The sequence below is a fragment of the Lactuca virosa genome, chromosome 4 (assembly GCF_052849685.1).
Source record: "Lactuca virosa cultivar CGN04683 chromosome 4, Lactuca_virosa_CGN04683_v6, whole genome shotgun sequence".
Taxonomy (NCBI): domain Eukaryota; kingdom Viridiplantae; phylum Streptophyta; class Magnoliopsida; order Asterales; family Asteraceae; genus Lactuca; species Lactuca virosa.
In genome coordinates, this window is record NC_136429.1 from 152,364,921 (window position 1) to 152,437,009 (window position 72,089).

The following is a 72,089-nucleotide window of genomic DNA, read 5'->3' on the forward strand; positions in this document are numbered from 1 at the left end:
TGGAAAAGTTATGATCGTTTGAAGTTTTGTGTTCAACTCGATACGGCAGAGGGCGTCATAAATAGTGAATCAGAGATAGGTTGCTTAACAACCTAAGTAATCTTAACAAAAGTTGTAGTGATCATAAAATCGAGAGCGTGCATATAAAGAACACTTAAATCTAACTTCATGTGAGGAAGTTATGATTTTTCGAAGTTTCAGCACAACAGTACGAACATAGAAATCGAATTTTAGATCAATTTATTGTTAGCCGAAACAATCCAAACGAGAGTCCAAGATCTCGTTAATAGGATTCTGTCAATATAAAGACAATCGAGAACGGACGTTGTATGATAAAGATATGAATTTTAAATGGAGTTTAGCAATCTAAGCCTTCTAAAATAATATATAAAAATAAAGTGAGAATTAACTGATAGAGTCTAAACAAAAATTGTAGATCTCGGCGATAGCTACGCGTGGATATAAATAAAGTCAAAAATGGAGTTTGTATGAAGAAGTTATGAATTTTTGAAGTTTCCTGAGTGCGCCACGGGCAAAAAGGTGCGGCGCGCAACCTTCTAGAAATCAGGGGTGCGACGTGCCTCCTAAGAAATCAGGCTATAAATACCTTATGTTTCGCATTCTCCCCCCCCCCCCCCCCAAACACCTTTTCTAACAATCTCTTTCAAGTTTCTACTCCTTTAGCCCAAACAAATCTTAGTGTTTAGGATATTTTGGTGAAGCCCTAAGGTCCCTAAGAGCCGGTAATTAGTAATTATTGAGCCAAAGTTCTGTCGGTACAATTTTCAGACTTTTGTCAGGAAAATATATGTAAGTTAAATTGCACTCAACATTATTTTAGTGTAATCTATATTTATATCAATAGTTGTTGCTATGAATCTATAAATAAGATTTATCAGTGATTTCAAAACATTATACTGATTGATCTACTTATGAGGGTGATGTCTATGTTAGAACTAATGAGGTGTTTAAAGTGGGATTTCCAAACAATATACTCTGTATACCAAATAGACCCAACCTCCGATATGATCTTACCTGGTTGCTCCGTACTTAATAGATATTGATTTAGACATTAGGATTGTCGAGGAATCTAGACTATCATTAGTCATAAGAAATAATAAACTAAGACTTAGTGATAATTGAACATAGGTCACATCAAAGGAAAGGCTAAGTGCTGAAGCGAAGTGTTGCCCAACTCTTTAGTCATCTACTTTAGCAAATGAGTGCATAGTTACTTCAGCTTACACACACACACACACACACACACACACATATATATATATATATATATATATATATATATATATATATATATATAAAGTATCCAGATGATTAAATGTTATGTGCTCCCATTATCTGTATTACTTGATATATATGTTAGATGAATTATGTGATTTTTACTTCATTTAATCATATATGTATTTTCATATATTTATATAAAATATATTGTCACACCCCCGAACCAGACGGCGGAAACGTCCGAGGGCTCGCGTGACTTAAATTGAAATATCATCACAATGAATATACATGAAACGTAACACATTCATCACCAAACATTACATAGTACAACTGGCATTGTTTACATCAAGTACAAGGTTTACATTACATGATTTCCAAAATATAAAGTGTTTGGTGATTAGCAACTACAAAAGAAACTTTCAACACACTGGATGCTTCCTTGTCTAACGATTACCTGAGAATACAAGTTATTTTGAAAACGGTCAACATATATAATGTTGGTGAGTTCATAAGTGTGTTTGATGTAAAGTAGTTTATGTCATTCGTAAAACCCAGAAAATCCGATATTTTCTGTATTAAAACTTTTCTTGAAAATGATGTGATGATCCTGTACGTATATGCGTGAATGATTTCAAAACGTGAATAAATGAGAAGTTTTTTGCATTATAGTTTTTGAAAGTACAAATGAGCAAGATTGGTTTCCCCGGAAAACCCGATGTTTTCCGATAAAAGTTATGATCGTTTTGCATTATTGAATCGTTACAACGAATGAATATGATTTCCCTTGATTAATGATATCGGATTTCTACGTGAGTCGTTATAACCATGCATGATAATGACTAGTTCGTCTGTCTTGGCATTCTAATGAACACCGAAATTTGATCTTAAGACTTTGTCACCCTAGACTGGCCGAGTCTAACTGTAGCGAACAGCTTAGGTGTGGGGGAGTCACCCCCGTATAGATCTATACAAAAACTCTCGCTCTCCCTCCAGGAGACTTTGATTACAACTACAGACTACGACCGACACTTATTGGTGTCACCCGTTATTACTCACTCAATCCACATGAATTTGATTAACCTTGATTAATGATCTGATTTTAGTTTACTTGAAGAGAAGGTAAGTCTAACAGACGAGGAGAAGAGGACTACTAGGCCCTACTAATTTCGTATGTTATTTAAGGTTGTCGAGTATACGAAAAGCGCGTTGGCCCATTTCGCATATGATTTATTTGGACCTTACTAGTAATGCTAATGGGCCACTGAGGCCCAATAGCATGTAAAAACCATTGAGGGTCCCTTAAGCATGTAATTGGGTCACAGGAGGCCCAATAACATGTATTATTTACGTTGGGCCCAAAAGTCATGTTAATGAACCACGAAGGCCCAATAAGCATGATTAGAATCTCTCAAGCCCAACCATTTGAATGATTAATTGTTTTGTATTGTATTAATCTTGCGATTTTGTTTAATCGATATGTCGTATAAATCACAAATTTGTTTTATAACGATTTATAGATTTATAAAAATAGTTATTTTTCTATTTACAACCCATAAGTTATAAAGTTTTGTATATTTTGACCCAATTATTATTATTATCAACATAATTGACCAAAAACATTAGTTTGACCTATTCAGCCCCTTATTTTGTAAAGTTGGCAATTTTTGCCCTTTTTATAAAAAATGACATATTAGGTCCTTGAACTATTTTTCTTGACATCTTTGACCCAAACACTTATTTAAATAATGTTTTAAGCCCAAAAGTAAATTTTAGAAAGTTTCAACCCTTTAGTTAAAAGATTTTCATTTTAGTCCACCTTTTTCGCAATTTTTACACTTTTTACCCAAAATCCAAAATCTTTGCATTTTAAATCCTTTTTAGCAAATAAGGTCATTTTAAACCCCAGAAATAGATTTATTTACTTTTCTACCCACTGTTTTGAGAAATTTACCATTTCAGCCCCTTAAAATCATATTTTTCGCAACTTTGGGCCTATGGGCCGAAAAGCCCAAAATTTAGCCCAATAAGCCACATATTTCGTTTTTAGTCCTTTGAAAAACATAATGTTCATAGAACCTTCCATTTTAACTGTTTTGACATTTTGAACCTTGTAAAAACCGTAAATGACAACTTTTTCCCAAACTTTTGTTTATTTGACAAAAATAGTCCAATAATGAGTTTTATGTTGTAGTGTGTTATTTTAAAGCTTGTATATTAGTTTATCTTGACATGTTAAGTGAAATATGACCTAGATCACATATTTTTCCTTCTTGAACTATAGATCTCGAAATATCTTTCATTTTTAGCACAAATATACCACAAAAACACAAGAAATCACACATAACATACAAATACACATAGATCTTCACATTTTACTTGCATTCTCCCCCATAAAACATATGAAAACCGAAAATAGAGGGGTATGAACTCACCTTGCTTTGATATTTTCGATTTGAAGAAAGAATGGAAGAGTTTGATGTTATTTTCGGCCCTAGAAAGCTTCTTGAGAAGACTTTGGCTTAGATAGGTTCTAAGAAGCATGATCATGAACTTTCATGAGTTAGAAGGAGATTTATAAAAGAATCAAGAAACTAAACCATGGATCTAAGTACAACTTACCAAGAAGTGATGATATTCTCTTGAAATCCTCCTTATATACAAGCAAAATTTCAAGATTTTGGAGTGGGAAGGAGGAGGATACTTGAGAGAGTTTGGAAGAAGTTTGATGTTGTGTGTGGGTGTTTTTCTTGTGCTCTCGTTCGAAGAAGAAAAAGAGAAGGGAAGAGAGATATAATGAGTTGACATGCATGGAAGTATGAGAGATTATAACATTGTTACATGTTGAATAATAGGGAGGTGGCATCAAAGTCAACCCTCCCTAATTACATCTCTTTTTTTTACTTGGGCCGAGAGAGAGAAGGGAAAGAAAAGATTTGGGCCTTAGTGTTTGAGTTTCGAAATGTGAAGCCCAAATTGATAGTTTTCGGCCCATTGGGCTTTTGGAGTGGATAACGACCCAATCTTGCATGAAAGAATGGATTTGTGGCTCTTTAGGGCTTATTGGATTGTTATGGCCCAATAAGGCCCATTAAAGGTAAACTAGTCCATTTTAGACTTATAAAGCCCAAAAAGGTTAAGTCTCATGAAAGTGGGTCCAATGAGAGCCCATTTAAGAGTTTTGAGCCCAAAATAGTCACATTGGAAGTTTATTGGCCCATTAGGCCCAATAAGGAAATCCTTGTCCATAATGGACTTAAACCGGGATTTCTAAGGTTTTCAACTTTACTTGATGAATCTAAGTTTGAATATGCTTCCATAGGTTGAATTTCAAGCATATCATGAATTAGGGTTTACGAGTTTACAGTAGATAATATTTACAAGAGTACAGAATTTCCTAGTTAGAATGCTAGTTGTGACATATATTAGGTAGTGATGGGTGATGGGTGATGAAAATGATGATAAAAGGACTTGACTATTGATAAACCACTCATCTAGCAGAGTATAGATGATGACCACAGACTATTCTAGACAGTCCAGGGGAAACGCAGGCAGGCTCGCAACCCGTAGATGTTAATGAACTATATGTTTATTTGATGTACTCTATCCCCCCATGGTTGCCTATCGACATATATTGCTAAAGGAATCCCCTAAGCAGTATTGTCTACCCGTTGTTGATGATGATCCTTAGGATAGGTCTCTTGAGATCAATATTTTAGGATATAGGTAATCGGGTGAATTATTTGATGTGAATTATATAATTAAAGAACTTAATTATTGTGGGTTCAAAACCCTATGTGCTCACAAGGCCTCAAATCCTGACTCACTCAGTTTCTTTGTATCACAGGTAGTGATACAAAGGCACAAGATTGATAAGTGATTTAAGGAGTTGCTAGGCCATAGTAAAATAAATTGATGTAAGACATGTTAAAACAAGTTTATGCTCATGTATTTGTATTGACGATGACATCTCAAGGTTTTTTTATATATCAATGAAATATATTTCTTCGAAAATACTTCAATAAATATGTTTTAGGAACAAATTCCAAAATTTAATGAATACTCCGAATTTAAATAAGCATAAGAAAAATTTTTAAATTTGCCGTGAAATTTGGGGATGTCACAATTACCCACTATAATACATGTTCTAAAATCATTGAATCACCAAGTTCCCTATCAGTTTAAATTTGGAGAGATCAATATGGCGAATCTCAATTATTGGAGCTCTAAAAATTCAAACCAAAAAGCACCAAACCAAAAGCTACATACCTCTTAAATGACCAAATGCATGGATTTCTCAAAAGATTGGAGATAGAATATTATAATTCATATCAAATTCATATTGAATCCCTAAAAACACCAAAAAAATTAGAGTTTGGTGTACCGGGTGGGTGATCCACAATTTTTTGGAATTCCAAAAACTCAAGTCAAAGCTTCAACGAGCACTAATTTACCTTATATGTTTCTCCAATTGGAATTGAAGCTTGAACTTGAAAAGAAAGCATGAAAGCTCTTCAAAATTGACTTCTTCTACATGAATTGAAGTTTATTTCCTCTTTATATTCTCCAAATCTTCCATATAAATATGGAGAGCAAATGTAGGGTTTCGGTCTTCACTTGCTTCCATCTGTGCATAAATAGCTCTTTATCAAAGGAATATGTGTCATTTTTACCTAAATTAAGATTTTCTTAACATTTATGATCCTTATGAGACCATGTGAGTGATCAATCCAAACTCAAATCTAAATATTATGACACATATATCTTTCATGTAGATAACATCAACCATAAACTCAATATCATAAGATGAGCCCAACACTATTGAATAAGCTCATGAAATTATAAATTCCCACACAATAGACAAACCCAGAATAATGATTTGGTATAATATAATGGATGGTCTTACTACACTTGATAGACCCACTAAGTAGGACAAGTATACTAGTTAGGCCTAATGTACAAGATAACTAACAAAATTACCTTTGGTTCCTTAGGAAATGTACTACTTTTTAATACCTTTTACTTTTTAATACCTTTTAATCCATTGAAAATAAAATTTTAATGAAAGGATGATAATTAACCCAATTATCCAAATTTCAAGTCTTAAATCAAACAAGGCTAAAATGTTACATTAACAACATACTTCAAAATCTTATTTGACATAAACTTTCTCCCTAGACAATTTTATTCTAAATGTTTCATCAAAATGTATTCATTGACACCCAGTTGTTAATTTAAGGTCTCACTGAACCTCTTTTATTGAATTTTAAACACTTAAAGGTCAAATTTCTTACCCTGTTTATCAACCATTGACATAAGGGGACACCAGTTTCAAGTACTAACTAATATGAATAATGAATCATGAAGTGCTAATGCCTAACACATCTTAAACATAGATAATCACAATAAACACTATATGTTAAACCATTAAGTGCTCAATTAAAATAATAACATGATTTAATTAGATTCGTAATTGTAAGAAAACACATAATGATTTAGTGTTTTTCCGAATGTTGTTTTTGTTAGGTCACCCACTAATTTAATCTATCCACATACCAACAATTGGAGTAATCCACATACCAAAACTCATCCACAACAATACTCAAGTGCAAATGGTGTCAAGTTATAAGAAAATTTAAAATTTATCATGACATCTGTTAACATAGAATTATAATCTTGAAATATTTAGTAGTTCGTATTTTTAGAACAGCTAACACACACCCACTCAAATCTACTCCTAAACTATTTTTTTCCACCACGAGACTTGAGCCCTCAACCCTTTAGGGGAGGGACACTTTTTCAAATTCTTGATACCGCTAGGCCAAAGGCCATTTGGTTATTGGTTCCTATTGTAACGTGCCAAAAATCTCAAATAAAATTTTCATTTCTAAAACAATCCAAAACGTATATTCATGTGTTCAAAAAACAATCAAGTGCAATGTATTCTCAAATATCAGAGTGAGTCATAAAAATATAATGCGGAAATAAACTTTAGGGGATGTAGTGCAATCAAGCAGAGCCCTTCCCTTTCGAACTTGAAGTATACGTTTAAACACCAAAACCGTAAGCACAAAGCTTAGTGAGTTTCCCAAAATACCACATACCATACATAACATCGGACATCACCAAGCATAACGGGCCTCGTCCGGCATAACGCCCCCTCCCCCAACATAACGGGCCCCGCCCCAACATACATGCAAGAGTCACAAAGATGGTTAACATTCCACATAGTATGGTGAGAAGACTCACTTCACACTTGAATATGATCAACCAAAACCCGAATTAATCAAGGAACCAGTGCTATCACCCACATATCAAAATATTTAAGATTAGTCCTTAGCTTACCCTCCACACTAAGCATCTGACCAAAAGTCAACCATGTCAAAAGTCAACGATTAAAGTTACCCCATACGAGCTCTACATCGTGACCACCCATTGGCTACGTCGTGGAAGCCAGACAACAAAGCCACCGCGTCGTGGAAACTGAGCAAGAACAAGTTAGTGGATTAAGCTCTTATCCCTTTACTCTAAGAGCTCCAAAGCTCAAATCTGAATCTACTCAAGGTCTTGATGGATAAAGTTTCCAACTTTATCCATTAATACACTCCAATAAGTCAAGATCTCTAGTCCTAAGATCTTAATGGTTGCACCCATTGCACGGTCACCAAACTAGGTCATGCAAGACCACTTTCCAACCAACACCATGGTCTAGAAGCTAGATAATGCACTCAAATGCCTTGGAGTACACCCAAACTCCAAAGACACGAAGATTGGGACTAAAAAGCTCTTAAAATAACTTAAAACAAGATCTAAAGATACAATGAACAATGTTGAGACTCTATACCTCCACAAGGTGAGAAATGAAGTGAAGATGCTAGATCCAAACCAAAACCAATCTTCCAAATCACAAGATGAACTATTTCTTCTTTCAAGCTTCACAAAAATGGATCCACACTCTTAAAACTCACACAAAAAGACTAGGGTTTGGGTGATGACCGTTTCCAGAGGATGGAGACTGCCAAATGAGGCAACCCTAGGAGTTAGTGTCTTTAAATAGGGCACTAATCCAAAATCTAGGGTTTTAAACCCTAGTCGGCGCCACGTCGTGACCAAGACCTTGCCATGTCTGGTGGTTCACAGATGCGTGTTTTCCTAAAACGGACTGCCACGTCGTGGTCATTCCATCACCATGTCGTAGCCTAGACGAAATCCTAAAACTTAATTAATGAAATTAAATTCAGAAGAACCATACCAGAAAATGGGTATTACACCTATTATATTATATATACTATTAATTGTTAAAAACTTGGTGAACAGGAACCTTTGACAATTTGCATTTGTGCCACACTTTTTCCTTCATTTACAACTTTTGCCACACCCTTTTGCAGACTTTATCCTTTTATCGCTTCGTCTCCACCGCCTTTGACTTCGCCTCTTTCTTCTTATCTCAATTTCCTCCCAGTTTCATTCGGAAAGGCTTCCATGTCTCTTGCGATTTCCGGCGCTACCCTCTTCTGCTTCATCTGCTTCGAATCAACCCACCGCCATTATCTTACTTCCACATCTTCTCTACCTCCGATCGGTGGCTTCCAAGGACGTTTCGAGATAGGATGAAGCCTCCCCTCCCTTTTTGCGACATCCAAAGATCGAGTGAGAGAGGGGCGAAATCACTTCCCCCATAATTCTAGATTTCTCTGGACGCATCGATTGCACCACAAAGGCTCGATTTCCCGTCTGATTAGATGAAATAGGAGGATGATGACAGCAGAGAAGTAACACTCACATCATCTGTGTCTCTACTATAAATTGAAGTCCTCTTCTTCTGTTGCTGCAGGTAGCCTATCCAAACTCCATATTTCCTCATTAAACTGTCTTATGTTCGTCTTTTTGTGTTATTACTGTGATTCAGGGCAAGAAAATGAGGCTGATGACATTTGGCTGAAATAAGTTGAAAAACGTGAGGGCGTAAATCGAAAGCATAGGGTTAATTTATTATCCAGGCAACCAAACAATTTATCCCCGATGGAAAACAAGTAAGTAATTCATTTTATTAAAAATCTGATATTGCTTTTGAGCTTTTTCTGGATTTCGGTGTGGTGTAGAGCTGCATAGTTACAGAATTGAAAGTTCTATTTGGTGATTATGGTCTGTAGGCGAAAGGATGACTCACCATTCGTATGCACTTGGGAAAACACCTTCTGGTATGATTCATATACTCGATTGAGCTTTTTGATTTTATATGACATGTTATCAGTTGACTTGTCCAAAAATTGTAGTATAATATGATAAACTAAGGGATTCCAATTCCCCCAAAAATTGGAAGAAAATCATTATCTATTTCTAGATTTCGCCCCTTTTGTAGATTGCTCTTAAGCATGGAATTATCTGTTAATGTCCTTACTTGCTATGTGTTATTATATATAAGATACAATGAAGTTTATATTGAATGCTAACTTTTGGGGAAAGTTGGATTATTACTACACCATAAAACGTACAATTATCAAAACACAAATGCTTCGCCTCTGTTTTCTCCCCGACCGCCATCGAATCTATTATATTCCTGTTCCTTAATCTTATTATATACCCGTTCCAAATTCCACCGAATAAAATGCATTCCGCAACCACGGTTAACTTTTCTGCTACTATGTGTTGCTATATGGTGCTCAAAAAGGGAGGAGTGGACAAAGACTATGTAGAGAAAACTATCATCCTGCTTGCCTTACCACCTACCTTTCTCTTCCCCCTACTTAAAATCAATTAGGTTCCATTCATTTTGGACAAGACATTAACAAGGTATGAACTTTCAAATTCAGTAATCTTCTTTTATTATGTCATTGAATGCTTCATCAGTACCCATTTATGTTTACTTAATTCAGACGAGATGATGTCTTCTGTTCCAGGTACCTGAGTGGTGTCCATGCTACACCAAGAAAACACTTCAGTTATACACACCCACCAACTACTCGATAAAATGCTTGAACCATATTTTTTAATTTTTATTCAAATATATCATTCAGGGTAATCTTAATTGTGTGCTCACTTAGCTTTTTAATCTTAATTTTGTGCTAAGTTATTATTTAATGTTACTTTCTTGATACCATTTTGTGATGGAACAGTGGTTAAAGTATGATGATTCATTTTGCTGGCTTTGTTTCATGATTGAAGAACTTTGATTCCTTGTGCCTACTGCGATATAGATACAAGTTTTACCAATTATATACTCTGCAATGATTGGCTATGTAAGTACATGAGTTTGATCATTTTTTACTGCAATACATCTTACATATTTTTCATTTGGTATTCCTATGTTCATTATTGCTATATTGACATATTTATGAGGCTATTTTTATACATTACTGATAGTTGTGACTCTTATTGCCATAGTTTTATTCATATTTTAAGGCACATTTACTTAAACAAATATATTCACCACATTTGGATTCTCCTCCCCTAAGATGGGTTCATTTTGCCCATGGACAACTTCTTTTCTTCTACCAGCTTTCTTTTAGATATATTAACCTTAGAATAAGTTCTTATAACTTTTGGTATAAATCTTCATTGATTTACTTCAAAATTTCTCAATATTTATACTACACTAGGTTATTTGTCATCACAATTGCAACATTTGACTTACATGTAAGTTAAGGACATGTTTTGGTTATTTGTCAGTGTATCTACACATCATTCAACAAAGACACAATAGGGAAATCTCATGAAGACAATTCATTATAATCATTTTTTTGTATTGGTGCAAAAGGGACTGTAGGTAATCTTAACAGAAAAACTTTACATAAATGAAATGTTTTGAATATTATTAGTAAGAATAGATGTAAGTTTTTATACATACATTACAGATTCAATGACAACATGTGTGATGATGAGAACTCACATGGACCTAAAGAGGTTAACAATTACCTTACTCGGGTCATGTACAATCGCCACAACAAGTTTGACCTTTTATGGAATTCTCTTATAATCGGTGGAGTAAAAAACGGTCACAAATATCTAGGACCGGTAAACTTTTTACCACATTTTTTTTTATAAAATCTTTACCAATATAAATCAATAAAAGTATTTATTATTATTTGTTTTATTTATATGTTGTCAGGTGAGCATGATTGTTGTACATTTTGAGGACAATCTTTGGGAATCACCTGGCAAGCCTAATACTTACTTCCTGAGGAATGGAAGGAGGATTTGACTTTTGAGGAGGGTGTCAAAACAAGCTTCAGGTCAAATTTTCATTTATTTTAAATTTTTTTAATGGAACTTTCTAAATAGAAATTTTGGTGATGATAAATTATTGTGTTGATAATGGAAACGACAGATAGCGAAGATCACGGATGAAGGTATGACCATCTCCCAGCCCTACTCTTTGAAGACTTTCTGGAATTTTGCTTCTTTTGAGAATCCTACACACCTCCCCCTATCATTTTTCTGTTTCGATATAGCTATGGATTTTTTTATTATTCTACAACCTCTTTCGTGTTTAATCAACCTGTAGAATCCAATCGACACAGGAGGTGGTGAGGTCGGCGGCAAAGGTGGTTCTACCGGTCACGCCGCCGTCATCACATGAAGGACTTCGATTAGGGTTTAATTCCTCCAATTTCACCTCACTTTATCTGTATTTTATCTTTGCTTAATTTCGCTGTTTAGTAAATTACTTTTTCCAATTTTAGAAAAGTCGACCTACGATGGGCTTTATGCGAAATTACGAAGATTTGAGGGGTTACAAAAGGTAAAAGGTTGATGCTTCAACAAGTCTCAATTTCCATCCCCCATTTTCATTACACTTTGATTTTAGAATAATTTTGATAAGGTTTGTTCTATTTAGGAACTCCATTTGCATTTTGCTTTTTGATTTCTCTTGATTTATTACATTTGCGTTTGTTATTTTTTGGGTTTACAACCTGAAAGAAGAAAAAATAAAATGACTCAGCGCCAACGGGCGCGCATGATTCTCATCTAGTTAATATTGTAGAATAACATTACATGTTAAGCAACATAAATACAATAAGGGTATATCAAGGGTTTGCATTAAATGTGTATATATTGATGTTAACACCGCTAATAGCCAATAAATCATTATCATATAAATTTCTTTCAACTACCAGTCGCCATTTCATTTATAATTGAATTTTATCCTCAAATAAAACTTATCCCCAAATACACAATCCCAACAAAACCCTCAAAATATTATTTATCCTAAAATCACAACATAAGAGTCATACATAAACTATGATTTGTAACATTAACATATGAAAATATAAATACAATATACAACCAACAAAAACAAATATAAATATAAATTATAGAATAAGAGAAAAAAAACCACAGTTACAAGAGTGTAACTTACTCTATTTTTAATGAAAAAACTTATATTTTAAGGTTTGTTTTCTTAGAAATTAATAGTTGTATTAGTTTCCCATTTTCCAATACCACTATACCATTGCCCCATTTAACTTTCACTTTATTTTACTAGCTCAATCTGACGGCAAGAAACTCTCGAAGCGCCACTGGCTCATCCCCAGCCGTTGGATGGAAATTGTAAATTTTGAATTTCTTTTACCATTGATGACGTTGCATTTTTATTCCCATTTTACCCCTAAACAAGAAAACCGATATAATATATATACACACACATAATGCAGTGAGCTTAAAGATAGTCATCCAAAGTTCTAGAGAGAGAGTAGGGTTTTCTCTCTCTTCTGATTTTCAGGGCTTTCCGATTTCTTCTAGGGTTTCTAAGAATTTTCTTTCAAAGCTTTAAAACAAAAATGGCTGATGACGGTGTTAGGAAATCGGGAACCGTGAAGTGGTTTAACGATACCAAGGGTTTCGGCTTCATTTCCCCCGAGGACGGCAGCGAAGATCTGTTTGTTCATCAATCATCGATCAGGGCCGAAGGATTCCGTAGCCTCGGAGATGGCGAAACTGTTGAATACGTTGTCGAGAACGGATCCGACGGACGGACCAAGGCTGTCGACGTAACTGGTCCTGACGAGGGACCTGTACAGGGAAGCACACGCGGTGGTGGTGGCGGAGGCGGCCGTGGAGGTGGTGGTGGTGATCGTTATGGAGGAGGAGGGTATAATGGAGGTGGCCGTGGAGGAGGCCGCGGTGGTGGTGGATATGGAGGCGGTGGAGGTTACGGAGGAGGTGGAGGTAGTTATGGTGGCGGTGGTGGTTATGGAGGCGGAGGTGGAGGTGGGAACGCTTGTTTCAAGTGTGGCGAGTCTGGACACATGGCTAGGGATTGCTTTCAGAGTGGTGGAGGCGGTGGTGGAGGATACGGAGGTGGTGGTCGTGGAGGTGGAGGATACGGCGGCGGCGGCGGTCGCGGCGGAGGTGGTGGTGGCGGTTGTTACAACTGTGGTGAAGATGGACATTTCGCTCGTGAATGCCCCAACGCCAACAACCGTTGATCTGCCGGAGGATGAATGGTAAATGTGTATTCCCACATTTACTTTTCATCTCCTCTGTATCTTGTTTGCTTTTTTGCTGTCTATGTTGAAGAAGAATCAATGGGGTGATCCAAATGTTTTGATATCACTTTTTTAGTTGCTTCATCTTGATGATGATCATCTTTAAATCTAGGGTTTCGGATATGGTGTCTTACTAAATATATATATATTGATAAAAAATTTGGTTTTTTAGTCTGTGTTAATGGGAATCCAAAGATGGTTGAATGGAATGATATCTATTTTCTCTTTAAACATGTATGATTTGAAATGTGAACTGCTTTTTTGTTTCTCTAAAGATTTGCTACACCTCACATGCAATGGAAAATAGTATAGTTTTCTTTTTCTCTCTTTTACCATTTATATCATAATATCATATGCATCTTATTTCATCTTATCTTGAATATAAATGTCTTCTTTTTCTTGTGAGTTTCCATCTGAAAATGATATTTTTGTTTATTTGGCAATGGTGAAAGTTCTGGCATTTTGTTTGAAAATGTGATAAACGGAATGTTTTTTTGATTTGGATTCTCTTTATTTTTTAAGCCACAAACGATATTCTAAGGCATATATATATATATATATATATATATATATATAGATATAGGCTTAGGGAATATGTGGCATGTACTAAGCTTATATATAGAACCTTCCAAAATCTATTTATATCCAAACTATTCATGCTATCTCTTTTATAATCTATTTATATCCAAACTAATCATGCTATCTCTTTTATTATTCTTATTAATCATATGATTTATTAAATCGATCAAATTTATGTTTTTTTTTCATTGTATCTAAAAACTTAAAGCATTAAAAGTCGTGACCATTTAATCAACCCTACTAAATTCTAAACGAAAAACTAATAGAATAAAAGATAAAAGAAAAACATGTCATAACTCAATCAAGCTTTTCAAAAATCATTGGATATAATTTACAATTAAAAGACAAAACATTTGAGGTATATTCGTTAAAAGATATTGGTTTTTTTTTCTTTATAAACTTCAATAATTATTTGCAGTAAAAATATATATAATTGATTTTTTCATTCCATAATTGAACTTAATTCAATGATATTCTATTAAAACAAAAACTAAAAGAAAATAAAATTTGATTTGTTTTGTTTAAATCTACGTGGTTTAAAAGGTTCTATATGTAAGCTTAGTTAAATGAAAGCCACATTTTCACTTTTGTATATATATATATATTTATTTGGATTCGCTTTTATTTTGATTTGAAATGCTTTTTCCATTATTTGTTATGGTTTTAGCTCTATGGCCAGTGGCTTAATATTTTATATCTTGAAGCTTTCAAAAGATGTGATGGATATATGCTTTTTCCTATTAATTGGTATGGTTGTATTTGAACCAGATTCCATATTTTTGGTGGTATTTTGAACTAGATGCATGCCATCAATCACTGTTTTTAGACCTTTTCCGATGTATGAATTTAATAATAATTTATTGACTTTGTCATGTTGGCATTCTATTAATTTAGTTTAACAAAAGTTATTTACACAGTCCAATGTAATAAAGTTGTATGCTTATTTGTCATGTCCCCATTATATTATACTATTACTGTTATAAACCTGAAGTTAGATATTTGTAAAAATAAAAAAAGACGAAATTGCAAATATGGTCAGTCGAAAAAAATATATTTTTAGTAAAGAAAGATTATTGGTGCATAAATAGTTTAATTTTGGATAATTTGTTCTGATTTTGGATAATTTGTACGGTTTTGATTCTTATGATTAACATATTTCCATGTTTAACATATTTATGATTAACATATTTTCATATTTAACATATTTTTATATGTTTTTGGTCTAGATTCAACCCGAATTCAACGTGAATGACAAATATGCCCTTAATATTACTTTTTTAACATTTCTTTTACTTATATATTTTTTTTAACATTTCTTTTAATTATATATATTTTTTAACTTTTTCATTAAAAAAATAAAAAGAACTCTCTCTCTCTCTCAAAAAGAGAATACTAACATCACCACTACCGGTCAACCAAGAGGAGCTGTGACGCCGGAATTCTTGCCAGAACCGCTGACATCATTGTCGAAACCGCCAGCATCCTTGTCGGAAACGTTATTTTTAGATATCAAAGTCGTTTTTGTTTTGCAAACCCTAGCTCCGATTTGCAAACGTGACGACGACCACGTAAATGGAAGAATTGTATGTGATTGAATTAGTTGATTTTGAATTGGGATATATTGTGTGAATTGAATTAGAGATCAAGTGGGAGAGAAAGTTGACGAATAGAACTAGAGTGGGGGAGGGAGGGAGAGTTTCTTTTATTTTTAATTATTTAAAAAACAAGAAAAATAATACAAAAAACAAATACAAGGATATAATTGTCCTTTCAAATTGGTAGGGACCAAAACCGATTAAAGTATCAAAAATTGGATTACTGATTTACCACCAATTGTTTTAGGACGAAAACTACATAACTTTTAACAACCACATGCACTATTTTTGTAATTTTATGTAAAAATACAAATGTAAAAATTCAAATATGTAAAGTATTAATAGAACTATTTTTATAATTTTGTGTAAAAATTCAAATGTTAAAATTCAAATACGGAAAGTATTAATAGGACGCCAACGTGACAAATTCAATGTCATTGTTAATAAAAAAATTTCATATTTGATTTGATAGTATTGTTTCTAAAAGAGGCTTTTGTTATAGGAGAAATACATAAAAGCCTCTAAAGTTTCGTTTGATTCCGGTTTAATCATCCTATTTTATTTTGATCTACAAAAACCATTCCTGATTGACAAAAAAAAGTTTGACGCTCCAATTTTGACTTGGTGTAAATTTTGCATATTTTTAAGGTTTTTTCTTTCGAAAAAGCCATTCATATTTTTAAAAAAGTTTATTGCAACAATTATTACAAATGGTAACATAAATGCACTTTCTTATAGTCCAAATAACAAAATATTGATGTAAATATTCAATTATTTATTTCTTTTCATCATAAAAAATATATATAAGTTACCAATTATATACATTGTCCATTCAAAGAAACAATATAGTTTCAAACAATGTTATTTTCTTATCGTAAACAAAATAAAAATATAGGTTTATAGGCACTTTTAAGAATATAAAATATATTTCTTGGTTGTTTTATATTCTCGATAAAAGGTAATAGGTGAAATAACATTTTATTTACTTTTCTTAGTATTTGTTTAAATTACATAATAATTCAAGGTAGTTAAATAACATTCTATATATGAAGCAACTAGAAAATGCCTTATCCCCCTTCTTGGGGGACGCATGCAAGGTTTTGTGCGGAGGGGGAGGGGGGGGGGGCATGTGTAACTGTGAAAGTGTAGGGAGCAAACATGCAAATACATAAAAGTTATATGGTGAAAGCGTGAAACCCAAAAAGTGTAGAGTCAAAACATGACAATATATTGCAGTGGGCATGCAGGGGGCGTATTTTGCAAACTTTATGCTATGTAGGGACTATTTTTGTAATTTTTTTAAACATATGGACCGTTTCTGTAAAAAAATACACAAGTACTTTTTTTTGTAAATAACGAGAACCATTTTTGTAATTTATTTTCTATACAGAGGTCAAACCTATCAACATACGGAAATCTTAAACATATGGATTGTTTTTGTAAAAAAGAACTTTGTAGGGACCTTTTCTATACATTATAAAATTACAAGGACTAAATATGCTAAAATCCAACATCTTTGTGGCAAAACTTTAAAACTATAAACATGTACGGCAAAAATCCAAAATAAAAAAAAATGGCAAAATTTTAGAAGTAATAATATTTATGTCAAAAGTTTAAAACCAAGAAAAATTACTATTTAAACCAATTTCAATGGATAATCGTTTTCATATTTTGAGTCTCTGGTTAATTTATTTTAAATTTATTGTAGTTTGAAACTTAGTTTGTTTGAATGACAAATATACACATTTGGTAATTTGTTTTTTTGCATACTATGATGAAAAAGAAATAAATAATTGAATATTCGTATTAATATATTGTTATTTGAACTATAACAAATGCATTCATTTTATTATTTGTAGTGGTGGTTGTAATTGACTTTTTTGAAAACATAAACAGACTTTTTTAAAACTAAAAAACCTACAAAAGTGGCAGTGACAGGTCAAAGTGGTCAGATTGAACATTTTTACCAATCACAATTGGTTTTGTACATCAAAATAAGACAAAACTATGAAATTGGTCCTATGGTAATCATAAAACTATGGATAGGGTCCAAAAAGTTTCCAACTTTGCATGAAAGGTCCAAAATCAATAATTTTTTGTATTTTTAGTCATTTTAGTCTCCTCTCGTCTTTTTAAGTCTTGGATTTTTTTTTACTATTTTTTATTTCTTTATAAATACACACGTCGTCTTTCTTATTCATTTTCGTTTATAGAGAAAGAGCATACACTTCTTTGTTCTTCTTGTTTAGGGTTCTTCGTTCTTCTCCTTCTCGTGTTCAAGCTTCAATAATGGTGCTCTGCTTTTGTGGAAATGTTGTTGTTATGGTAACCTCCTAGACCTCACGAAACCCTAGTCGTCGCTTCTATGCAAGCCCTAAAATGTTAAGGAAACACATATTAGGTTAATGTTTTAACATTAATTGTGCAATAATTCTTCTACTTTGTTGTATTCATGTAGGGTTCAAGACGTGGATTTTTGGGTTGGGTCGATCCCTTAATGTGTCATAAATTAATTGTTATAATACTAGGGCTGTTGAGAACAATCAATATGTAAGAGGTTGTAGTAACTCACCTTAGGATGTATTTGGTTGCCTCGTGGATCTTGTTTCTATTGTTTGTGTTGTTTTGGAAATAGGAATTAGATGTTAAGGATGCTTTTGTTGGTAAAAACCACTTGAATATGTTGTCTTTGGTGTTGGAAGGCCTAATGGTGGTTAGTCTTTGTTGTAAAATTAAGAAGTAAATGTTGTTGCACTTGTTGTCTTTTGGTGTAATGAAATTGTAATGATATTTTCACAACATGGAGTAATGGAATTGTGATGTTTTATTTTTCCTTAACACATGTATATGGTTAACAGGTTACAAGCATACCAAAAAACATGCATATACAAGCACCAAAGTGAATATGTTTAATGCTAACATGTCACAAGAGTACCAAAAATAAGTTGCATATATAAGTTCTATCATGTTTAATCCTAAAAGTACATTACCAAAAATGATGACCAACATATTAATAGTGCACAACTATCAAAAGTACATTACCAAATGTGGTTATCATAATAATAAACATAAAGTACTATCAACAAACACTAATCCCAAAGTACATTACCAAAAGAGAAAACATAAACTTAAACCTAGACTTGAACCTGTACCAACACTACCCCTCCAGAACTTCAAATTCATCAATACCCACCTTGCCCTTCAAGGTCCTTGAATTGTGTCCCTTGTGCTTACACTTCCCATATGTCACACTCAAAAACTTCTTGCTCAACATTTTTGTTTCACTTTGGCTCTGACTTTGACTTTGAACCTAAAAAATGACTTCTAGTCCATTGATGTGGAGGGATTTACAATAACCACTCATATGCCTGTTTGTCATAAATCATACACTCTTGAGTTATAGCTTTAAACTCTTATATAGTTGTGGTTGTAGCATAATTCCAAAAATAGTCCTTGTATTCTCTAGTCTTCCATTTCAATCTCATGTTTTGGTATATGTGTCTTAGACAATACTCGTGTTCTGCATGAGGAAACTGATGCATTTTTTAGGTTACAAACAAGAATAATTGCATAGTGGAAACATAATCAAATTATGGGTACATGCAACCTAGAACACTATGTATTTTTCTCAAGTTATAGCAACATACTTATGAAACAAACTTCTAACCGATGAAAACCGAAAATTACATAGTTAGAATACATACTTTTTGCAATATTAGAATAATGCGAACAACCCTATTGAAATCTTCATCAGAAAGCAAGCACCAATAATATGGATGCCTCTAATGGTTCATAGTCAAAACCTAGAAAACTATATGATTGAAAATATGGAGAAAGGAAGGAGAAGAAAACCAATTTCTCTATCTATTGTATATGGGTCGATTTTGGCTAGGGTATGGTCCTATTTATAGCTGCTAGAAACCCTGATTTGAATAATAAAATAATAGTATTTTATCCTAATTCAAATCGGTTTCCTTATCAGCTATTGGAGGCTTCCAGAATATATCTGGAACCTCTCAAAATCGTCCACACTAAAGGAAGTTCTATAATTGTCTCCCTTGCTCGACTATTGAACAAATGCAATTCAACCATTACACCCTTAATTAATTCTAATCAATCCAAAATTAATTTCCAACTAGTTATTAATTAATTATTAACTATTTCTAATTATTATATTAATCATATAATATATTAACCAATAATTTTATCTCTCTCTTAATATCAATCCTAGCTGTTTTCTAGTTATGAGGGCAACCCAAAAAGGACTTTACTTTTATTCACTAATAATATACCAATTTAGTTAATACCTTAGATACCTTAATCTAACAAAAGCAACTGTGCAATGGCTGGAATGACACCCCAGTTTCTCCAAAACAAATGAGGAATGAGCATTAGTGTGTACTTAAAACTAAAATGATAATTAAATGTATAAATATTACCTTCTGCCTATCACTGATAAAGGTGAAGTTGGAATTTGAATACAACTTAATATCTTCTCTAAGACACTCAAGAAACCACTTCCAACTACATTTAGTATTTAACCTGGGAAATGTACCTTCATGAAGGCTCCATCTAACCCTAAAAAGTCTCTCAACCCAACCTTATAGTCTTTCTTTAATGGTCTGAAACACACATATACCCTTTTCGAACTCTCCATTTGGGTATGCATAAATTGTTTTAGAAACCACATCGATCTTTATAGTTTTACCTTCATTAGTCTTCTGCATCTCTAGTATATATTCTCTCAAGATTGCATACTATTTTGTGTAATATCATACAATAATTTTTATAGATGCTACTTTTCCCTAAAAACTGTCTAATACTAACCCCATATTGCTTTTGAATTTGGTCTTGCAGGGCACGAACTGGCACTTCAAGATTTGTTTCAATTTGATCCACAAACTGTTTGGAAAGAAAAGTTGTTGTGCAAGATCTGATTTTTCTTGTGTGGAGGCAGGTGTGTTTATGAGTGTATGTCTTTACAAGCCAGTAGTCTTCTACAACTGCCCTAGATCCATGTATTTTCCAAGGACATTTGATTTTTTCACTATTTAAATCTTTACCTTTACCTATTTCCTAGAGGTAGGTCCACCTACCCCACTTGTATTTACAACCACATTACCATTACACACATCTGTTAACTTATACATGTCATTTTTCTTGAATGGTATATTCCTTATGGCCTCTAAAGCATGCATATCCACTTTGTCTTTTACTTAGTTCTTGGATTTATATTTCTGACCAACATGAAAAGCCATGTCAAACTTCAACATCTTCAATTATGTTGTCCTCATAAACCATAAAGTCACTATCTTCACTGTCTCCACTGTTCTAAGAGTCATTATCTATATCAACTTGTTCAATTGTTTTCTCCTTATCAACTTCTGGTCTCCAATTGTCAAACCCATGGAATGGGTGCAAGTCTCTCAATAAATTATCATCTATGTGGATGTTAGCTAGAATTCATTGGCTTGTGGAGGTTCTTGGTCCAATACAACTATAATCCATCATCTATAAATCCTTCCACAACTCACCATTGTATTTTTTGATGTCAAATTGTTCATTCAAGCCCATGTCTTGGTCTAAATCCTTTTCTACATTCAATCTCATGTCTATGTATGTATTCAAGCCCCCATCTTGCTTGATGTCCATGTGTACATTTATGTCAATCTCTTGGTTTAGCTCATTTTTTACATTTAAGCCCATGTCTTGGTTTATGTCCATGTCACCTTCATTTATATCTAATTCTATAACTTTAGGATGGACTAAGTCAACTGTTGGGTTTTGAGCACTATAACACTCCTATGGTGCACATGCAACCCTAAATGCTTTGGATCTATGTTTTCTTTAATTATACATGCATATTTTCAATTTTCCAAAGCATATATCCTAACTAGCATACAAATTGTCAAATGAACAATACAACTAGTTAGATGACTTACCTCTTAGAAGGACTTGTAGTTCTTGACCTTTGAAAGCTTGAGCACCTCAAGTGCGATGCCTCTAATGGTTCACAAACACCAATATGCAAGAGGAGGCTTGAGAGAATAAGTTACTTGCACAAAATCAATATCACTCTCCAAGAATGTTGTGGCAATCGATTTTGGCTCTAGGTGGGTTTATTTATAGTGTGGAAAATGCTAGGGTTACACTTTGTAAACCCTAATGACCTTTCATATTACTTTGGATCCATGGGTTAACCTCCATGGACTATCCATGGATTATCTCATTGGTTTAGCCCATCCTATATAACCATGGATCATTAGCCCACACTATTAGAATCATTGATTTACACAATCAATCCCATATATTTAATTAGTCTCTTTTGATCACAAAATTAATTCCAAATTAATTCTTGATCAATACTAATTAAATAATATGATTTCATATTAATATATTATACTTGTAATATATTAATAAATCATAAATAACCTTATTCTCAAAAGTCCATCCTATCCAATTGCACTGGTGAAGGCAACCTAAAAGGACCATGCTACAATCAGGTCAAGTACATCCCAGATATAGTTATGGGCTTAGACACCAAATCCAACAGTCTCCCACTTGGATAAGTCTAATAACTATAGCTGCCAATCCGACTTCAGGATTCGACTTAACAATCGTAAGCTTTCAAAAGCCGCTGTCAAACTCTGACCTAGTCAGTGACACGTCCTTCAGATAAGAGATCATATACTCCTCTGTTCTCAAGATATCTATGCGGACAAATACATGGAACATAGTCATACTTATTGTTCTGCAATTTGTTTCCCGATTTCCGATTCGTCTGACATAGAACATAACTGGACACATCAATTTAGTTCTGACCAGGCCCGACACATAGTCAAAACAGAATCATCGAGGGGCCCAACATATCGCTTTTAATCCTCTTAGGATAAAAGGAACAAATAAACTTCGACATTATATGCTTGTACTAACTACTCATCAAATCATGCACAACGACATGTTTTATAACATCAAGTTACTGATGCGTTTTCATGCCATCAATGCACAACCGACTCGTAGTCAACAACTCATATATCTTGGTTTGAAGATTATATGATATTATTGTCTCATAATTACTCGTGATAAATTCCATGAAGTAATTCAGGTGAGCGCGGGTTGAATCTAATACTCAAATCTTATTTCAGAAGTACTCATGAATGATGTAGCAAACTTTTGCTATGTCTAACTCCTTAGACAATCTACAAGCCAACTCATGACAGTCTTCTTTCATACTTACTCCCAACGTATGATCGACTGTGGACAATTTGAGTAATTTATTTATTTTGGAAGTCAAAACATGCAAAGTGAAACAATAGTAAATAATTGACACAAGACAGTAACTTTACTTATAAATAAAACTCCTTTCATTTAATCATCAAATGTCAATTACAATTTAGCTATTACAAGTTTCTATTTATCTAACCACTAAAACTAATATCGTCTGTTAGCCCAATGCCTCTTGCATGCTGCAAGTGCTTAACCCTAGTCAGTCCCTTTGTAAGGGGATCTGTTGGGTTGTCCTCTGACGATATCCCCTTTACCACGAGGTGTCCTTCTTCTACTTGATGTCTTATGAAGTAGTACTTTCTGTCGATATGCATGGATCTACCATGATCTCTCGGTTCCTTGGTTAAGGCAACCGCCCCTTCATTATCGCAAAAAATCTCCACAGGCTCCTTTATGGATGGAATGACTCCAAGGTCTCCGGTGAAGTTTTTCAACCATATCGCCTCCTTCGATGCTTCGCTTGCTGCTATGTACTCTGATTCGCACATTGAATCAGCTACAGTCTCCTGCTTTGAACTTTTCCATGTTACTTCTCCTCCATTCAGGGTAAACACCCAACCCAACTGAGAGCGGAAATTATCTCTGTCGGTCTGAAAGCTGGCGTCGCTATACCCTGTCACTCTCAAGTCATCACTCCCACTGAGGGTAAGGACCCAGTCCTTAGTCCTCCGTAGGTACTTAAGAATGTTCTTAACCGCATTCCAATGAGCTTTACCAGGATTCCCTTGATATCTGCTAACCATGCTCAAAGAAAATGCCACATCAGGGCGAGTATAAGTCATTGTTGGGTTTTGAGCATTCTAACACTCCTATGGTGTACATGCAACCCTATAAACCTTGGATCTATGTTTTCTCTATTATACATGCAAATATTAACTATTCCAAGGTTTCATCCTAACTAGCATATTATGAAGCACCTATACTACAAAGTTCTAGTTAGATGACATACCTTTTGATGTAGCTTGATGTCTTCAAGCTTTAAGAGCTTAGCCCCAATAGTGTGGAAGCCTCAAATGGAATCACAAATCACCAAAACACCTTGGAAGAACTTGAGAGAATATGTATGCACACTAAAATCGGCCCACTCTTATTTTCACACACTTGTTGTCAATTTTGTGAGCCAAGGACCCCTTTATATATTATGGAGGATTAGGGTTACATCCATGTAAACCCTAATACCCATGACCTTTCATTTACATAGGATCCATGGGTTAAAAGCTCCATGGACCATCCATGAAAGCTTAGCCCAACCTAAATGAACTTGGCCCATTCCATATATATAAGAGTCCATATTTAATTAGTTCTTTTTGATCAATTTATTAATTCTAAATTAATTCTTGATCAATACTAATTAAATAATATGATTCCATATTAATATATTAGAACTTATAATATATTAATATAAATCATAAATATACTATTCTCAAAAGACTATCCATATAAATTGTGCCGGTGAAGTGCAACCCAAATGGACCATGCCGGGTCGGGTCAAGTACATACCAAATATAGTTATGGACTTAGACATTAATCCAACAGTCTCCCACTTGGATAAGTCTAAAACTATTATTGAGTATGACTTCAAAACCTAACTGGCAATCGTAGCTCTTAAAGCCGCTGTCGAACTCTGACCTTGTCAATGACTTGTCCATTAGATAAGGGATCATATATTCCTCCATTCTAGATATCATATGGACTGAGACATGGATTATAATCATTCTCTCTGTCCATTTGTTGTTTCCCGATTTTCGATTTATGATGACTGACTGATTGAACAAATCAAATCAGTCCTGGCTTGGCCAAACACTCACATGTGTCATCGCTAAATCATCGAGGGGCCCACAGATATCGCTTTTATCCCGAAGGTAAAAGGAATGGATAAACTTCGACTCATATGGATTGTTCTACTACTTGTTGAATCATACACAAAGGCACGTTTTATAACATCGAGTTACCAAATGCGTTTTCGTGCAATCAATGTATAACCAACTCATAGTAACAACTCATATCTCTAGGTTTGAAGAATATAAGATATTATCGTCTCATGATTACTCGTGATAAAATCCATGAAGTGATTCAAATGAGCGCGGGTTGAATCCAATACTCAGAACTTATGAGCACTCATGAGTGTTGTAGCACCACTTTGTCCACCAACTTGGACCTCTACAAACCAACCCATGACAGTCTTGATTCATATCTACTTCCAACATATGACCGACTGTGGATGATTTGAATAACTTAATCATTCAGGAAGAGCGACTTAGTTATTCTGGAAGTCAAAACATGCAAAGTGAAACACAAGAATAAATGAATCAAATATGGTATCAAACCCTATGAATATAAATAAACACTTTTATTTATCACCATACTGATTACTCATTATTCATTGTTTCGGTTTTATCAACTTTATACTTGAATTAAAAACACTAGTTGTCCCATGCTCCAAGCATGTACACTATGTTTTTCTTAAACAATAGCTTTGCCATACACCAAGTATGCACTCTATGTTTGTCTATGATCCTTACTTTGTGAAATAAACCAATTGAACATAATTTCAATGGTTCTAATTTCACACTCCCAAATCCTTATCGAAAAATATGAGAATTTCAAATTCCTATCATTTAACGAAATCTGTTTAGATTTTAAACTTATATGCACTGACCCTCCTGTAATGAATATGTACAAAGTCACAAAGACTTGTCAACAATCATTATAAGGTATTCCAATGGAGATCAACTCCATGGAAACTAAGTCTCATATTCAAAGTACATTGCTTTGGACATGCTTCTTGCATTAAGTTTTCTAATCTTACACAGATAACTTCCACCTATGGAGACAACTCCATATTCTCATTTTGACTATCACTTCTGAATAAGAGATGCCTCTTTTCAGAATATGTCAATATGGTCCTTCCAAAATTAGCACTATACTTCCAACTGTCCCTGAGCAACCAATCTTTGGTAAACCTCAGATTGTCCTCGACAATTGCTTAATCATTTTAGTCATATCCAATTCTAGACCTTTTCCCTTCTTAATGCCTCTGGGCATTTGGAAAAATTTAGAAATGACAAATATTATAGCACATGTAATCGATCCTGTACCCAAAGCAAATGGTACACGATTCATGATGTCTCACATAAAGACATGATTCTAGACCAGTCTTTTGCTACAATATTTTTATTTGCCATGTTTTCAAAATTTGACTGTGAAGAGGGATGCCGTAATCATAATCCAATTTTGAGAACGCAATATATAGAATTTCCTTAAGTTGAACCAATCCAACATGAAATATATATATATATATATATATATATATATATATATATATTCTTGACTAAAGATGATTAAGGTCTCAATCTAAGCCTTTAGAACTGAAATGAAGTATATCCTCTCCCTTAATTATAGCAAAACAACTTTTTCAATCCCTACAGCCTCACGAATTGAAACTTTTGTTTTCTATAATTAACATTGCTAACTTGCAACACTAACAATAATTATCATGCTCCCACTAACATGATGATTATTAGCATAACACTTATGCTCCCACTAGCTTTGACATGTACTCAGAAATCAGCTGTATTTCTAGAAATCAATACTTTATTGACTTTCTTACTAAAGTTCAGATTTCTGATACGAGATGCTTTGATAAAACTTTATCAAAATCATACACCTTTCCTTAGATAGCATGCATGTGTGTCTAAACAATTTTAGAACTATGAAAAGGGATGCCGTAATCATAGTCTCAATTGTTTAGACCTTTTGCCATATGCTTCAAATCTACTTGGTGGAAGTGTTTCCTCACCATCATTTTCATGAATCGGAGAGAAACCTTATAACCCTTAGATTTTATGGTGTATGTGTTCTTATCCATGTGAATCGTCAAAACCATAGTCACAAGACAAGGATAATGACAAATCCAAACTCATATGGACTGAACTTATGCAATCTTAACTTCTTGCCACCTGGCAGTACAGGGCCTGCCATTGCTTCCAAGTTGTTATGCAACCAATTGAGAACTTTCAGAACTCCTATGCAAAGCCAACTTTAACTGGAATGGGCACAGAATATGTCAACACGATAGGTTATAAACCTCAAGTCGTGTGCTAGTGAAGAACCTCAGGTTTTATTCTTGATTAGTTCTTGAAATTCTTTTTAGGATCTTTAAGACTCCCACTATCCTCTTGACATATAAGACTATCTTGCCAAATATTCAAGAGATAGTGCGGATTCTTTATCAAGACAAACACTTCACACAATTGGCCTTAGTTGGTCTTTGTTTTATCCAAAACATCACAACTTACCAATTTCAAATGTACAAGAGTAGGACACTTTTACTCTTACATTTGACAAGTGTTTTAAACCTTTCTTTAAGATATGTCACTCAAGTTACAATCTTGGAGTATGACTCTAAGAATTGTTTTGGAACGAAGTATGACTCATTTTCCTGATCTAACCATTTCAAAAATTCATGACTCCTCTTCTTAGTCATAAGAATGCACTAAGATGACCTTTAGAGGACTAATTGTGATATGATTTCTAAATCATTAAGATGATCACAAACATGATACTAAAGTACTCTCCCATCTTTTCAGATTTGAGAAACTTTTATCTTTCTGCCTAATTTGATTCTTCCCATTCGTTCTGCCATACATTGAGACTTTTCCAATGTTTTAGAATTATACTTAAACTTGTAAGTATAACCATATTTACTAAACTTTAGTAAATCAAATAGTCTTAACGAGCTTTGTGGTGGACATGACCAGTGCACAAGAATGTGTACTCGATCCCTTTAGTCCTTCACTTGACTCACACATCCATGTGAACAAGTAATTAGTCTTGATTTTCCAATGCTTGAAAGTTCTCATTCATCATACTATTCAACTTGCATGATTCCAAGTTTCGGTCCAATTGAAACTTGGGCGATGAGGAACTTTCTTGATTTGGTAAATTTAGACACTACCACAAATGAAAGAATCAAATCCATTTTCCAATATTGCTGTCAGTGGAATCATATAAGCAACAATTTTCCACAAATGCCATTGTAAGGATACTTCAAATAAATAAAATTAAACAATTTTCTTTTATTTTAAAACTTTGCGGAAAAACTTATCCTTACAATCCACATGGAAAATTGTTGTTATCTATTCCTTAGCAATATATCATAACTTCTTAAGCAACTGCTCAAAATTCTGATGCGATCGAAATCCACCTTCACGATCAGAATCAGCATATACTTCCTTTAAGATTTCTCTCTATTCTTTGATTCTTAAAACATCAACATGTGACCCAGTCACATCATGTAATGAGGATCTCAGAATAGAACTTACCAGAGTTAGATAATGGGCTCTACCTGATGTAGAGTCAAACTTATTGACTTTAACATCCTTAGGTAAATTTGGCAGCTTTGCAATCAACGCCCCTTCCTTTGGCAAAATAAACATATGGACCCTTTGGTAATGGGACTATCTCAGACTTAGCCTTTCTCTTTACCATTTGGTCAACCGGGTTGAATATGGCCAATCCCTTTCCATTGGGAAGAGAATGCTTTTTCTGGATTTCCAGTGTCACCATTGTCACTGTCCATAAAGTTTTTGGGAAGTTGATCTTCTAATCAAATTTGCTTTACTATCGTTCCAAATCATTGCTGATTCAGCAGCACCAAGCAAATAGATATGATCATTAAGGTTCATGTCATAGTCTGTTTCATAGTAGTCCCAAAGGAACTCACTATGTGACTTAGAAAGTGATTGAACATCCAACTTTCTCAATACTTTGACACCCAACTCTCCCGTCTTGTCAATATGTGACTTCATCTCTAAGATGTGATCACACATAGACCTTGCTTGCCATTAGGGCTTGAGTGACCTTGAACTTGTGGGTTAGGGAGAATAATTGGAGGAGGTGGAGGAAGAGAAGTATGACTTCCATGAGCCAAACTCGGGAAGTCATATTCATTAGGAAAGCTTGGTTTGGGAAGATCATTGTTGTCTAAACCAGACATCAACAATGGGAGAAATTCACGTAAAGTTGATTTAAGTCCTTAATATAACAACCAATATGATATATTAAGGCTAGGACCCAACAAACTATTTTATAACTTGGAAGAGGGATGCCGTAATCCAAGCTATAAAATATTTGAAGGTAGGTGAATGACGATTCACCAATTTCCACCAAGATAAACGAAATGTATTATTAGGTTTTAATTGGTTTTGAAACTCGTAGATTCTTTTGAGATTCATTGAACTTTTCAATGGCATGTTTCAATCTCGAGTGTGCCCTTCAGGTTTTGTGACTGGGATGCCGAGGATCACAAAACAAGGTGTGAAGTAACCATGCAAATATACTTGGTACCCTTAATATTTACCCCTCAATCGATGTGCCGGTTAACCACACACGCTCCAACGATACTATGATAAACATTAAGTTACCCTTTGCCTACCTTGTTAAGTCCAGGTTAGTATGCCGGTTAACCACACACGCTCCACTAACAGCTTAAACAAAGTGCAAAGTGTAATTTCATGGATTATCACCTTATTCACATTTTCCTAAGTAACTAAGATTGGGAATTTATTTGTGTTTAGTTACTTAGTATTTATCATTATACTTATAATGAAAGGAGAATTATAGTCCTTGTCCTACCTGTTCGGCTAACGACCCTCCACCGGTCAAGGAAGCGGTGAGTGAAAGTGGACACCCATTAAACTGCCATTTTATAGACAGTAACCTTATACCCCCCCTTATAGACCGGCTTCATGAATGAGGCCTACTAATGGTAAGACGACTTGCTCTTATACATATAATATATTAAACTTTTAATATTATAATAGTATAAGGGTGTATTTTAGACATTTAAAATACTTGGTGGTTTAATCTATTAATTAAACTAGACTTTTAATATAATTAAACTCAAACCATATATTTATGGATTAATAATACTCTTTTAATTAAACGCTTTAATTAACTATTAATAAAGTCCATAAGAGTTAATTTGAACTATTCAACAAAACATCATAATTCCAATTATTAAACTCAAAATTAAAACCATTTAATTAATTGTTTAAGTTATGAACCCAAGAGTTTTAGAATTCAATTCTTTTTTTTTTCATAAAAAACTTTTCTCAAATTCCAAAACTTGAGGGCAAGTTTTGTAATTCTTGAAAACCTTTGGATTCCATAACTTATGGAATTAATGGTGTTTTATGATGAAACTTTCCATGTTCCATAACTTAAGAACAAGTTATGGAATTCTTTAAAACATTAACACCAAATTTTGTAACTCCATAAAAACCTTGAATCAAATTTTTTTTTTAAAAAAAAACTTTCATATCCATAACTTATGGAAGTTTCAAGAACCCTTAAGATCACAACTTTAAAAAAACTTTTGAGCTCTAAAATTTTATGACAAAATATGTAACTCCTTAAAACATTTAGATCAAACTTTTAAAACTAATAAAATAATCATATCATTTTATCTTTTACTAAATTTGACCTAATTCAACTCATATAACAAATGATTCAAATTTTACAAATAATTCGTTTTTCACAAAACAAGTAATTATCTTAAAATTTGACAAATGTCATTTTTTTTTTCCTTTTTTTTTCAACTTGAAAATAAAACATTTGCATCAATATAACAGAAAACAACCCATGGCTCTGATACCACTGTTGGGTTTTGAGCATTCTAACACTCCTATGGTGTACATGCAACCCTATAAACCTTGGATCTATGTTTTTTCTCTATTATACATGCAAATATTAACTATTCCAAGGTTTCATCCTAACTAGCATATTATGAAGCACCTATACTACAAAGTTCTAGTTAGATGACATACCTTTTGATGTAGCTTGATGTCTTCAAGCTTTAAGAGCTTAGCCCCAATAGTGTGGAAGCCTCAAATGGAATCACAAATCACCAAAACACCTTGGAAGAACTTGAGAGAATATGTATGCACAATAAAATCGGCCCACTCTTATTTTCACACACTTGTTGTCAATTTTGTGAGCCAAGGACCCCTTTATATATTATGGAGGATTATGGTTACATCCATGTAAACCCTAATACCCATGACCTTTCATTTACATAGGATCCATGGGTTAAAAGCTCCATGGACCATCCATGAAAGCTTAGCCCAACCTAAATGAACTTGGTCCATTCCATATATATAAGAGTCCATATTTAATTAGTTCTTTTTGATCACTTAATTAATTCTAAATTAATTCTTGATCAATACTAATTAAATAATATGATTCCATATTAATATATTAGAACTTATAATATATTAATATAAATCATAAATATACTATTCTCAAAAGACTATCCATATAAATTGTGCCGGTGAAGTGCAACCCAAATGGACCATGCCGGGTCGGGTCAAGTACATACCAAATATAGTTATGGACTTAGACATTAATCCAACAGTCATAACATACATGATCGAGCCAACTGCGGAAGCATATGGTATTCGACTCATCTCTGCTATCTCAGCCTCTGTACTCGGACTCTGAGTCTTACTTAGTTTGGCATTGCCTTGGATAGGTAAGTCACCTTTCTTGGATTTCTCCATGCTGAAACACTTCAACACCTTGTCCAAGTATGTACTTTGACTAAGTCCTATTAGTCTTTTACTCCTGTTTCTCAATATCCTTATCCCTAGGATGTAAGCAGCTTCCCCAAGGTCCTTCATAGCGAAACACTTCACACACCAAGACTTAACCTCCTGCAAGGTTGGGATGTCGTTTTCTATGAGCAGTATGTCATCTACATACGATACCAGAAAGCTCACTATACTCCCACTAGCTTTGACATATACACCGGACTCATCCTCGCTTCTCGAAAATCCAAACTCTTTGACTTTCTCATCAAAACAAAGATTCCATCTGCGAGATGCTTGTTTCAATCCATAAATGGATTTCTCAAGCTTACACACTCTATTAGGGTACTTTGCATTGACAAAACCCTCTGGCTGACTCATGTAAACATCTTCAGCCAACTTTCAATTAAGGAAAGCGGTTTTGACATCCATTTGTCATATTTCATAATCATGAAATGCAGCTATGGCCAACATAACCCTTATAGATTTAATCTTCGCTACTGGTGATAAGGTCTCATCATAGTCAACTCCCAGAGTTTGAGTAAAGCCCTTCACAACCAGTCGCGCTTTATATGTGTGTACTTTCCCGTCCATGTCAGTCTTCTTCTTGAAGATCCATTTGCACCCGATTGTCTTACGACCCAACACATTGTCAACCAAGTTCCAAACTTGATTGTCATACATGGACCGAATCTCGCTATCCATAGCCTCTTTCCACTTTGCAGACTCGGCGCCTGCCATGGCTTCCTTGTAATTGTTAGGTTCATCCAAATTTACCAGTGTGCTATCACTGATAAATGTATCACCTTCAGTAGTAATATGGAAACCATAAAACTCAGGTGTATTTCTAACTCTACTGGAGCGCCTCAGAGGTACGGACTCGTCAATTGGATCAACTAGAGTTTAATCCTCAGGTCGATTGCTAGTGTTTGAGGTTCCTTAACCACTTGATTCTTGAAGCTCTTCAAGGTCAATTTGCCTCCCACTGTTTCCTTGGCCTATGAGTTCTCTCTCGCGAAAGACTGCTCTCCTTGCAACGAAGACAACATTGTCACTTGGTCTATAGAAGAGATATCCAAAGGACTTCTGTGGGTAGCCGATGAAAATACATCGCTCATTTAGAGGTTCGAGCTTATCGTGAGTTTCTTTTCTCACAAAAGCCTCCCAACCCCAAACTTTGATGTGGTCTAATGTGGGAACTTTCCCTGTCCACATCTCGTGAGGTGTTTTGGAAACCTTTTTGGTAGGGAATAGATTAAGGATATGGGCGGCAGTATCTAAGGCATACCCCCAGAACGAGATAGGTAACGAATCTCGACTCATCATGGAACGAACCATGTCTAGCAAGGTTCGATTGCGCCTTTCAGACACACCATTAAGCTATGGTGTCCTAGGTGGCGTCAATTGTGAAACAATTCCACATTCCTTAAGATAGTCTAGGAACTCGATACTAAGATACTCTCCTCCTCGATCGGATCGTAACATCTTTATCTTCCTACCCAATTGATTCTCCACTTCTTGCTTAAACTCCTTGAACTTTTCAAAAGTTTCCGACTTATGCTTGATTAAGTAAATATACCCATATCTACTATAATCATCAGTAAAAGTCACATAGAAACGGTTAGCATCCCTTGTGGCGGTTCTGAATGGTCCACACACATCAGTGTGTATGAGATCCAACAGACCTTCACCCCTTTCACAAGTACCAGTGAAGGGTGACTTGGTCATCTTTCCAAGTAAACAAGATTCGCAAGTGTCATTCGACTTCAAGTCGAACGACTCCAAGACTCCATCCTTTTGGAGTTGAGCTATACGCTTCTTGTTGACATGTCCAAGACGACAATGCCACAAGCATGCCTTGTCCAAATCATTGGACGAATCAATATTCAACACATTATTTCCTAAGTTATCTACAACCATCACAGTTTCATATATACCATTGCAAGGTAATGCTTCAAAATAAAAAACACCATTACAATAAGCATAAATACCACCATTTTCATTATTAAAAGAAAAGGTAAAACCTTGTTTATACAAACTGTGAAAGGAAATGATATTTCTCGCCATATCGGCCAAGTAACAACAATTATTCAAATCTAAATTTAAACCATTACTAAGCAATAAAGAATAAACTCCAATCTTGGTCACAAGCGACACTTTCCTATTTCCCATGATTAAGTTTATCTTCCCATGCTCCACATCCCTACTTCTTTTTAGTCCCTTCAAATCAGAACAAATTTGAATACCACAACCTGTATCAAGGACCCAAGAATTAGCATGTGATGAGTTATTAGATTGAATAGTATAAATACCTGCAAAGGAGGGCTTGATATTTCCATCCTTTATGTCCTGCAAGTACTTGGGGCAGCTTCGTTTCCAGTGCCCTTTTTCATGACAGTGGAAGCACTCTGCTTCCTTCGGATTGGAAGAGGGATTAGCAGAACCAGTTTTGGTCCCACTGGAAGAGGATCCATCAAGAGACTTTCCCTTGCGGCTCTTGTAGGGAGCCTTCCTCTTCTTTCCCTTCCATGTCCAATTGCTAGAACAGGGGCAGAAGTAGTAGTAGTAGGAGTAGACACAACCGACTTGCCTTTCAGGTTGCTTTCTGCAGTTCTTAGAAGGCCTTGAAGCTTGCTAAGAGTGACCTCCTCCTTGTTCATATGATAAGTCATGCAAAACTGATCATAACAAGAAGGTAAAGAGTGTAGAATAATATCTATGGCCAACTCTTCATCAAAATTGGCATTCAATTTAAGTAAGCGGTCCACAAATCTTTGCATCTTCTGCAAGTGGGCCGTGATGGGTTCACCATCCTTCATTTTGGTTGTGATCATGGAGGAAATGATCTCATACCTATCCTGCCGATCACTTTGATGGTATTTTTCCATCAAATCTTGATACATTTCAAAAGGATAGTAGTCCTCATAGGACTTCTGCAACTCAGCAGTCATGGTAGCAATCATTAGACACGACACCTTTGTCGCATCCCTCTCATGAGTAGTATGTTCAACGATTTGTTCGGGAGTAGTAGTGGTGACATCAATCTCCTTAAGCTCTTTATATAGGATATATTCTTTGTCCTCATAACGAATAGCCATTCGGATGTTTCGAATCCAGTCATTGAAGTTCGAGCCATCGAAAATGACCCTCCCACATAGGTTCATGAGGGAAAAAGAGCCTGAAGGGATTGGGTTAGAAGAATTGTTTGGGATAGACATCTGAAAAGAAGAAGAACAAAGTTTAGATTAGATGATAATCCTTAATATTACACCCAAATGAAATATTAAGGCTAGGACCCAACACAATATTCTACAATTGCGAAAATGGATGTCGTAATCCAATTGTATAATATTTGAAGGTAGGTAAATGACGATTTACCAATTTCCACCATGAAAAACGAAATAGATTATTAAGTTTTAATTGGATTGAAATTCCTAGATCCTTTGAGATTCATTGAACTTTTTAATGGCATGTTTAAATCTCGATTGTGCCCTTCAAGTTTGTGACTGGGATGCCGAGGATCACAAACAAGGTGTGAATAACCATGCAAATTAGCTTGGTACACTCAATGTTACAAATCACCTAATCAATGTGCCGGTTAACCACACACGCTCCATTGATCTATGATTAACATCAAGCTACCCTTTGCTACACATTGTCAGTCTCAGATTAGTGTGTCGGTTAACTACACACGCTCCACTAACGACTTAACAAGATGCAAAGTGTAATTTCATGGATTAGCACCATCTTCACATTTTCCTAAAGTAACTAAGATTGGGAATTTTAATAAAAGTTTAGTTACTTTATATTTATCATTATACTTTTAATGAGGGAGAATTAATGTCCTATCCTACCCGTTCGACTAACGACCCTCCACCAATCAAGGAAGCGGTGGGTGAGAGTGGACACCCATTAAACTACCATTTTATAGGCAGTAACCTTATACTCCCTTATAGACCGACTTCGTGAATGAGGCCTACTAACGGTAAGACTGACTTGTCTTTTATATATATATTATTAAACTTATAATATTATAAAGTATAAGGGTTGAATTTTAACTTTTAAAACTCTAGGGTTTGGAATTAAAGTTACATTAGTGAGACTTTACAAATTCCAAAACTTGAGGGCAAGTTTTGAAACTTGTCAAAACTCTTGGTATTCATAACTTATGAGTTTAATGCAATTTTAAAGATGAGACCTTTCATTTTCCATAACTTGAGGACAAGTTATGGAGGTCATTAAAATTCATTTAGATCAATTTTCTAACAACAAAAATATCACATAATTCATGATTGATCTAACTAAACTCATAAACAAGATAATTCCAAGTCAACAATTTACAAGCAACTTTGTTTATCACATAAAACAACAATTTTCTCAAAACTTTGACAATTATCTTATGGTTGGATGAGTACAAGCACTACCAAATCAGGAAAAAACATTTTAATGATCCAAAACAGTTTGTGGTAGTGTTCCCAATCCAATCTAGGCCAAGAAACCCGAAATTCTACAAACAGAGCCTTCAACTCGTCGAGTGCATCAACTGACTCGTCGAGTTGCTCTGTTACTGAGTGGACTCATCGAGTCAGTTCATGGACTCGGCGAGTTCACCAGTCAGAGGCCAGAAAATCGACTTTTTCAGCTTTGAAAAATTTACAAGCATCAAATATAATAGAAAACAATCCTAGGCTCTGATACCACTGTTGGGTTTTGAGCACTATAACACTCCTATGGTGCACATGCAACCCTAAATGTTTTGGATCTATGTTTTCTCTAATTATACATGCATATTTTCAATTTTCCAAAGCATATATCCTAACTAGCATACAAATTGTCAAATGAACAATACAACTAGTTAGATGACTTACCTCTTAGAAGGACTTGTAGTTCTTTACCTTTGAAAGCTTGAGCACCTCAAGTGTGATGCCTCTAATGGTTCACAAACACCAATATGAAAGAGGAGGCTTGAGAGAATAAGTTACTTGCACAAAATCAATATCACTCTCCAAGAATGTTGTGGCAATCGATTTTGGCTCTAGGTGGGTTTATTTATAGTGTGGCAAATGCTAGGGTTACACTTTGTAAACCCTAATGACCTTTCATATTACTTTGGATCCATGGGTTAACCTCCATGGACTATCCATGGATTATCTCATTGGTTTAGCCCATCCTATATAACCATGGATCATTAGCCCACACTATTAGAATCATTGATTTACACAATCAATCCCATATATTTAATTAGTCTCTTTTGATCACAAAATTAATTCCAAATTAATTCTTGATCAATACTAATTAAATAATATGATTTCATATTAATATATTATACTTGTAATATATTAATAAATCATAAATAACCTTATTCTCAAAAGTCCATCCTATCAAATTGCACTGGTGAAGGCAACCCAAAAGGACCATGCTACAATCGGGTCAAGTACATCCCAGTTATAGTTATGGACTTAAACACCAAATCCAACATCAACATCCTTACCTTTATCAACTTCACTAACTGTCACTATTAGTTCTTCCACCAAATCGAATTTAAGTTTTTACTCATGATTATCCCCTGTTAATTAGTTTCCAACCTCTAGACCTATTGAATTAAGGTGTTGTTGACTTGTATAAGGCTAATGCCAACCCTAAGTCATCGTCATCAACTTCAGTTTCAATTACTCAATTAGGGTTACCACTTGTCGAGCAACTACTAGGGATGTGGTGTAGGAGGTTTCTCATTTTCAATCTCTTCTATTATAACCCTTTTAGGACCTTTTGGAGACATGGAATATGTAAGCAAGTTGGTTTGTCCATGCTTTGTGCACACTTTTATGACTTTCTTTTGAGTAACATAATTTGACAAATTACACACATCATCATCATTACTTAATGCTCGTAGTCCAAAATTGAATCCCTTATTAGAAAAATGGAAGTGGTAGTACATGATTTAAGTACCATCATACCCTAACTCTCCCATCATCAAGTCTAGTTCATGCACGAAGAATTCATCAATGCTGACCACATCAAAGTTCCTAACAACCCCATTAATGTACATGATACTTGGAAACTTTGTGAAACTCCCTCCGTGATGAAGCTTAATGAACAACAGGTTTGGGTATCCATCTTCAAAAGAGAAAGAAATGAATGTTAGCATTTTTCAAAGTTTAAAACTTGAACATCAAATAAAGAGTATCTTACCATATAGTTCATGAACGTTAATTTTTTTGCCAATAGCTCCGAGTCCCTAGATTTTCAACAACATAGATGGAGTTCAAAGCTCGAACATGGTTTGTGGTTAGGGTTTTTTTTTGCGTCAAGAATGGTGAAGGAGGTGTGAGCACATAAAAACTTTAGTCTTTCTACTTTCTCAATCCATGAGATAATCTTAAAACAATTCAAAATCAGAAAAATGGTAAGTAAAAACGTTTCATATGATAAAATAGGAAAAACAAGTAAGGCACAAATTTAAATGTACATTAAAAATGAAGCAGGCACATGTTTAATGTTGCATCTAACTTCTACAATAAAACAAATAGCATTCTCATCATATGTGTATGTGTGTTATGAACAAAAATATCAAAAATAGTAAACTAAAGTGTATAATATATTGATAATTTTCTATATATTAATTTAAGCTAATGATTCGGGTCCGTTAAATGTGTGTCAGTTTTCGATGAGTAACCGAAACCGAACCATATATGATTGTTAGCAAAAATTAGAAACCAAACCATCTTATTTAGTAACGGTTCGGTTATAAATGTTTATTTATTCCAGTTAATTGGTTTCAATTCATTTTTTCGGTTGCTATATGAGATTTTATAACAACCAAGCATAAATGTATTTTTTTTAGTTTAAAAAGTTAGAAATGTAGTAGGTGGGAAATTTGGTAATATTTAAAAATATATAAATATTATAAAATTATAATTTTAGAATAATTAAAAATTTATAAATAAGAAATTATATTATTTAAGTTTACTATACATATTTTTCTATAGTAAGAAAATATGCAGTTGAAGACTATTTTGGAGTTGGCACCGAGAAAACTAAAACTAGTTATGAAAAAACTATTAACGAAAAAAAAAACAATTATGGATGCTCTTGTGAGTTGTGATCCATGATGCTTTCCAAAAACCACCTAATATAGTAATATGAATTAAAAACAACAAACATAACACGCAAGTAGCATAAAAAGAAAATTAATAAAAAATGGCAAAACATTTCATAAAACTTATATAAGCCAAACATAGACCCCCTTCTTTTCTTCATCTCATTTGCCAAACAAATAAGGAAACAAAAACACGAATTTTAAATAAACATACATGATTCAAAGGAAAGGAAAGTGCCAAAACATGTGTAATATTGCACTCTTAAGTAACGATATTTATTGTAGACTATTATAGAAGTCGATGAAAATATTTATAAAATGATGACATTGCTTCAGTAAACATTTTTTAATTTTAAAGGTCCTGTCACTTGTATATGATGTGATATCTTAAAAAAATAACAACATTTATACAATATATCGAGTTTAATTCTTTACTCTATACTTTGAATAACTGGGATGAAAGTCTAATGGTTAGGATGAAAATTCCATAAAAAATGTTCAAAGTTAAAACCTTGTATATCATTTAGCACATACTCATTCATAATCATAGGCTTATAATATAATACAAAAATATAACTTGTGCAATATTTAGCTATTCAAAAAAAAAAATCTTAAAGTTTAAGAATCCGGAGTGCACATAAGGTTTTATTGTTCACTTTGTTTTTCATGAGTTTGTTGAACCATGTTCTTGTCATCTTCCTCAACCACATTATTATTCTCCATTTCTTTATCTGTTGTGGCTGAGACTGTGTCTGTGACTGATGATCCATTTTCAACTGCCGCAGGAGGATTGCCGTTTTCTGCTACGTTCTTTGTCTCACCGGTAGCATTAACATTATTTTGAACTCTCTTTGGTAAGTGTCGTAAAGATGACGTTGTCAAAAGACGAGAAAGCCCCTCCAACACATACTTTCCATCCGTGATGAGAGAAGCGCCTCCAGGGTAACATCGTCCAAAGCATGTACCACAATGTGGATAAGCAACCTGAACATTCAATAATCACATGCCATCCAATTTTTTTATTTAACCGAATTTGAAATTACCTCTATGAATGCTCTGCAGAGAGAAAGAAAGAGAACAGACTCGTTCTCCCTTAGCACCCTTGTGGTGTTATATCTTAATAAAGAATCAGAAACAGTTCGCAGCCCTTTCACTAGTTCTTGAGCAAGAATATGTTTCAAACTTATTGGTGCACATGGCCTCAGCTCATTCATTGCAGCAGATACACCTGTCATGCCACATACATCATCAAACATCTCATGAAACCATGATGCCATAATAATAACCAAATCAACATTCCTATTTTTTGCATGTTATTTACAAATTTACCGTTAACAAAAACAGCAAGAGGCGAATGCTCCATTAGACTTGGAGGAGGTGTAATGTCTTCCTGGCTTTCATCACCAACGCTATTGGATGAGAAGCCAACTGATGGTAGTGGGACCCATCGATGAGAATCCAAAACCAACTGTAATCAATAGGAAAAAAAAAAGTAGGTTTTAATATTTCCATTATTATAATTAAGGAACAATGGTTAGGTGAGAAAGTGAAATTGAACCTGAAAATTCTCCACTGCTGTGTTCATGTTTTTTGAAAATAGGTTTAAAACAGCCCTGAAGAAAATGAAAAGAAGGGTAAATGTGTGACCTTTAAATAATAAGATTAAAAAAAAAAAAAAAAAAAAAAAAAAAAAAAAGGAAAAGGAGGTCCAAAGTGAAACTTTACTCTTCAAAAAGAGGTGGAAGTAGGCCCCGAAAATCCAACCCTACCCAACCAAGCCCCATGGCACAATACTGTGAAGCATAAAGAGGGTTAAACTTAAATGTAGTTTGGATGATTATAAATTTCACATTCTATGATTTATAAATGAACTGATGATAGAGAAAGGTAAAGGGATATATGTAAAGTAATAGAGATGTGTGAAAGTGAAACTTACCATGCACTGATCCAATATATTGGATAAAGATCCGCCTTCAGTTATCTTAGGGAGCATGATTTTGAGAGTTTTAAGGTGAGATGCAATCTGATGCATAGCCCAGCTGAAGAGAAGTCCTCCATCATAATTCTCCTCACTTCCTGATGTGTCATCAGCAAATATGGCACGATATTGGTTGACCACATCAAACAGATGCATTCTGTGACAGTTTACCATTCCTTTTAAGTGTTCATAAGCATTTCTCTGATCTAAGTCATCAAGAATCCCACATAACCATGACTCTCTGCATCTTAGAAACTGCCCCATTAAAAAAAATATATATTGTCATTAATTGGTAAATAAGTTGGGATTACTATAAAAGTTTAATTATTTGGTGAATGAATTATAAAATACCTGTAGGCGCATTTCATACTCGCTATATACTCCTATCCTTCGTAGATATCCAATAATGCGAAGACATTCTGGTAACTGCAATACATGACTCAGTTTTAATTAATTAATTGGTAATTATAAAAACATCAGGTGTTGTGTCATTATAAACTTACCTGAATATTTGATCTTAGTTTTTGGAGAAGTTGTGAGAGCAAAGACTGGGTAGTTTGTCTTACTTCAGCAGCAAGGGCCTGAATGACTGGTAATCTTAATGGAACATAATAAAAAAATTCAAAAAAGAAAAATAGTGGTAAGTCCACAAACCATTAAGCTACTATTATGAATTTGAGAGCTAAGCAGATGGACTTTTAATTAGGATAAGAAAAATATTACTTAGGGTGCATTGTTGACAGTTTGCTAACATATGCTTCCAAGTCTAGAGCTTCATCATAATTCCCATTCCTCACGCACCTAAAGAAAGTTAAATCTTTAAATCACCAATCTAATAGATAATCAGAACAAGATTTTAAACTGGAAATCAAACCATATTTTCTACATTTATATACATGGTTTATCCAATGGCAATTTCAGGCCTTAAAAATAGAAGTCTCTAGTTTTTATCTTAGCATGTGATGTCTAGTGATAGGTCAAATACATACGTGTCCATAAGCTGAGGAATTTCAAGTAAGTCAAGCAAAGTACTATGATTTGCCAGCAGTGTTTGGTTCATCTTTCTCTGCTCCAAAATCTTTTCTGCAGACTCTATGAACTCAGAGCAGCCAGATGTTAGCTTTGGGACCTCTGCAATCTGCACAAAAGGAATTCAGTATGATTCTGATCTCATTCTAACTTCAACAGCAGATAAAGTAGGTATGCAGAAACAACAATTATCAGCATACAATTAAGCTTCTTGTATTGTATCAGGCTAGCAAAACAGCAGATAAAGATATTCTCATATTCAGAAGCCAAATAGTTTAAGCATCTAGTAGTATTCACATGCATGGTTAATAGTATATGGAGGATGACTAGGGGATATACCCTACTTTGTTGATGTTGTTCTTAATTCTTATGAAAAAGTTTGGAGGCATTGGTGTTGACTAGGTTAAGGCTAAAAATTGGAATGTGACTCTATTATGTATATGCAGAGAGGAATAGTCAGAGATCTATGAATCAGCATATGTCTATGCCTTTTTCAAGTGACACTGTGATATTTTTACTTCTGTAGGCTTCATCTTGCAGAAAAAATGAGATTTTAATCATTCTCATTGTTAAAACTTAATAGCATGGTTCCATACAAAGCATAACTAAACAACACCCGAAGTGCCTGTTTGCAGACTTGTGACAGTGTATACGGCAATCATACTACTTTGCAAACAACTAGAAGTTTAAATCAATTAGAAATTGGAAGTGGCTCATTTGATCCCATTCTCAAAGTAGAGCCCTTATTCATTTTCTAATCAGAGGCAATAGTTCTTTCTACGTACTTGACATTCTTAGTTTTCTAGTTTTACTGCCATCATATAGCCATATGCAAACCTATGAAAACTAATTGAATATATCGCTAAATTCATCATCCAGCAACAGTAATGAATTGGGGTTCTTGAAGAACGAATTACCAATGATTCGAGGTGTTTATCAATGGATGAGACTTCGTGGCGAGTAGAAACCAAAGCATCAGCGGCAGAAATGAATGCACGGTAGTTATTGACAGCAACCTCCTGCATCTGCCTACGAATTCTCTCGGCATCGACGCGGAGAAGCTCCGGTTCCTTGTGCAGGCGATCGAGAGTGAAGGAAAGGAGTTCGGAGACGTAAGGTTGTTGAGAAATGGATGCCAACGGCAGCACTTCCGCCATTGTGGCTGAAGAGTCATCGGCGGTTAGATTTTCGATCTCCATCTTGTCTTCCGATTTGAACCAGGAACAGATCTGGCGTGACTGTGTCCTATGTACAATATGAGGGTCTCTAGTATTTTTCTTTTTTGTTATTTTTTTAAAAAAAATTTTTATCAACCCTTTCTTAACATCTCATCTCTTTTTATTCTAATAAAAAGAAATTATTTTCTTTTTGTTACGAGTCATCCTATTAAACCATCTAATTAATAGAAAAAACATCATAAATGGTCTCTGTGGTTTCCCAAAATCTGAAGTTTAGTCCCCATGGTTTAAAAACTTCATAGATGGTCCCTGTGCTTTCAAAACTTTTGACAGTTGGTCCTTATCCCTCACACCGTTAGAACCCCACCGTTAACTCTTATTTCATTAAAATAATATAAGGGCAAATTGGTCTTTTCACCTGTGCCCTCTTCTTTATAACCAAATGCATGTCTGATATTTTGAAAACCCTTCTCGCACCCACCCTCTTCTACTCTCACTCTACTGTGCATCCAATTGCAAAACGAATTCTGCGAGTGTCGAAGATGGCGATTTGTAGATGTGGAATGGAAACAACGAAGTTGACCTCATGGACGGATCGTAACCCATGAAGGCAATTTTTGAATTGTTCAAGATGTGGGTTCGTAAGGTGGGTTGACCCTCCGATGTGTGCTAGGGCATTGGTGGTGATTCCAGGTTTGATAATATCAATGAATCGATTGGAAGAGAGGGTTGCGATTGCAAGTGCAGAACTGTGTAACTACCAGCTGATGTTGTTCTGTTCATGGATGTTTTTTTTTTTGGTTTTATTTTAACCAGTAAGGTGGTTGAAGGATCTGGATGGTAATAGGATGGGGGGGGGGGGTTGGTTTCTTTTGTACGCATCTAACTAGTTCAGGGGGTTTTGGATTGTGATGGAATGGGTATTTTTGGTTTCATTTTGTTGTATGAAGTGTAACACATTAAGTTAATGGAAATGATGATTATGTATTTTGTTATAAATCAGTGGTTTTGATGTGCATTTTCGTATGATACATTGTTATAACTGCATCTTGCAAATGGTTAGGAATGGTATTTCAAATCTACATTGTTATACATGCATCTTTTTGAGAAAGATTTGGAGAGGGTAATTCATAAGCAAAATGTTGATAAAATCATTACAAGTTTGTGTTTAAACATGAGACTTAGTTTCAACATACTTACTGATGGAAGGTCTTAACCCATACAAACATTACAAAAGACCTAATTACCATAATTTAAACAACCAAACCATAATTTAAGTTTCAAAAGACCTAACTACCCAAACATCCAACTAACTACTTAACAAAATTTCCAACCCCCTTTCCCTTTCCTTGTGTCTTCCCCTTTGCCTGTGTCTTCCCTTTTCCTTGTGTCTTCCCCTTTGATCCAACTTCACCAATGCCTCCCTGCCCTTTACATGTTCTGGAATTGTACCCCTTGTTATGACACTTTGAACATGTGACTGCAAGAAATTTCCTGCTCAATTTAGTGGTTTGGCTGTTGGGCTCATCAACACCTCTCCTTCTCTTCTTTTTTGGCCTCCCAACCTACACATATGCATTTATTATATTTAAAACATAAACATACATGATGGCATTAAAAGTACATATCTGGCCTAGTTGACATAACAACCTGTGTGTGATGTTTTTGTGGAGTTAAAGTGAATGGACAATCACTTTTTGGCCACATTGAACGACCATTTATTGGATCAATTTTGTTCAGATACATGGCTCTCCATGTTGATAACTTATAGCAAGGATGGACCCAATCCTCAACATCAGGGGCATCTTCTCCATTTTCAATTTTGTTCCATATAGCAGAAACAACATGCCTACATGGGAAACCTGTAATCTCCCAGAACCTACAAGTGCAACTTCTTTCATTTAGGTTCACCACATACTGATCCTGCCATGTGCTTGCAACTTGGTACTTTCCTGCCCCATTATACTTAGCTACATACTTTGCTGCTTGAGTCTTAATCTCCTCTAAAGTTATAGTTGCAGTAGTACTTAGTTCCCCTTGACATTTATCTATTTCCTTTTGCACAACACACAATCTCTTCATGAGATACTCTCTAATATACTCTAAGCAGGTGATGATTGGTTTATCCCTACCTTCCTCTATCTTAGCATTAAATACCTCACAAAGATTATTCAACAAACAATCAGTGTGTACCCTACCTGTGAAAAACATATTCAAAATGAGAAATTACAAATTTTATATTAACACATAAAACTCAACAACTTCTTAATGTCATACTACTGAAGTGAGATTTAGACCATGTCTCTGTAGGAATCTTACACAACCAAGAATGAGCTTCATCATTCATTTTCTTCAACTCATCCATTGTATATTTAAAGTGATTTAATGTTGTTGCTCTACCACATTCCCAAACCAAGTCACTCAACTCTTTTCCTTTCCATTGTTTCTTCAAATTCTCCTGAATATGCCTCAAACAAAACCTATGTTTTGCATTGGGGAATACCTTTGCAACTGCTGGTATTATCCCCTTAACAAATGCAAATATAGTCAGTTTCATTTATAAAAAATAGAAAGTAAGGTATACTATCATGAGAAATAATTAGGTAAAACATACCTTTTGTCTATCAGAAATGAAGGTAAATTTTGAATTTGCTCCCAATTCCAAGTGTTCTCCTAACAGTTCCATGAACCAGGTCCAAGAACTAGTTGTTTCAGCCTCTACCACTGCATATGCTACAGGGTATATTCCATTATTTGAGTCTAGACCCACAGCAGTTAGTACCTGCCCAGGATATGGGCCTTTCAAGAATGTACCATCAACTTCCAGGAAATCCCTTAACCCAGCTTTGAATCCCAACTTCAATGCACCTAGACATACATATATTCTTCTAAAAGTTCTTGTAGTAGTCGACAAGCATGGTTCAGGATACATATATATCCTAACAGTTGAACCAGGATTAGTGTTTAGCAGTTCCAAAGCATAATCCCTCAGATACCCATATTGAAGTTGGTAGTCCCCACTAATCACACGTTCAGCCATTTGCTTTGCCCTAGCAACCTTTTGAACTGACATACCAAGCTCCAACTTCTTACACAACTCCTCGTGTAAAGTTTTGATTGGAATTTTAGGGTTACTCTGAATTTGTGGAACAATTAAGTTTGCTAAATATTTGGAAGTACAAGCTTTAACTGATCTTGTCTGCAAACATTTATGGACATCGTGTACTATTTTCACCAACCAATCCTTATTCTCATCTGGCCTCGAGATTTGGACTGCCCAAGGACATTTTCCTTTTTTACTAATCACAATTTTGCCCTTGCACTTTACCTTACTTCTAGTTGATGGCCCACCACATTCAACTGTTTTAGTAGATTGTCCCTTGCACTTTACCTTATTTTTAGTTGATGGCCCACCACATTAAACTGTTTCAGTAGATTGGCCCACAACACCTCCACATTTGACCCTTATCCTGGTTTTATCATTTTTTGCTAAGTATAGGGACCTCCTTGTATTTACAACATGTGAATGCATGTAGTCCACAACTTCCTTCTTTGTTTTGAAACACTGCCCCACCCTATATGGTTTTAAATGGATCTCCCCATGTGAGCATGGAGTTGACCTACTCAACTCCTTAAGCATTTTTGTCCTTTCATCTTCATAAAATCCTGCATACTGATAATCATCACTTTGAATAACTTCCAACTCTTCATCAACTATGTCATTCCCTATACTTTCGGTTTGCTTGTTTAAAATTCCATGTTCATCTACATCCACGACACTTTGGAATTCACTCATGTCTACATCCACATCAAATTGCAAGTTAGACTCATGTACAATGTAGTCACTATCATCAGAATCATCTCCACTATATTCAGAACCATCTCCATTCTGACTATAGAAAGCATCTCCACTATCATCACTTACCATGCCCTCTAGAATTTCCATTTCTACTTGATTGTCTTCACCATTTGGTACATTGTACTCAGCATCAAAGCCAGCATAAGTTGAATAATCATCTGTAAATGCTTCAAATTCATCGAGTCTTACACTTTGTTGTCCATCAATATCTTCACAAATTGGTTCCTCTGCAAGATTGCCTAAATTACCCTTACACACTTCTTCTATGTGGCCCATGATCACTCCTTCATTCACATCAATGACATTACTTCGTTGGCTAACTTGAGACATAACATATGGAACAATAGTCTTTGAATGATCCTGACTTTCATCCATATCTATTACCTGTGACTGGTCAACAACGTGGTTGGCAGGGTGGTCTAACTCAAGCTTTTTACTACACGATCCTACTTCTCTTCTACAAGGTTTTTTTCGATTAAGTTCCGGTGACAAACTGTCAGGTTCCAGTTCCTCAATAACAACTTTGGAAGGAGACTTAAAATAACTAGCTACCCTAGTCTGACCAATTCAATATAGACCTTTACAAGTCTGTGTTTAGGGACATACGAAACCAATTTAAGAACATCTTGGTCATTACCTAAAGGCAATAACCCATAGTCTAAGGGAAATTCAGGGATACAAAAATGGTAGTAAAGAGTTTGTTCACCTTTGTACCCTAATTCTCGAACCATGTCATCGAGTTCATGGACTGAAAATAAATCAGTGTCAACGTCATCTACGTATGATACAATACCATCGACATATTTCCTTCCAGGTGACTTGGCGAAGACACCACTATAATGTATCTTCAACGTGAAATAGTTATCATGTCCCTCTGCAAACACAAAAATAGAATGGGTAAAGAAGATGATTTATCTTCACGAATACATTCAAGGAAAACAAAAACTGAAGTTTTTTTTTATGAAAAATCTTACCGTATCTCGATTGCAAGTCCTTCAAGCACACATTTTTTTCACGTAAACACCATATTGACAGAACCATTGTCCTTTAGTGCTGTGTAAACCCTAAACCCCAATTTCGTTTCTTGGATGAGAGTGATCTGTTGAAGATGAAGTCACTGTACTCTTGGGAGATGAAGAATGTTTGGGAGTTGACGTGAAGAAGACAGTGACATAATCATTTCCCTCAATAAAGAAGAGGGCACAGGTGAAAAGACCGATTTGCCCTTATATTATTTTAATGAAATAAGAGTTAACGGTGGGGTTTTAACGGTGTGAGGGATAAGGACCAACTGTCAAAAGTTTTGAAAGCACAAGGACCATCTATGAGGTTTTTAAACCACGGGGACTAAATTTCAGATTTTGGGAAACCACAGTGACCATTTATGATGTTTTTTCTAATTAATATCATACAACTTGTCAATCTATTTATTTTTCGTTTTAAATTTTAAATTTCTCACTCTAATTACATTAAATTAATAACATTAGAATAAAAATTAATACAAATTATAAGGTTACGTATTTATTTAAATCAACGATTATAATTTTATATAACTAATAAAATATATTTTAATTAATAGTTTATTTAAAATAAATGATTAATATTTTTGATTTTTTACTATAAAAGTTTAATAATTTTATAACCGCGATTCCTACGGGTTATAAACTAGTTATTTTAATAGATTTACGAGAAAACTAAAAAAAACATTTATTTTTAAATATTTTTTTCTTCTAAAAAGCCAAATTTTGAGTATATTTCACCAAATTACCATTCATTTCCAAATGACAAAAATGTATTTAAGTGGGACTTTTCATTTTAAAATGGGTTCTCGCTCATCTACTGTAACTCCCTGTTTTTGCAATGATAGAGGGAGATGATTCGTCATTTAGACGATATGCTAACACACTGAAGTACGTCACATACCTTCCAATGGCCAACTCGTGGTTGAAACCTCCAAGACTTGAAATCTAAATAAATCACATTCATTCCTAACTTGAAACCCCTAAGATTATCAATAGTAATTTAGTAGGAAAATTCATCCCAGTCAAATCAACATTGATGTCCACATTAGGCTCAACATATCTCAAAAGCAATTCTTACTCTTCATCATCGTAAGGGATAAACTCTATAAACTATCATTTAATTTTTCCCATTCATTTTACACATAACCAATCCATGTCTATCTCTACCTTGAATCCGCTAAGATTTATTGATAGTAATCTGGCAGGAAAATTCATCTCATTTAAATCAAAATCAATATATGTAGTAGACTTAAGATATCTCAAAAGCAATTCTGACTCTTCATCACGAGTAAGAGATAAGCTCCATAAACTATCATCACCCTTAGAAGGTTCAATATTATCTTCATTCTAATAAAGGTCTTTACATAGATCAACAACTTTTTAAACTCATAATGTTATTTCAACTAATAGTTCATTTGATGTTGTGTAACTTTGCAACCCTTTAAAGTTTAAACACAACTTCACAACACTAGACATCTCGTCTCCCTTAGTTTCTATATTTACACAAAAAGCTCAAAGACATTTATCAACAATTTAAGACTTCATATTTTCCCAATAACACCCTGAATATTAACAAGGGACATGATATAAAATCCTCTATGAACAACATAACATCCTTTATATGTTTAGTCCTCATATGACATCATTCTAGTCTATTATGACATCATTCTAGTCTATTACCTGTAACTCAAACTACAAACTGATTCAAGTTTCCACAAAAAGAGGAATCAACTACCTACAAGTTTTGTGTTCTATGTTTTCCTAATTTGCATTTTTCTTCTCATAAATATGCCCAATATTCAGGACATTGTTGGGAACGCCTCATCTTGGCAGCCAATTGTACTACAATGATTTTTTCCTCATCAGTTAGACCCGATTCAACCATCAACTCATCCAATAGAAATATAAAACAAATTTGTAACTATATTTGATCATCTTTGGTGACATAAACTGAAAATATGCACCGTACACATCACCAATGATCTTATTGACACTCCAAGCACCATATTTCATCACTCACTTTTCTAGTACTTGCACAAATGTAATATGCAACATATCTCGAGGCATTCGATTAGACTCCAATCCAAAGTTGTTGCCTAAGCACCCATGGTATTCATACTTCTTTGGCATACACAAAATTGCACCTATATAATACTATTACCAATGGTAAGTACTGTAAATGAATGAACAACAAACAAGGCAAGCAAATAAAGCAAATATTCAATCATCACCAAAAACAAAATAGGAAACTTACCTATGCTACTAGTTAATCGCAACTTGGCTAACAAGGTGTTTCTAACAAGGATGTCATGGGTTCAATCCCAAATATATATATATATATATATATATATATATATATATATATATATATATATATATATATACAAACACGTCGTTCTAAAAAAAAGTTAAGCATCTAAAGTTTAAATCTAGGTATAAGTGTTAACCCATAGTTCACTTATATCCATTCTCTTACACAAATGTGACATTCCTAAAATTCAATCTTATTTGAGAAAACAATTTACATTTACAAAATATTTAATTTTCATAAAAAAATTGCAGTTGAAAATCCCCAAAATATAAAACTTTTTCAAATGCTCCAAAATGTTTAGAAACAACCATGGATCTCCAAACCAACATAAAGGCATTGGAAAAGCATAAAATCTAAATCTAATGGCATATAAAAAAAGTATTGATGTGTTATTTTATATGCACTAGTTTTAATATTTATAATCTTATAAAATCTAAACCAACTAAAACACAATAAGCAGTATACCTAGTCGTATAATAGTATAGTAAAGGCAAGAAAAGAGTGTCGAACACAAGGAAAACGAGCATGATTTTAACTAAAAACTATTGCTACTAATTAAACTAAGAAATAATATTAAATTGGGGGGTTTTTATCTGATTTTGCAAGTTCAGAAAAACTTAAATTATCAACTAATAATTAAAGAAAAGTTACTTAGACTAAAGCAAACAAAACAAAAACAATTTTAAATCAAGATTAAAGAGAACTTTCATTTAGCCTCGAATCACCTTTACCCTATATTTGATTTTTATGCAATAGATTATTTAGTTGGTTACCGATTCTAAGTTACTAGTTATATTGTTCCGATTTCCTAGCATTTACCAATTCATGAACTACCATTACAATGATCACGCAACAAGTGAACACCTAATTGGTTCATAAATATTCAGACTCTGAATGATAAGATCTAGTGATTTTCTTATCTATGGTCAAGCCAATAAATCAAGCACATAATATGATTATTAATGCTCTCTAACATAGTCAAGGTTACTAAATATTACCACCTAACCCTAGGATTTTTCTATCTCTAGATCTAACTATTCAATGATCATAAATAGTTGTTATGATATGGGCCTTGGACTCAACACCGTCACTTGCTGATTCCGGTTGGGTTGAGCCCTGTAATCTCATTAACGAAGAGATAACATCAGTCGACGTCCAGGATGTGATCACGGGATGAAGCTCCGACGGTCTAGTTAGTGTATGTTTGAGGATAAGATAATTAGGGTTTAAACGGAGACAAAGCGATCCCTTCTTCTGGAGAAGAAGGGTCATTTTATACCTGTTGTCCCTAGTGCACGATCCCAACGGTGTCATGTGTCCCTTCTGGGCCGACATGACGTGGAGGAGTCCCATTGGAGGATCGTAGCTGAGTTATTCTAGCTTAGATCAAGACACGTGTTCAGTGCAGATGACCCTGACGTACGCTGATGTGACGAAGCCGTCTACATAGACAGTTTCATCATGGTAAATGTTCGATACCCCAAACTTGCATTTAAAACCTTCCTTATCAAGGATGGTTTTCTTCTTTGCGTTTCCCACTTCTTCAACTGCTTCTATCTTTTCTTTGTCTTCCTTATCGTCCACTTTATTCTTGCATTTCAAGAGAAAATGCCAACACCAAAGACTAGAATAGAGCCAACTCCAAGCTAGTTTAAAGCTCTTTAAACCAGGTTCGACTTTATGCCCGAACACGGGGTGTAGTATCCTAGGAAAGGGGCGATCATCTCTCGTCCACGGGAGGGAAAGGTTGGAGTCCCCATTATGATCTTCAAGGCATGCCTGAGGTTGCCCACAACTGAATTTTTTGACAAGATCATGCGTTAATATGGTTTCTCTGTGGGTGATCTGACTCCCAACGCTGTCAACAAAATCGTGGGCTTTGAACTGGCCTGTCGATCCCTTCGGGTGCTGCCTTAGTTCTGGGCGTTCAAGGCCTTCTTCAACTCTTCCACTGAGTCTAACATTCATACCTTCTCATAAACGTGGGGCATTAATGCGTTCATCGTTAACCAGAAAGCACCCAAGAAGAATTGGCAAAACAAGTGTTTTTGGGTGAACCGCAACTTAGTTAGTTACGGATATCCCCGGAGGACCGATTACTCTGACCGATCGCCCAAACTGTGGGGTGTTATTTTAACCGTGGCACAGGCGTTGGGGGGTTTCTACTTCACTGGGGAAGACTGGGAGGATCACATCCTAGCCGCGGTTGGGATGAGTGTCACATGGAGGACTCGAGGGATGACGCCTCAGTACTTCATGGAGAAGGATGATAAGTGTTCTTCTCCTCTTCCCCCCCCCCCCCCCCCAAAAAAAAGGTATATTTTAGGGGAATCAATTTACTCATCTCGTTTTACTTCTTGCTTTTGTAGGTCAAGAGAGGATTTTACCCTTTGAAATGGTGTTGTGGGGCAAGGTCAAGGAACTCTCTAGTACCGTGAGGTACCTTTGGTGGAGATCCTCCTGCCGCCTGTTAGCGTTGATCGAGCTCTGACACTTGTTGTGCCCCCTGTTGTTGGGAATGAAGGGCATGGTCCTCAAGTTGATTTGGTGCTAGTGAATGCAGTTGTCGAAGGTGTTTCTCATGATGACCCTACGCCTCAGAACTCCGAAGATGATCCATCGAAAGATGTGACAGTTGGCGATGGCTGGGTAACTACCAAGCGGCAGATAGCTTGGATGGACTCCCCCCTTGACGGAGACGTTGGTGTCAGTACTATTGGAAAACATCTTCTCAAGAAACGCAATGTGGACTTCTTGATGGGGGAGTCTGGTATTTTGATTACCATCCTCGATGAGGACGCTTTGAACCTGTCGGAAGGGGTGAACCATGAGGCAACATAACTACGTCATTGACCAAAATAAGAGCCAAATGAAAACATTAATCTTGGTGGTGGCGATCTTGGGAAAGAGCTAGGGGTGAAGTTCCAACCTCCTCTGGTTTTACTTCGTCTCTGTTGAGGGACGATGCTGATGCGGGTGCTCCTCCTACTCCTCTGGTTACTTCCGGTGTCTTCCTCCTAGAGTGGACGCTCATTTGCGAGTCTCTACTTACGCAACATTCAGTTGCATATGAGTGGAGTCGTCACAAATTCCCTCCGACCACTATTGAAGCTTTGGAGCTCCTATCCAACTCTCATATGGCTAACATATTACAATACGTAGCGTATTAGGTTTCCCCTTACCTAATGGCGGCGGATGGGTGCCTTTGTCACATCGGTTCAAACTTGGCGGACTTTACTGCCATCAATTCTGAGCGTGACGAGCTAAGGTAGAGGGTGCTGAGCCTTGAAAAAGAGAAGTGTAAGTTCGAGGAGCGTTATGATTTGTTGGATGAGGAGAAGACATCTATGGAAGAGCACGTGGTGAGTCTGTACATGGAAGTGGAGCATTTTTCGCAGCAGGTGGAGGGTTTGGAGTCAAAGAAAGAGGCATTGGAGAGGAGGGTGAAGCTGCAGGATAAGAAGTTGGCTATGGAAGGGTCGAAGAGGAAGGTTTTGGAAGAAGATATAGCCTGGTTCCTCAAGAAGGGGGTTGTCTGTGTGGTGGACCGAGCGGTTGAGAACCCTGAGTTCTCACTTAGGGTTATGCAGATGAAGGCGGCGTGTATGGCCGCCAATGTGGAGGGTGGCAAACAAGCTGTTCGGGAGCAAGTTGCTATCGGGAAGTTTAACCCCGGGAAGCCAAGCGCTATTATGGAGCACACCCAGGTGATGGATGCCTCTGTGAAGGCCTTCATGGAGACGAACTTTGCCTCCTACCTTTGTCTTGGCGAGTTCGATATGGAATGTGTCGGGTCACTCAATTGTATAGATATGATTATGCAAAATATATACAATATAGTTATAGTTAGTTAATCTGAAGATATGCTGATGGAAGTTCATATGTCGAAGACCAAAGAACATCCCCTGATGACTGAAAGACCCTGAAGATTCTATCAGCACCAAAAGGCATGAAGACACTATCTACTGAAGACTGATCAGGTGATACGCTGATGTCACTCGCTGATGGAACTATCTGCTGAAGCTGAAGCTGACTATGAAGTTGAAGCTGAAGCTGATTAGCGTGTCACTCGGAGGCTGAAGTTGATGCCTTGATCATCGAGACTCCCTAAAGCTGATGCTCTGATCAACTTTTGATGTGCTGGTGCTGATATCCGAATCTGGAGAAGATCTGATTTGATACATTCCTTTTATACCAGATTAGTTTATATGTAGATCAGATACAATCCCTTGATTGAAGGGATATACTAGTATGGTTTAGTATATATTCGACATTAGGGTAAAACCCTAATGTAATTGTCTTGGTGATTGTCTTTGTGACAACCCGTTTTCTTGGTGAAAACAGCCCCTTTCTTGGTGAAAGACAACTTTGTGATACTTCTGTGTTCCTCATTGTTCTTTTTTGTTTATATTTGATCTACGAATATACAAAGGGTTTGAGACCATCAATTGGTACCAGAGTAGGCTAGAACATTCGTTCTAGGATCTGTTGAAGATTCAGAAGTTTATTCACTATTCCAAAAAACTCGAAAATCAGAAGAAGAAGAAGAAGAATATATCTTATACAATCATCCAGATATGAGGAATACATTAGATATTTAAAATAGATAGTATGGTATGCTTCCTTATCTTTGGTATTATCTAACTGTATCAAGTATGTTTGATCCTTATAATGTCTCTCAGACCAGAGAAGAATTTATAAGTGGAAGGATCAACAAAGATACAAAGGTTCTTGATGAAGAAGAAAAACATAACAGTTTGAAAAATTAAAGAGAAATCAATGCAAGCCCTTTATCATGTTTTCCAGATCTAATGTATGATCCAAAGGCACCTATTTATGTGTTCTTCACTGATGAACTTGATCTGAAAGACAAAATCATCAATCAGAATCAAGAAGATATAGAAGTGTTGAAGAAGAAACTAATAGAAAAGGAGAAAGAGATTTTAGATATGAAGGAGAAGATAAAATAGAAAGATGTACCTGAAGAATGTTCATCATGAAGAAACCTTAGTTTTGTTGGATTATGTGTCTAAGCCCATAACTATAATTGGTATGTACTTGACCCGATAGTAGCATGGTCCTTTTTGGTTGCCTTCACCATACCAACTTGACTGGATGAATTATGGAGAAAGAGGTTAATTGTGTTTTATTAATATATTATAATAATAATATATTAATTGAGAAATCATATTATTTAATTAGTATTGATCAGAAGATAATTTGGAATTAATTTGGTGATTAAAAGAGACCAATTGAATTAAGGTGACTAGTATTGTAATTATATGATAGTTGCAAAGTTGGGCTTGTGGATCTCTACGAAGGGATGGACGAAATCTATGTGTAGCCCACATAGAATTCGTCCATAAGGGGATTCTGGAAGGATCTAATGGGTTGTTTAAGGCCTAAACAGAGAATTAGAGTTCCAGTCAGAAACCCTAGCAGCTCAGCTATATAAGGAACCCTTAGGACTCCCAAAATCGGCCACTTGCTTCCAAGAGAATACCCTAGCCGATTTTGAGCCTCCAACCTCTCTCATATTCTTCCAACTTGCTATTTGGTGTTTGTGACTCACTAGAGGTGCAACATTTGAGGCACTAAGCTCTTGAAGGTCAAGATCTACAAATTACAAGCTAAAAGGTATTCTTCTAACCTTTGTTTATGTAACGCCCGTGTTTCTAGGCTAGGCATTAATATTGACATAATAGTCTAGGTTAACCTTTGAAACTCATTTTGAAGAAATGAAAAGGAATTATGTGAATATTATGTGAATTATGTGTTTTATGCTTAATTACTAGGATTTAATTAATTAAGAATAAAAATTAGCGTCGAAAATAAATATTAGATAAAGCCAATATTTATTAAGAAATTTGTAGTGGTCATGACAAGGATTACGGATATATAAAGAATGCCGAAATCCGAGTTATAACGAAGAAGTTATGACCTGTCGAAGTTTCATGACAAAACCGGCACGGTGCCGAGTGTCGTAAAAAGTGAGTTTTTGATAAACTACTTTTTAGCCTTAGTGATCTAAACAAAAGTCGTAGTGTTCGTTAAACCGAGAGTATGTATAAAAAGAACGCCCAAATCTAACTTCGTATGAGAAAGTTATGATTTTTCGAAGTTTCAGCTTAGCAGTAGACAGCTAAAAACTCGAATTTTAGATCGAGTGATTTTTGGCCGACACAACCTAAATGAGAATTGAAGGTCTCGTTAATAGTAGCACAACGGTAAAAAGACAGACGAAAACGGACGTCGGATGAAGAAGTTATGAATTTTTAACGGATTTCCTGTCCCGGTCTGTTAAAAATAATAATATAAAAATTAAAGTCAAAATTAGCCGACGAAGTCTAAACGAAAGTTGTAGAGCGTAATTTTACCTACGCGTGCATATAAAGAACGTAAAAAACGGAGCTCGTATGCAAAAGTTATGGATTTTAGAAGATTTGGGAACAATTTTCGAGAATTTTCGCATGAATAGTGCCACCCACGTCACCCTCGCTCCGAGCTGGCCACGTATCCGAAGCAGCTGTGTGGCGCGTCCGAGAAGCGACGCGTGTCGCACAGGTGTCCGAAGTCGATGACGCGTCCGATGTGCTGGTACCTCGCATGCGCACCCCGTATCCGATGTTGTGACTCATCCGGAAGCAGCAGCCGACGCGTGTCGCGGTGACTCATCGCATCCGAGCTTCGCTGGTCCAATCCGAGCGCCGAGTGCCCTTCGCGTGTCCGAAGCTCGCACCCGCCACCTGGCCTCGCTCCGCGGCTGCCACCTGCCTTTGCTGACTCCTCCTTCTCAGCCGACCCTCGCAAGCTCGCCCCTATAAATAGAAGGCCTGCGAGATTGCCCAGGTACTTTTAGGAAATTGGCAATTTTGACCCCTTTTTCAATATTTTCACTATTTTGACATCCCCCGAAGCCCCGGTATCAATTTTAGCACCCGGAACACGCCCCGAAGTGCCCGAAGACCTGAAAAATTTATCTTTTCGGTTTTGAAGCCCGACCCTCTTAGAGCCCGGTTTCTCAATAAAACTCCCGGTTTTATTAGAAACGATCGTTTTAGGAAACGAATTGCTGCCCGATTTTCATTAAATCAAGTGAGTGTGTAGTTACTTTCACCTTACACATAGATATGAAGTATTTTATATAAAATACGTGTTGTGTGAATATATATATATTGTTTGTTTATTTGAGATGGATGTTGAAGGAATGATTTATACAAGTTTTAAAATAATTTAAACTGTATATGTATTTTTATCTACAAAAAATGTTGGGTAAAACATGGGTAGATGAAATAGTGGGTGTGTGATGAAAGGTGAGTTGGATAAATGAGATGATCAGTGATATAGATCATGAGTTGAGGGTGAGTGGTGAAATATGAGAGAATCACTTACCAAACGTGGCCCCCGTCATTCAGCAGAGTATGAATGACAACCATGGACTGTTCTAGATGATCTGTGGAACACTAGCAGGCTCGCAACCTGTAAGTGTGTGAACTATATGTTCATCAGCTGTACTCTAAAAACCCATTGACAAGTATTGCAGGGGGAATTCCCGTGAATAATATTGTCGATAAATAAGAGCTATGGACTTAGCACATGTTGAATAAACCTTGGCAGCTATGGACTTAGTGCCTGTTGTATAAACCCTGGCAACGATGTGACTTCGTGCCTATTCCTTAGGATGAATCCTTAGGAATGAGTGATAGTTGAATCTTAGGGTAAATCCTTAAGAAATAAATAAGATAATGGGGTTGGGGTAATTTGGTTGATTGATTGATGTTTAAGTATAATAAATTTATTTATTGTGGGTTGAAAACCCTATATGCTCACCAGGCTTCCAAGCCTGACCCACTCAACTTTTTATATTACAGGTAGTGGACCCCGAGCATAGTCGGATGATGATGATGAATGATTTTTGGACTATAGGCCAGTAGATGTAAATAACTGTTGTAAGGATTATAATGTCTTGTTTATGCTTTTGATCTGTATCGGAACATTACATCCCGAGGTTTTGATATAAAAGGAAATTATATATTTCTTAAAGAAAGGTTTGATAAACTTTTATCATGTTTTGTTTTGGGAACAAATTCCGCAACATCTTTAAAAAGGATTACTCTGATTTTGTTTTAAAAGCATAAATTAAATCGGTCTTTTCTGGCCGAGAAATTAGGGGATGTCACAGTTGGTATCAGAGCATTAGTTTAAGCGAACTAAGAAATTGTAGGATTTCTAGACTTAAACTTAGAATGCTAAGTGATGATTGTGAGATGAGTGTTTACCATATTTTAGACACAATCATTAGTTTATTTTAGGAAAGATGCCTAAAATGCTTTTATGTGCTAAACAATATATGTTTGCCATATATGCCATTAATTGTTCGGATCTATGGTCTGTTGCCGACCGGATCTGGAAACCTTATGTGTGTAGGATTCTAAACGTATGATTACGATATTAGAACTAACATATAAACGTTTCGGAGTTATAACGAAGATTTAACGTCTATCGAAAATAAAGATCTAAATTCACCTACGATTGGTGTATAGATCGAAATGGCGAGTACGCAAAGTGAATTCGGAAACGATAATCCGCAGCCTGAGCCAATCACGATGGCTGGGGTGCAGGCAATGGTGCGTACGATGTTGGATCAACATATGGAAGAAACAAAACGTTTACTTCAACAAAGTAAGGATGAACTACTGTGCCAGTACGTCAGGCATCTGTTCTTGAGGCAACTATCTGGGTTGCTAAGTCTATTGAAGAAATGATCAATGACAGGACCGCCAACAAGGTTGAAGTTGGCAAGAAGAGGAAATTTGAGGGGTCTTCAAGGCCCAACAAGAGCAACATATTCTCAAAGTCTGGCAAAAGAGGAGGTAAAGGAAAATGGTGTGGGAAGTGCAAAAATAAACACTCTGGGAATTATGACAGGAAGGTGAAGTGCTTTAGGTGTGGAGAAATTGGGCATTACGCCAATGAGTGTACGATTCCCAAGGGGGTGTGTTACGTATGTAAGGAAGAAGGCTATATTTCTAAGGACTGTCCGAAGAAAAATGAAGTAACAAGGCCAAGTGCACCGCCAACGCCAAGGGAATTTCAGAATATCCTTGACAAAGCAAATATCAATGCTAGGAATTAGAAGTAAAGACTTGATATCCGAAGATCAAGTTATGAAGTAGTAATGTGAATAGTAACAAGTGGTTTAGCCTATTAGAGGCATAGTATAGGGTAAACTTGAACCTCTGTGTAATTGTTTCAAGGAAATAATATAAACCCTAGTTTTGTCATCTGATGAATTGAATGACTATGTGAAATTCTTGTATGGTGATTTGGAGAACTGCGAGACAATACTTGGGACGAGTATGAGTAGGTGTGAATGGTAGTAGAGGCCTATACTATCGGAAGCACAGGACTCGTACTTGGATCAGGGAATGTCACAAGGTTACCTAGGAGCTAGTAATGATGGGTTTTGAGCATTCTAACACTTCCTAAGTGTACATGCAACCCTAATAACCTTGGATCTATGTTTGTCTAATTATCATGCAAAGTTGAATTCCAAGGTTATATTCCTATCTAGCATACATGGGGAACATTTTTAACTTGAATGAAAGATAGAATAACTTACCTTGTTGTTGATTATGATCCTTGAAACCTTGTGAGCCTAGCACCCCAAGTGTGATGCCTCAAATGCTTCACACAACACCAAATGCAAAGGAGTAAACTTTGAGAGAATCTTACACTTGCAAAATCGATTCTAGCCCTCTTGTTTCTTAGTGTCGCCGATTTTGGGGAGAACACCTTTGTTTATATAGTGTGTTGCATTAGTTAAACCCTAATGTAACATGACTCTTCATTTCATGATCCATGGGTTAACTCCATGGAGCATCCATGGAGCATCCTATGGGTGGAACCCAACTTGATAATCCATGGAGCCTCTTAGCCCACTATATAAGATATGGAAGATTTACATAATCTACCCATATATTTAATTAGTTATCTTTTGATCACTTAATTAATTCTTGATCAAACTAATTAAATAATATTATTAATATATTAGAACTTATAATATATTAATAAACCATAAGTGTTATTTCTCTCATTTTAGTTTATCCAATTTCATGGTGCCATGCAACCCAAATGGACCATGCCGGGTCGGGTCAAGTACATACCAGAAATAGTTATGGACTTAGACACCTTATCCAATAGTCTCCTACTTGGATAAGTCAAATAACTATAACTGTAAGTATGACTTCAGGAACCGATCAACAATCGTAGCTTTTTCAAGGTCTCTCGGAACTGAGAAGATGATGATACGCCATTTAAGATAAGTGATAATATAATCCTCTGTTCTAGATATCAGCCGGACAAATACATGGAACAATGTCTTACTTATTGTCCAGCAGTTTGTTTCCCGATTTCCGATTTGTTTGACAAAGAACTTATTGAACACATTAACTTAGTTCTGACCGGGCCCGGTACATAGGTCAAAACAAAATCATCGAGGGGCCCAGATATCAGCTTCTAATCCAAGAAGGAACAGATAAACTTCGACTCATATGTTTGTTCTACTAGTCATTGAATTATACACAAGAGCACGTTTTATAACATCGAGTTACCAATGCGTTTTCGTACAATCAATGCATAACCAACTCATAAGTAACAAATCATATATCTAGGTTTGAAGACTTATATGATATTACCGTCTCACGATCACTTGAGATAAATTCCATGAAGTGATTCCAGTGAGCGTGAGTTGAGTCCAATGCTCAGAACTTATGAGCACTCATGAGTGTTGTAGCCATGTCCAACAACTTAGACCTCTGCAACCAATCATGACAGTCTTGATTCATACCTACTTCCGACATATGACTGACTGTGGAGGTTTGAATAATATGATATACCAAACATAATTATTCTGGAAGTCAAAACATGCAAAATAAATATAGTAAACGATCGACAAGAGATAGCAACACTTTACTCATAAATAAAACACCTTTTATTCATCATCTAATGTCAATTACACTTTACAAATTTCAAGGTTATCTAACTACTAAATCTAATATCATCCTTCAGCCCTATGCTCCGAGCATGCTGGAGATGCTTAACCCGAGTCAGTCCCTTCGTGAGGGGATCTGCTGGATTCTCATCCGATGATACCCTCTTTGCCACGAGGAGTCCTTCTTCTATTCGATGTCTGATGAAATGGTATTTTCTGTCGATGTGTCTGGATCTCCCGTGATCCCTTGGTTCCTTTGCTAAGGCAACTGCACTTTCACTATCACAGAAAATTTCCATTGGCTCTTTAATAGCTGGTACAACTCCAAGGTCTCCAATGAAGTTCTTCAGCCATATCGCCTCCTTTGCTGCCTCGCTAGCTGCTATATACTCTGATTCGCAAGTTGAATCAGCCACTGTCTCTTGCTTGGAACTCTTCCAAGAAATTGCTCCTCCGTTTAAGGTAAAGACCCAGCCTGACTGAGAGTGGAAATTATCCCTATCAGTCTGAAAGCTAGCATCACTATACCCTACAAATCTTAAGTCTTCACTCCCACCGAGGGTAAGGACCCAGTCCTTAGTCTTCCGTAGGTACTTGAGGATATTCTTTACCGCAGTCTAGTGTGCCTTGCCAGGGTTCCCCTGATACCTGCTAACCATGCTCAAATCAAAGGCTACATTAGGTCGAGTACACGTCATAGCATACATGATCGATCCTACAGCCGAAGCATAAGGTATTCGACTCATTTCTGCTATCTCAACCTTAGTACTAGGGCTTTGTGTCTTACTCAATCTGGCGTTACTCTAGATGGGTAACTCTCCTTTCTTGGAGTCCTGCATGCCGAATCTCTTCAGCACCTTATCCAAGTAGGTACTCTGACTAAGTCCAATTAGTCTTTTACTCCGGTCTCTCAAGATCCTTATCCCTAGAATATAGGCAGCTTCTCCTAGGTCCTTCATAGAGAAACACTTCCCAAGCCAGGATTTAACTTCCTGCAGAGTTGGGATGTCATTTCCTATGAGTAGTATGTCATCCACATACAATACCAAAAAGCTAACTATACTCCCACTAGCCTTGACATATACACAAGATTCATCTTCACTCCTAGAGAAGCCAAATTCTTTGACTTTCTTATCAAAGCAAAGATTCCATCTACGAGGTGCTTGCTTTAACCCATAAATGGATTTCTCAAGCTTACACACTCTATTAGGGTACTCTGTATTGACAAAACGCTCTGGCTGACTCATGTAAACATCCTTAGCCAACTTTCCATTAAGGAAAGCGGTTTTGACATCCATTTGCCATATTTCATAGTCATGAAATGCAACTATGGCTAACAGAACCCTAATAGACTTAGTCTTGGCCACTGGAGAAAAGGTCTCATTATAATCAACTCCAGGAGTTTGTGAGAAACCCTTTGCAACCAGTCGTGCCTTATAAGTGTGTACATTACCATCCATGTCGGTCTTCTTCTTGAAGATCCATTTGCACCCTACAATCTTACGACCTGGTACATTCTCAACCAAGTTCCAAACTTGGTTGTCATACATGGACTGTATCTCGCTGTCCATTGCCTCTTTCCACTTGGCTGACTCAGGGCCTGCCATGGCTTCCGCGTAACTGTTAGGTTCATCCAGACCTATCAGTGTCTCATCACTGATAAGTGTATCACCTTCCACAGTAATATGGAATCCATAGTAATGCTCAGGTGCATTCCTAACCCTTGTGGAACGCCTCAGAGGTACAGACTTGTCAATTGGCTCAACAGGAGTTTCCTCCTCAAGTTGAGTGCTAGGGTTTGAAGTTCCTTCACCACTTGACTCTTGAATTTCTTCAAGGTCAACTTGCCTCCCACTGTCTCCTTGGCTTATGAACTCTCTCTCTCGAAAGAAAGCCCTCCTAGCTACAAAGACCACATTCTCACTAGGTCTGTAGAAGAGGTAACCAAAGGATTTCTGTGGGTAGCCGATGAAAATACACCTCTCACTTCGAGGTTCGAGCTTATCATGAGTCTCGCGTCTCACGAAAGCCTCGCAACCCCAAATCTTAATGTGGTATAGTTTGGGTACTTTACCAGTCCACATCTCATGAGGAGTTTTGGCAACTTTCTTTGTGGGAACTAGATTAAGGATATGGGCGGCAGTCTCTAAGGCATACCCCCAAAATGAGATTGGTAGCGAAGCTCGACTCATCATGGAACAAACCATATCCAACAAGGTTCGATTACGCCTCTCAGCTACACCATTCAACTGCGGTGTCCTAGGAGGTGTCAATTGTGAGACAATCCCACATTCCCTAAGATAGTCGAGGAACTCTGAACTAAGATACTCACCACCTCGATCGGATCGAAGCATCTTAATGTTCCTGCCCAATTGATTCTCGCTTCCTGTTTAAACTCTTTAAACCTCTCAAAAGTCTCTGACTTATGCTTGATTAAGTAGACATATCCATATCTACTGTAATCATCAGTAAAAGTCAAATAATAACGATTAGCATCCCTTGTGGCATGTTTGAAGGGCCCACACACATCCGTGTGTATAAGATCCAACAAACCTTCACCCCTCTCACAAGAACCTGTGAAGGGTGACTTTGTCATTTTTCCAAGTAAGCATGATTCGCAACTATCATCTGACTTTAGGTCAAATGAATCCAATACTCCATCCTTGTGGAGTTGGCCTATGCGTTTCTTGCTTATATGTCCAAGACGACAATGCCATAATGATGCTTTATCCAAGTTATTATCATTAACAGAATCAATACACAATACATTATTTCCTAAGTTATCAACCACAGATACAGTTTCATACACACCATCACAAGATAATGCTTTAAAATAAAGAACATTATTAAAGAAAGCATTAATCGAACCAACTTCATTATCAAATGAAAATGTGAAACCTTGTTTATACAATGCATGAAAGGAAATAATATTTCTTGCCATTTCTGGCGAATAACAACATTTATTCAAATCTAAACTAAACCCACTACTTAGCGATAAAGTATAAACTCCAATCTTGGTGACAGGTAAAGCTTTCCTATTCCCCATGATTAAGTTTATTCTTCCATGCTCCACATTCTCACTTCTTCTTATTCCCTGCAAATCAGAACATATATGAATACCACAACCGGTATCAAGGACCCAAGAGTTAGAATGGGGTGAGTTATTAGATAAGATAGTGTAAATACCTGCATGGTTGGGTTTAACTTTCCCATCCTTCACATCTTGCTGGTACTTTGGGCAGTTCCGCTTCCAATGTGACTTTTCATGGCAATAGAAGCATTCAGCCTCTTTAGGGTCAGAAGAAGGAGTGACGAAACCTTTCTTGGTTCCACTTGAAGAAGAGACATCAAGGGTCCTAGCCTTGGTACCCTTCGAAGAGCTCTTCCTCTTCTTCCCTCGACCTTTCCCGATTGCCAAAACCGGGGCGGAGTTTGGAGTAGGAGTGTTAACAACCGACTTACCCTTAAGACCTGTTTCTGCGGTCTTGAGGAGTCCCTGAAGTTTGCTGAGTGTGACCTCTTCCTTATTCATGTGATATGTCATGCGGAATTGATCATAGCACGATGGTAAGGAGTGCAAAATGATATCTATTGCAAGCTCCTCAGGGAAGTCACATTAAGCTTCAGCAACCGATCCACATACCTTTGCATTTTCTACATGTGGCTCGTGACGGATTCCCCGTCCTTCATCATGGTTGTTATGATAGAGCATATGATTTCATACCTCTCTTGTCGTGCACTTTGATGGTATCTTTCCATCAGATCTTGGTGCATTTCAAAAGGGTAGAAGTCCTCATAGGACTTTTGGAGTTCCGCTGTCATGGTGGCCAACATGATGCATGCCACTTTTGTAGCATCCCTTTCATGTGCCCGGAAGTCAGCGATCTCCTGGGGAGTTGCAGTGGTCTCATCAATCTCCTTAAGCTCCTTGTCAAGGACATATTCTTTGTCCTCGTAGCGGGTAATCATCCTGATGTTTCTGATCCATTCATTGAAGTTGGATCCATCAAAAGTGACTTTCCCACACAAGTTCATAAGGGTAAAGGAGCCATTAGGATTAGAGCCAGAAGCAGCATTGTTTGAAGACATCTGAAAGAAGAGAACAAGATTAGTTTAGATATTAAGAGAGTCCTTAATAAAACACCCAAATGTAATATTAAGGCTAGGATCCAATCACAATATATTATAACATAGAAGAGGTATGCCGTAATCCAAGCTATAACATATTTGAAAGGTAGGTGAATGACGATTCACCAATTTCCACCATGAAAAACGAAATATAGATATTAGGTTTTTAATTGGTTCTTAGAAATTCCTAGATTCTTTTGAGATTCAATGAACTTTTCAAAGGCATGTTTCAATCTCGAGTGTGCCCTCCAAGTTTTGTGACTGGGATACCGAGGATCACAAAACGAGGTGTGAAGTAACCATGCAAATCACTTGGTACACTTAATGTTTATTACTCAATCGATGTACCGGTTAACCACACGAGCTCCACCGACCTATAATAAACTTTAAGTCACCCTTTACCTTCCTTGTTAAGTCCAAGTTAGTGTGCCGGTTAACCACACGAGCTCCACTAACGACTTAAACAAAGTGTAAAATGTAATTTCATGGATTAGCACCTTATTCACATTTTCCTAAAGTAACTAAGATTGGGAATTTAATAAAAGCATTTAGTTACTTTATAATATTCATTATAATTTTAATGAGAATTTATAAGTCCTTGTCCTACCCATTCGGCTAACGACTCTCCACCGATCAAGGAAGCGGTGGGTGAGAGTGGACACCCATTAAGTTGCCATTTTATAGGCAACAACCTTATACCCCCCTTATAGACCGGCTTCGTGAATGAGGCGTACTAGCGGTAAGACGACTTGATCTTATACATATATATATTAGTAACTATAATATTATAAAGTATAAGGGTTGAATTTTAACTTTTAAAATTCTAAGGGTTGGAACTAAAGTTTTAATCAAGACTTTACTTGTTCCAAAACTTGAGGGAAAGTTTTGTAAACTTCCAAAACTTTTCATTTCTTATAACTTATGAATTAATTGAGTAATAAAAATGAAGACTCTTCATTTTTATAACTCTTGTGTTCTTTTAATGGCTTTAATAAAAGTGAGACTTTTGGTTTTCCATAACTTGAGGACAAGTTATGGACTCCATTAAAACACATTATGATCATGAATTAAATTACCATGAAGGTTACAAACAATTCCTATGATCATCTAATCTTCATAAGTTCAAAACATGAATATGAACACTTTCAAGAATCAAAAATTACACTTAAAAAACTTGTAATTTTGATAATTGCCATTGTAAATGGATTAGCATAAACATTACACCATCTAAGACAAGTTTTAAAACACCAAAACAGTTTAGGGTAATGTTTCTAGTCCATTTCCAGCAACAAATGTCGAAATTCTGAAAACTGCAGCCTCTACTCGTCGAGTGCAAGAACAGACTCGACGAGTAACTTGCATTTGTTCATGGACTCGTCGAGTCCCCCCATGGACTCGGCGAGTTCATACGAGCAGAAAACAGAAAAACGATTTTTCAAGTAGTTTGCACAAAAAAAAAACAACAAACAAGCCTAGGCTCTGATACCACTGATGGGTTTTGAGCATTCTAACACTTCCTAAGTGTACATGCAACCCTAATAACCTTGGATCTATGTTTGTCTAATTATCATGCAAAGTTGAATTCCAAGGTTATATTCCTATCTAGCATACATGGGGAACATTTTTAACTTGAATGAAAGATAGAATAACTTACCTTGTTGTTGATTATGATCCTTGAAACCTTGTGAGCCTAGCACCCCAAGTGTGATGCCTCAAATGCTTCACACAACACCAAATGCAAAGGAGTAAACTTTGAGAGAATCTTACACTTGCAAAATCGGCTCTAGCCCTCTTGTTTCTTAGTGTCGCCGATTTTGGGGAGAACACCTTTGTTTATATAGTGTGTTGCATTAGGTAAACCCTAATGTAACATGACTCTTCATTTCATGATCCATGGGTTAACTCCATGGAGCATCCATGGAGCATCCATGGAGCATCCTATGGGTGGAACCCAACTTGATAATCCATGGAGCCTCTTAGCCCACTATATAAGATATGGAAGATTTACATAATCTACCCATATATTTAATTAGTTATCTTTTGATCACTTAATTAATTCTTGATCAAACTAATTAAATAATATTATTAATATATTAGAACTTATAATATATTAATAAACCATAAGTGTTATTTCTCTCATTTTAGTTTATCCAATTGCATGGTGCCATGCAACCAAAATGGACCATGCCGGGTTGGGTCAAGTACATACCAGAAATAGTTATGGACTTAGACACCTTATCCAACAAGTAATTGATTCCGTCTTATTCTAGTCTGTCGTTACCATTGTTTCGGTAATGACTAAGAAGATGATTGTTATTCCGACCTTAGAGGTCATATCGAATCGAGTCCGACTAAGATGAGTATGTCACGTGGTTCAGAGAACCAAGTTCGATGTAGTATTTGACTTAAGTCAGAAGATTGAAGTGAAAGACGATCAAAGCGATCAATAGAAGTATCACGCTTGTTGTTAAAGAAGTTGGTAGTTAGAAATGATACATGTTGAACTGTGACTGTATCACATTGGAACATGAAGGAAGGTATAGTTTGTTCCGAATTTTGTCCCTAGGAGATCTGAGTCTAAGTAGTGCATTATACGATGAGAGATCATTAAAACATGACCTATCGGTCTGTTACAATGAATGATGGAAAGTACTTATTCTAAGAAGAAGAAGGAGTCCTCAATAAGGATTTGTTTTGTAACTCGAAGGTTACAATTGAAAGTCCTACGGAGATCTGAAGCTTTTTAGGATCCGTCGAATATTATCGAAGACTTATCCAAGACTTTTCTTCGATCGCGACTCCATTAATAGCTTTGACCCACAAAGGAGCTATTTATACTTGGAATGAAAAGCATAAGGAAGCCTTTGAAAAGTTAAAGAATAAATTGTGTGAAGCACCGATTCTTTCGTTGCCTGAAGGAGTTGATGACTTCGCAGTTTATAGTGATGCCTCTGGAGTTGGGTTAGGTTGTGTTCTGACCCAAAGGGATAAAGTGATAGCGTATGCATTGAGGCAATTGAAAGAGCATGAAAAGAACTACCCCACTCATGATCTGGAGTTGGCAGCGGTAGTATTCGCCTTAAAGATATGGAGGCACTATCTTTATGGTACTAAATGCAAACTTTTCACTGATCATAAGAGTCTTCAATATCTCTTTATTCAGAAGGAATTGAACATGAGGCAACGACGCTGGCTAGAGTTACTCAAGGACTACGACTATGAGATACTTTACCACCATGGTAAAGCAAATGTTGTTGCTGATACTCTCAGTCGGAAGGTAAATCTTGAAAAGAAAATACCAAGAGCACTGAGAATTGAAGTTGTCTCGACAGTTGTGGAAAGTATAAAGAAAGCTCAGGAGGAAGCTTTAGAGAAAAATGACCGAAAGGAATAACGTTTGGGCAAAACGTTGGTGTTTGATACAAACGGTCAAGGACGAAAGGTATTCAAAGATAGGATTTGGGTACCTAAGACGGGAGGAGTAAGAGATCTTCTGATGGAAGAAGCTCACAAGACCATGTACTCGATTCATCCCGGCAGTACAAAAATGTATAGGGATCTAAAACCCTACTACTGATGGCCGACGATGAAGCTCGATGTTGCTAAGTATGTGGCCGAGTGTGTAACATGTGCTAGGGTTAAAGCACAACATCAGAAACCGTATGGGAGTTTAGAACTTTTACCTGTACCCATGGGTAAATGGGAAGACATCACCATGGATTTTGTGACTAAACTACCCAAAACAAGGAACGGTCACGACGTATTTTGGGTGGTCGTTGATCGCTTCACTAAGAGTACGCATTTCATAGCAGCCAACGGGAATTGGTCTATGGATAAACTTGCGAATTCTTACGTGAAGGAAATTGTGAGGCTTCACGGTGTTCCGTTAACGATTGTATCAGATCGTGACAGCCGTTTTACCTCAAGGTTTTGGAGGAGTCTACAATAGGAATTGGGTACCAAGTTGTGTTCGAGTACAACTTACCATCCGCAAACCGATGGTCAGAGCAAACGAACAATTCAAACATTGGAGGATATGCTGAGAGCATGTACCCTGGAATTCCAAGGTAAGTAGGATGAACAATTACCTCTAGTAGAATTTTCCTATAATAATAGTTTCCACTCAAGCATTAAGATGACACCTTATCACGCTTTGTATGGAGAAAAGTGTCGAACGCCGTCATGTTGGCTGGAAGCTGGGGAAAAGCAGTTTATGGGACCGAAATAGTCCATCAGACTGCTGAAAAGTTGAAAGTGATTAGGGAAAGGATGTTAGCAACTCAAGATCGACAAAAGAGTTATGCTGACAAGAAAAGACAACCAATATCCTTTGAAGTTGGAAATTCGGTTTTACTTAAAGTCTCGCCGTGGAAGGGACTTATAAGATTTGGTAAAAGGGGAAAATTGAGTCCAAGGTTTATTGGACCATTTAAAGTTCTTCAAAGGATCAGGAATCAAGCTTACAAGCTAGAATTACCGGAAGAACTAGAGGGTATTCATAATACCTTTCATGTGTGTTATTTGAGGAAGTTCACGGGAGGTGTGCCCGACATAATTCCCATTTCTGAATTAAGGTTGGATGAGAACAAGAGGTTAATTGAAGAACCTGAGGCAATCGTTGACTGTAAGACTAAAAAGTTGTGACGCAAGATGGTCGATTTAGTGCTTGTGCGTTGGAAACATACGAATGGGCCAAATCTCACCTGGGAAACAGAGAGTGACATGATGAGTCGCTACCCGCATTTGTTTGCTGATGTGTGATTCCGGGGACGGAATCATTCTAAGGGGGACAGAACTGTAACGCCCGTGTTTCTAGGCTAGGCATTAATATTGACATAATAGTCTAGGTTAACCTTTGAAACTCATTTTGAAGAAATGAAAAGGAATTATGTGAATATTATGTGAATTATGTGTTTTATGCTTAATTACTAGGATTTAATTAATTAAGAATAAAAATGAGCGTCAAAAATAAATATTAGATAAAGCCGATATTTATTAAGAAATTTGTAGTGGTCGTGACAAGGATTACAGATATATAAAGAATGCCGAAATCTGAGTTATAACGAAGAAGTTATGACCTATTGAAGTTTCACGACAAAACCGGCACGGTGCCGAGTGTCGTAAAAAGTGAGTTTTTGATCAACTATTTTTTAGCCTTAGTTATCTAAACGAAAGTCGTAGTGTTCGTTAAACCGATAGTATGTATAAAAAGAACGCCCAAATCTGACTTCGTATGAGGAAGTTATGATTTTTCGAAGTTTCAGCTTAGCAGTAGACAGCTAAAAACTCGAATTTTAGATCAAGTGATTTTTAGCCGACACAACCTAAATGAGAATCGAAGGTCTCGTCAATAGTAGCACAACGGTAAAAAGACAGACGAAAACGGACGTCGGATCAAGAAGTTATGAATATTTAATGGATTTCCTGTCCCGGTCTGTTAAAAATAATAATATAAAAATTAAAGTCAAAATTAGCCGACGAAGTCTAAACGAAAGTTGTAGAGAGTAATTTTACCTACGTGTGCATATAAAGAACGTCAAAAAACGGAGCTCGTATGCGAAAGTTATGGATTTTAGAAGATTTGGGCACAATTTTCGAGAATTTTCGCATGAATAGTGCCAGCCACGTCACCCTCGCTTCGAGCTGGCCACATATCCGAAGCAGCTGCATGGCGCGTCCGAGAAGCGACGCGTGTCGCACAGGTGTCCAAAGTCGATGACGCGTCCGATGTGCTGGTACCTCGCATGCACGCCCCGTGTCCGACGATGTGACTCATCCGGAAGCAGCAGCCGACGCGTGTCGCGGTGACTCATCGCATCCGAGCTTCGCTGGTCCAATCCGAGAGCGCCGAGTGTCCCTCGCTAACACCGCCACCTGGCCTCGCTCCACGGCTGCCACCTGCCTTCGCTGACTCCTCCTTCTCAGCCGACCCTCGCAAGCTCGCCCCTATAAATAGAAGGCCTGCGAGATTGCCCGTGTACTTTTAGGAAATTGGCAATTTTGACCCCTTTTTCAATATTTTCACTATTTTGACTTCCCCTGAAGCCCCGGTATCAATTTTAGCACCCGGAACACGCCCCGAAGTGCCCGAAGACCCGGAAAATTTATCTTTTCGGTTTTGAAGCCCGACCCTCGCAGAGCCCGGTTTCTCAATAAAACTCCTGGTTTTATTAGAAACGATCGTTTTAGGAAACGAATTGCTGCCCGATTTTCATTAAATCAAGTGAGTGTGTAGTTACTTTCACCTTACACATAGATATGAAGTATTTTATATAAAATACTCGCTATGTGAATATATATATATATATATATATATATATATATATATATTGTTTGTTTATTTGAGATGGATGTTGAAGGAATGATTTATACAGGTTTTTAAATAATTTAAATTGTATATGTATTTTTATCTACAAAAAATGTTGGGTAAAACATGGGTAGATGAAATAGTGGGTGTGTGATGAAAGGTGAGTTGGATAAATGAGATGATCAGTGATATAGATCATGAGTTGAGGGTGAGTGGTGAAATATGAGAGAATCACTTACCCAAACGTGGCCCCCGTCATTCAGCAGAGTATGAATGACAACCATGGACTGTTCTAGATGATTTGTGGAACACTAGCATGCTCGCAACCTGTAAGTGTGTGAACTATATGTTCATCAGCTGTACTCAAAAAACCCATTGATAAACTATCGGAACATGACATCCCGAGGTTTTG

The 72,089-nt window shown here is 36.1% G+C and overlaps 2 protein-coding genes across 2 annotated transcripts; one reads left to right on the forward strand and one right to left on the reverse strand.

The window, feature by feature from the left end:
• The first annotated feature begins 12,875 nt into the window (after nucleotides 1–12,875).
• LOC145107558 (glycine-rich protein 2-like) lies at nucleotides 12,876–13,955 on the forward strand. The gene has a single exon (XM_079044462.1). The coding sequence runs from the start codon at nucleotides 13,017–13,019 to the stop codon at nucleotides 13,662–13,664; it is 648 nt and encodes a 215-aa protein (XP_078900588.1). The 5' UTR covers nucleotides 12,876–13,016; the 3' UTR covers nucleotides 13,665–13,955.
• Nucleotides 13,956–39,329: 25,374 nt separating this feature from the next.
• Nucleotides 39,330–43,130, reverse strand: LOC145107559 (conserved oligomeric Golgi complex component-related / COG complex component-like protein). Its single transcript, XM_079044463.1, has 11 exons — nucleotides 42,797–43,130; nucleotides 41,840–41,988; nucleotides 41,574–41,651; nucleotides 41,354–41,447; nucleotides 41,202–41,276; nucleotides 40,809–41,105; nucleotides 40,598–40,665; nucleotides 40,431–40,485; nucleotides 40,202–40,340; nucleotides 39,916–40,100; nucleotides 39,330–39,856 (listed from the first exon to the last, which is right to left on the reverse strand). The coding sequence occupies exons 1-11, from the start codon at nucleotides 43,076–43,078 to the stop codon at nucleotides 39,518–39,520; spliced, it is 1,761 nt and encodes a 586-aa protein (XP_078900589.1). The 5' UTR covers nucleotides 43,079–43,130; the 3' UTR covers nucleotides 39,330–39,517.
• Between the last annotated feature and the right edge of the window lie 28,959 nt (nucleotides 43,131–72,089).

Excerpts from the sequence above, each read along its gene's own strand:
- LOC145107558 (XM_079044462.1), top strand. The coding sequence starts at position 13,017 with ATGGCTGATGACGGTGTTAGGAAATCGGGAACCGTGAAGTGGTTTAAC.
- LOC145107559 (XM_079044463.1), bottom strand. The coding sequence starts at position 43,078 with ATGGAGATCGAAAATCTAACCGCCGATGACTCTTCAGCCACAATGGCG. Across the intron at positions 41,106-41,201 it reads AGTATGAAATGCGCCTACAG|TTTCTAAGATGCAGAGAGTC; the intron begins GTATTTTATAAT and ends TTAATGGGGCAG. Across the intron at positions 40,101-40,201 it reads TCTTGCTGTTTTTGTTAACG|GTGTATCTGCTGCAATGAAT; the intron begins GTAAATTTGTAA and ends GTGGCATGACAG.